This window comes from Nicotiana sylvestris, chromosome 3 (assembly GCF_000393655.2).
Source record: "Nicotiana sylvestris chromosome 3, ASM39365v2, whole genome shotgun sequence".
NCBI classification, from domain to species: domain Eukaryota; kingdom Viridiplantae; phylum Streptophyta; class Magnoliopsida; order Solanales; family Solanaceae; genus Nicotiana; species Nicotiana sylvestris.
In genome coordinates, this window is record NC_091059.1 from 112,476,474 (window position 1) to 112,548,562 (window position 72,089).

Consider the following 72,089-nt stretch of genomic DNA (forward strand, 5'->3'; position numbering starts at 1 on the left):
TTTAAGAAGGTCTGTTTGAGCCTTATTAGTTTATGTGCCTCCCCATACTTGTTATACGTGTTTTTGGTTGTCGCTCTAGCATTTGTTACCTTTGAAACCACAAATAAACCAACTTTTCCTCCCTTTTAGGATTAGTAGTCCCAAGTACCTCCGGGGCTGATAAGATTGGGGCGGATAATAGCATGCAATAAGTAAACGAGACTATTCCGTGCTTTAATACCTTAACGGGGTAGGAAAGGTTAAATATGGATATGATGACCATGCGATAACATCTCCTGTAGCCCCTTATTGATGAGTGATTAGCGTATGTTGTGTGGGGTGAACAATATTATTTATAAACCTAGGACCCCCTTTCCTTTACTTGTTTATCTCATTGTTTACTTTCAAATTTCCAACTATTTTTTCAAAATTCAGCTTTTCTTTTGTTTTCTTTTAATTTCATCTATTTGTAACCCTTATGTGCAAATCCCCTCTTATTTGAAGTCTTACTCGCCTTCATGTTATTTACACTTAAAGTCGGATCCATAGCCTGGCTGGGAACCACACTAGTGGATCCTGAGGGGTGCCTAACACCTTCCCCTCGGGATAATTTCAAGCCCTTACCCAATCTCTGGTTTCCTAAATCAAATTCTTCTTAGTGTCCTAATGCACTCAAATCATTAGGTGTCGACTCTTCAATTCAAACCCAATTCCCGAAAGGGAACGAGTTGTCCTCTTAAATGTCATGAACCCGCTTCCGCGAGGAAAAAAGGGGGTGCGACAACTTGGCGACTCTGCTGGGGATATCTTTTAGGCTTTTACCATTTCATGCTATTTGTGACTTTACGCTTCTTTATATGTCTTTATTTAATGCCCTTATGTATTTATTTCCCTCTTCTACTACGAAACTGACTCGTCTCTTGTTTCTTTCCCTTATTTCTTTTACTACTTTCCTTTACTTCACTCCTTTATTACTATTTTAAATTATTGTAATTATTACTTTATGAACGTGCAAATACGTGACAACTTATTTTAATCATTGCATAAGCATGTTTTCAACATCATATTCCACTCGTGCCAAACAAACAACATAGCAACGCTTATAATGAGTGGTTGTGCTCTTCCGATATTATCACCCTTTAAATCCGGCAAAGGCGTATTTGCGGTAAAACCAGTCGATCAACGGTGTAGTAGACAGTTCCGTGCCTTTCCCTCTTGAGTTGTCCGTTCAAGGGTACCAGTCTAAAACCCCCATAGAAACCTTACTCTGTTCAATTGTGCATGCATTATGGTCAAACCTAGCCGAGTCAGTTATGTTTTCTGCATAATGACTCTTTAAGATAGCCTTATCCAAAGTCCACTGGATTTCCCAAAAACCCAAACGGACACTATCACATTTTGTGCATTTATTTAGAGAACTAAATGCTTTTATGCCAATTATTGGTATTTAATAGTCGAGTCTGGTGGGGGTAAGGGCCTAACCCTTTTGTCTTGAAGAAACATGAGGCACGAAGTCCCCAGATTTGGCATGGTCACAAACATCCACCCAAGGTTGCTAAGCTAGTGGGAGGATCTTCATTCCAGTGATCAGACTCTTGTCCGGAAATACCTATGAAATCTACCTTCCCTCCTGGAGGTCCAACCCAAAAAAAAATCATAGAAGTTGCTACTCTGTTCTGGGATTGTGATAGGTCTGTGTTTCGCTTCGGAGAGATTGAGATGACACCCTTGCTAGAGGAAATAGGAGGATTGGCTGGTATACCATGGGAAACCCCGGGTTTGTTAATGCCGGAAGATCGAAAGGGTAGAGGTTTTCTCAAAATGATGGGCAAGAAGAATCCAGACTTGACATGTTTGAAGGAGTCCTACATTCCCTTAGATTATTTGTACGAGAGGTACGGTCACAGCAAATCCTACCGTACATATCCGGATGAGTTCGCCCTTAGATCGTTGGGGCACATTCACCGAAGGGTCTTTGTCTTCATGTTCTGCTTCTTGGGGATGATAGTGTTTCCAATGAAGAAAGCAAGGATCCACACCAGGCTAGCCATGGTCACCAAAACTTTAATAGAGGGAATTGGTGGACAACCATTTAGCATAGTACCCATGATCATCGCAGAAATATACCGAGCCTTGGAAAAGTGTCAACAAAGAGCCCCACACTTCGAGGGCTGCAACTTACTACTCCAGCTCTGGCTCATGGATCATCTTCAAAGGGGTGAATATCGGCAAGAGATTCAGCGTAGAGACTGGGACGATCATATAGCCTTCCATCAACCAAGGCGAATGAACTACATGCCCAACATGTTTGCTCAGCCAGAAGATGTCAAGGGGTGGGTGAAGCTGTTTGAAAATATAACTGAGGATCAAATACAATAGATGTTCGAGTGGTTTCCTACGGAAGAGTTCATCGCCTGATTCAGGGACACACCATTTCTGATATTGATCGGTTTAAGAGGAACCTACCCTTATGTCCCTCTCCGAGTTATGAGACAGGCTGGTAGAAAGCAGGTTATACTAAGGGTCGACAAGATGAATCACTTCTGGGCTGACTTCCAAGCTGATGACAGCCCTTATAAGTGCCAAGCTCAGCATATGTGGCATTACAAGATCATCATGGGAAGAGATACTATCGAACCGGACAGGTACTATGCTGGCTGCACCCTATACTATTCAGGCTGGCTGGAGGATAATCACAATGGTCTGGGCCAACCCGGGTTTGTTCGAGGTCACAGAATCATCGATGAAAGGGCTGAAGCACAGGTCAAATACAACCAACCGCGCAAAAGGATTCGGGAATGTGAAAGAGAGCACCGTGAGATTCAAGAAGCCCACCAAAAATTAATTGAAGAGTGGAAAGACATGGCTGTTAGTGCCAACAAGCGATTAGGATACCTGGAACGAGATTTAGTGGAGCTGGAAAGGAAGTTTCTCAAAAGGATCGAGGACTTCCAGAATGCTAAAGGAAACGAGGGTAGACACCTGGTCAGAGCCAACCTGCTGCTAGGACTTCGCGAGCTGGTAAAGCTATTCGATGGAACCAAAGATGCCGAGTTTGGGGAAGGTCCTTCTAGGACCAAATAGATAGGAGTTTTCTTTTGCTTTATGAAATGTAATAAGGCCGATGGCCACTAGTGATATTTTATTTCCTGTTATTTAGTATCGATTTGGGACTCGTCTACTTTTTATCAGTAAAATGAGGCATTTAACATTCTAAGTTCTCCAAATCAATTTGTCGTTAGGCCTACCTCGGGCACAACGAGGTTCCCAAATTAGGACGCGATTTACATTCTTGCACTATGTGTTTAAATATCGCAACCCTTTCTTATAATCCGCACTGACTTGTTACCTTTTTTGTTTTTACTTTTGTTTTATTTATTCCCCTCCCCAAAGGTTAGTTTGTGCACTCTGTCATTGTCATCATATTCCACAAGATCAAAGAGCCCTCCACCCACTTCTCCTCCTAGTCCTATCAGAAGTAGGAACAAAGGAAAGATGGAAGATTTGAACAACACTAGAAAGGAAAATTCAACTGAACAGGTAGAGGTCACTCATGGTGCTCAGGTCTCCAAAGAAAGTGCATCCCAACTCGAGCAGAAACTGTGGAAATTTCAGGAGGAACTTGATCAGGTTCGAAATCTGGCAAACTTGTCATTTTCCCTCACCACTCCAGATATCAATTTTCCAAACGCTCAGAACCCCACGCCTCCACAAAACATCCCAAAACCACAAAACCATCCCGCTCCTCAGCACCACTGCAATACATGCCATACATCCAGCAATGCTCCACTACTCATCCTAGAACCTCTGAATTCCACAAATGATCATTTCCACGCCCACCATAACACCCCCATCTATGTGGAAACTATACCACACTCCACCCAACCTATCTCAAGCACACCCAAATATGATGATAAAGACTTACTCATCAGAAACCTGGCCGCGAAACACAAGAAATTGACTAGCCGAATTCAGGGTGTCGAAGGAAGCAAGGGGATTAAAAGGTTGAACTACAAAGATATTTGCAACAATCGGATGTCGAACTGCCCGAGGGGTACAAACCTCCTATTTTTGAGATGTTTGATGGTACAGGGGATCCGAGAGTCCACTTGAGAACATACTGCGACAAGCTGGTCGGAGTGGGGAAAGACGAAAGGATTCGCATGAAGCTTTTCATGAGGAGTCTAAAAGAAGATGCTATGTCTTGGTACATCATCCAAGACCCGAAAAAATGGCCAAACTGGGTGAGTATGGTGTCCGACTTTATGGACAGATTCAGGTTCAATATAGAAATGTACCAGATGTGTTCTACATTCACAACTTAAAGAAGAAGCCCACGAAAACATTCTGCGAGTATGCCACTCACTGGAGATCAGAAGCTACTAAGGTCAGACCTGCTTTAGAAGAAGAACAAATGAACAAGTTTTTTGTCTAGGCTCAAGACCCACAGTACTATGAAAGGCTGATATTGATTGAGAGCTAGAAATTTCCCGACATTATCAAGCTGGGTGAAAGGATTGAAGAGGGTATCAAAAGTGGTATGGTTACGAACTTTGAAGCCTTGCAAGCTACCAATAAGGCTTTACAGTTTGGTGGTACGTCAAGAAAAAGGACGTAGGTGCCGTAATAGTTGCACAAAGAGCCAAATCCCCTATCAAATACCAAGCCTATCCGATACATCCACTCACATATCAGCCTACCCCGAATTACCCAGCACTCTCACCCTCTTACCAAACTCCACCACCTACTTACCAATCACCCCCACCTCCCATATATCAACCAACTTCACCCAGATATTCCCAATCCGAGCATGTCTATCAAGCCTACAATGCTCAACTATCCCACTATCAATTACCTCCCACACGTCAAAACTTTCCTAGACCTCGACCAAATTTCGATCGCAGACCCCCCAAATAGTATACCGCCATTGCTGAACCGATTGACCAGCTGTACGAAAGGCTCAAAGCTACTAGTTATGTCACCCTTATCCCTGCTATAACCCCTGAAAACCCTTCTTAGTGGGTCAATCCGAATAAATCATGTGCATACCATTCCGGCATGAAGGGACATACCATTGATGAATGTCGCTCTCTGAAAGATAAGATCTAGACTTTGATCGATAACAAGATCATTGTAGCAAAGGAGCCTACTCCGAATGTCTGCAACAACCCTCTGTCAGACCATAAGGGTGGAGGTGTACACGTGATTGAAACAGAGGATGATTGGGATCCCAAAGGATCGATCGGTTTAATCACAGAAGGTGACGAACCAAAGAAGCCAATAATCAACCTCAATCCTATTGTAGTCAAGACTCAGCCTTCTGAGGATGCCGAGATAAACATATATATACCACTTGAGTTTGAAGCACCACTCCCTACAAAGACGTCAACATCAATTGAGGTCAAGTTCGGGTCTCCAACTAACGCACCCGCACCATTTGAAGTTGCGGTTTTACCCTCCAAAATACGTGCTCCGTTCGGAGTAAAGGTGCCCATTCCAGTAGCAATGTCGGTCGTAACACCATTCCATATGAATGCCATACTTTGGGATTACACAGATGAGGCAAGAAGGAAAGGGAAAGCTAAATTCGGGGAAATAGTTGAGGCACAGGGTATGACAAGAACCGGCAGGGTTTATACTCCTGAGCATTTAGCTGAGTCGAGTAAATAGGCCTCTGGTCGACTGACCACCACTAAAACCGGGCCCGATGATCTCTGGAGAAAGATATAAGCCAAGGAATACTCGGTCATTGATCATCTGAACAAAACACCGGCACAGATTCCTATCCTAGCTTTGCTGCAAAGTTCCGATGCACATAAGAATGCCTTGTTGAAGGTGCTGAGTGAGGCATATATACCAAGCAATATCACCGGAGGAAAAATGGCAAACATGGTAGGGCAGATATTGGAAAGCCACAAGATTACTTTTCATGAAGATGAGCTGCCACCAGAAGGGCTGAGTCACAACAAAGCATTGCACATCACCGTACAATGCGAAGATTATTTCATCACTAGGGTCCTGATTGATAGAGGGTCCAGCCTCAATATTTGTCCATTGGTAACACTCAGAACATTGGGAAAGGGTTTGCATGAGATCAAGGATGGGTCCATCAATGCCAAAACTTTCAACGGTTCCCAAAGATTCACCATTGGGGAAATTAGCCTATGTTTGCAAATGGGACCTACTTGATTCGACGTTGATTTTCAAGTTATAGACATACCGGCATCTTATAATCTACTATTGGGACGGCTGTGGATTCATGCCGTTGGGACCGTAGCATCAACACTGCATCAAGCGGTGAAATTTGAGTAGAACCACCAAGAGGTGATCATTCACGGCGACGGTAGCAATCCCATATACAGTCGCCAAACCATCCCAGCGATTGGAGGAAGGAGAAAGATAGGCGGGGAAACCTATCACCACATCGAGCGAGTCAACGCCGTTGACAAAGACAAATGGTGGGACAACAAAATTGATAGCATATTAAACTGGAACGGATATGAGTATGGCAAGGGACTAGGCAAGAACCTCCAAGGAATCGCCAAGCCTATCAAACTGAAGAAACATGGCACTACTTTCGATCTGGGATATGAGTATACCTGGGAGGAATTCAACCACTGGTCTCCACCATAGCACGGTCCTTACTATCCGCTAGAGTAGCCAATACCACATTTGGAGCAGACCTTCCAACCGGCCGATGTTATCTATGGGTTAGAAGAAGAGGAAGCACTAGCAGCTATGAAAAACTTGTTCTTAGAGGACAAGAACATGGATTGTTGTGTTGTTCTCGAGGAGGGGGGGGAGGAAGGCCCTTCCATACAGGCAGTGAGCAGAGGATCATGCCTCAATAATTGGACCATCAGAACCACAAAAACCCGGAAAGCCTCGGGGTAGCAAGGCTGAACAAAGCATCATGCACTATCTTTTATTTTTACTTGTTGATTTTCCTTTCGCACTTTTGAATTTTCGCAATAAGATCTTCCAATGTTCAAAACAGTTATGAAATTTATCAAAGCATTTCGGTTTCCTTACAAATCCTACTCTTATTATTTTCTCTCATTACTTTCCGTATACAGCATTACTATTACCTATCTTGATCAACCAATGGGTGTGACATGCAACGAGAAAATGCAACAAACAGACACAAATTTAGAGGAAGATGAAATACCGGAAGAGATTGTTAAAGAAGTTGAGAATTTTAAGAACAGACCTAAGTCCAACCTAGATGAGACCGAGATTGTTAACCTGGGAGATACAGAGAATGTCAAAGAAACACGAATCAGCATTCATTTGTCACCGTCAGAAAAGGAAGAGTACACGGAATTTCTAAGGGAATATGAGGACATATTCGCTTGGTCGTACGATGACATGACTGGTCTGAGTACAGCTATTATGGCACACAAACTGCCAACTGATCTGACATGTCCGCCAGTAAAGCAAAAACTCAGAAATTTCAAGCCTGATATGAGCTTGAAAATCAAAGAAGAAGTCACTAAGCAGGTCAAAGCTAAGGTCCTCAGGGTAGTGGAATATCCAACATGGCTAGCCAACATCGTGCCAATACCGAAGAAGGATAGGAAGGTCAGAGTCTGTGTCGACTACCGGGATCTCAATCGGGCCAGTCCAAAGGACGACTTCCCCTTGCTAAACATACACATCCCGATCGACAATTGTGCCAAGCATGAGTTTCAATCATTTGTAGATTGCTTCGCTGGATATCATCAGATCTAGATGAACGAAGAAGATGCTGAGAAAATAGCTTTCATTATGTCGTGGGGGATGTACTGCTACAAGATGATGCCATTCGGATTAAAGAATACAGGGGCCACCTACATAAGGGCCATGACTACTATCTTCCATGATATGATACATAAGGAGATTGAGGTGTATGTAGATGATATCATCATAAAGTCCAAGAAAGCCACTGACCACATGGAAGATTTGAGGAAGTTCTTCAACAAACTGAGAAGATACAACCTAAAACTGAATCCTGCGAAATGTGCATTTGGGGTTCCTGCCGGAAAACTACTTTGGTTCATTGTGAGTCACCGAGGGATAGAACTAGATCCATCTAAGGTCAAAGCTATTCAAGAATTTCCACCGCTAAAGAACAAGAAGGACGTGATGAGTTTCTTGGTGAGACTTAACTATATTAGCCGGTTCATAGCACAATCTACAGTTATCTGTGAGCCAATCTTTAAGATGTTGAAGAAGGAGGCCGCTACCAAATGGACTGATGACTGCCAAAAGGCCTTCGACAGAATCAAAGAGTACCTGTCAACACCACCAGTCTTGGTCCCGCCCGAGCCAGGTAGACCTCTATTACTCTACCTCGTAGTATTGGATGGAGTATTCGGTTGTGTTCTGGGGCAACATGACGAAACAGAGAGGAAGGAGCATGCCAACTATTACCTTAGTAGGAAGTTCACCCCGTACGAGGCCCGGTATTCTCTATTAGAGCGCACCTGCTGTGCTTTAACTTGGATAGCTCAAAAGTTGAGGCATTATTTCTGTGCCTATACCACATATCTCATATCAAGGATGGATCCTTTAAAGTACATCTTCCAGAAGCCCGTGCCCACTGGCAAGCTGGCCAAGTGACAAATCTTGTTGAGTGAATTTGACATTGTCTACGTGACTCAGAAAGCGATCAAAGGACAAGCACTAGTAGATCACCTTGAAGAAAATCCCGTGGACGGAGAATACGAACCCCTAAAAACATATTTTCCTGATGAAGAGATATCATTCATAGGAGGAGACATTGCAGAATCCTATGACGGTTGGAGAATGTTTTTCGATGGAGTAGCAAATTTCAAAGGAGTTGGCATAGGATCAGTCCTAGTATCGGAAACCGGTCAACATTACCTGGTGTCTGCCAAACTCAGATTCCCGTGCACCAATAATATGGCCGAGTACGAAGCCTGTATCTTAGGGCTCAAGATGGCTATTGACATGAACATTCAAGAGTTGCTAGTAATTGGGGATTCGGACTTGATTATACATTAGGTCCGAGAAGAATGGGCAACTAAGAATTCCAAAATACTCCCTTATCTACATCACATACAGGAGTTGAGAAAGAGGTTCACAAAGACAAAGTTCCAGCATGTTCCCAGAGTCCAGAATGAGTTTGCTGATGCATTAGCTACCCTATCATCCATGATACAACATCCAGACAAGAACTTCATTGACCCAATTCCGGTAAAGATCCACGATCAGCCCACTTACTGTGCTCATGTCGAAGAAGAAACAGACGGAAAGCCTTGGTTTCATGATATCAAGGAACACTTGGCAAAAGGAGAATACCTAGAACTCGCAAATCCTACTCAGAAACGCACACTTCGTAGGTTATCCAACAATTTCTTTCACAGCGGAGGAATCTTGTATAGGAGGACTCCTGATTTAGGATTGCTAAGATGTGTCGACGCAAAAGAAACATCTAAACTGCTAGAAGAAATCCACGCTGGGACCTACGGTCCACATATGAATGGCTTTGTTTTAGCAAAGAAGATACTCCGGACTGGTTACTTCTGGATGACTATGGAGACGGATTGCATCCAGTAGGTCCGAAAGTGCCACTATTGCCAGATACATGCAGACATGATAAAAGTGCCTCCAAATGAGCTTAATGCAACAAGCTCGCTGTAGCCGTTCTCCGCCTGGGGAATGGATGTTATCGGACCAATCGAACCTGCCGCATCAAACGGGCACAGGTTTATCCTAGTAGCAATTGATTATTTCACCAAATGGATTGAAGCAGCATCTTACAAGGCAGTGACTAAGAAAGTCGTGACGGATTTCGTCCGCAACTGTATTGTGTGTCGGTTCGGAATTCCAGAGTCAATCATTACTGATAATGGCTCCAACTTCAACAGTGATTTGATGAAATCCATGTGTGAAACCTTCAAGATCAAACACAAGAATTCTATAGCCTACAAACCTCAGATGAACGGAGCCGCAGAAGCCGCCACTAAGAATATCAAGAAGATATTGAGGAAAATGATAGAGAAGCATAAACAGTGGCACGAGAAGTTATCATTTGCTTTATTGGGGTACCGCACCACAGTCCGCACATCAACTGGGGCAACTCCCTATATGCTGGTTTACGGTACAGAGGCAGTTATTCCCACTGAGGTAGAAATTCCTTCCTTAAGGATCCTACAGAAAGCAGAGCTCGACGACACAGAATGGGTGAAGAGTCGTTACGAGCAACTAGCTCTAATATACGGAAAGAGAATAAACGCAGTTTGCCACAGTCAACTCTATCATAACAGAATGTTCAGAGCCTTCAACAAAAGAGTCAAGCCAAGACAATTCACACCGGGGCAGCTGGTGTTAAAGAAAATTATTCCGCATCAAGATGAAGCCAAAGGGAAATTCTCTCCCAACTGGCAGGGTCCGTACATGGTTCACCGGGTTCTAACAGGAGGAGCCCTCATACTCGCAGAAATGGACGAAGAAGTTTGGCCAAAACCGATCAATTCAGGCGCAATCAAGCGACACTATGTGTAATCTCTATGCTTTTCTATATGATGCAAATTGAACTACGCCTGACCTGATTCCCGTTTAAGAGGGGATACGTAGGAAGCCCTATGGGTTCGATCACAATTCAATAAAATTTCCATTTCTCTCCGCTATTAAAAATTGGGGCAGAATTTTGAAGAGGACCCTCAAAATTCTGAAGCCAATTCTAGCCATTTATCATTAACAGCTATCAGAATCAGCAGCCCAGTAAACTGGGGCAGAATTTTGAGGAGAACCCTCAAAATTCCGGAGCAAGCAAAGTTGCAATGTCTTGAACCACGTCGCAGTCGTCGGTTCATCTAAAGAAAACTATTCTTAATCATGTACTTACGTTATGCTTTGACTAAATCAAGCATGTTTATTACTAAAATTGCCTTGTTTAGCAACACTACCCTGATGATACGGGCAGTATCACCAGATCAAAATTGAGCATGTCAAGCAAAGCCAGCAGGGGACACGAACTAACATTTCCCCTTTACAAAACTCACAATTTTTCTTTGGATACAGGCACTTGAGTTGCAAAATCTTCAAATATACCATATGCTCATAAGACAAACATTGGTCAGGAATATAGCTCTCAGAACCATGTCACTTACTCACAGGTTCTATCCGCACACAACAGTGTCCCCAACAGGCACAATGCCCCAGCGGTCACAATATCGCAATCTGCCATCAGCTAAGAAAACTCTATTACCATTTGCCTTCTTATTTCCTACATAAGGCTACCATTCTGCCTTTCGAGACTAAGCTCTGTCTCCACTTGCATTCTTTGCATTGCATAAGGCTACCATTTTGCCTTCCGAGACTAAGCTCTGTCTCCATCTGCATTCTCTACATTGCATAAGGCTACCATTTTGCCTACCGAGGTTAAGCTCTACCCCCATCTGCATTTTTCTGCATCGCATAAGGCTACCATTCTACCTTTCGAGACTAAGCTCTGTCTCCATCTGCATTCTCTATATTTCATAAGGCTACCATTCTGCCTTCTGAGACTAAGCTCTGTCTCCATCTGCATTCTCTGCATTGCATAAGGCTATCATTCTACCTTCCGAGGTTAAGCTCTACCTCCATCTGCATTTTTTCTGCATCGCATAAGGCTACCATTCTGCCTTTTGAGACTAAGCTCTATCTCCATCTGCATTCTCTGCATTGCATAAGGCTACCATTCTACCTTCCGAGACTAAGCTTTGTCTCCATCTGCATTCTTTGCATTGCATAAGGCTACCATTCTGCCTTCCGAGGTTAAGCTCTACCTCCATCTGCATTTTTTCTGCATTACATAAGGCTACCATTCTGCCTTCCGAGGTTAAGCTCTACCTCCACCTGCATTCTCTGCATTGCATAAGGCTATCATTCTACCTTCCAGGGTTAAGCTCTACCTCCATATTGCATGGCTGAAAGATCGCCACTTCATTTATACCTTGCATCGGCTGAAAGATTGCCACTTCGTTTACATCTTGCATGGCTGAAAGATCGCCACTTCATTTACATCTTGCATGGCTGAAAGATCGCCACTTCATTTATACCTTGCATGGCTGAAAGATTGCCACTTCATTTATAACTTGCATAGCTGAAAGATCGCCACTTCATTTGTACCTTAGATCGCCTGAAAGATCGCCACTCCGTTTACATCTTGCATGGTGAAAGATCGCCATTTCATTTACATCTTGCATGGCTGAAAGATCACCACTTCATTTATACCTTGCATCGGCTGAAAGATTGCCACTTCATTTACATCATCTCATGGGCTGAAAGATCACCAATCTGTCCAAAGGCGTCATTGTTCGGAGGCACCATCTTCATAGCTCGAGAACGCCATGCCATGGCCTGAGGACTCCTTTTATCTTTTGCGTATCATTATTTAAAGGCATCATAGTTCGGAGGCATCATTCTCATAACCTGATAGCATCATTTCATGGCCTTCGAATCCTTATTATACGCTTCATGGCCCAGGACGTCATGGTCTGAGGACATCATCCTAACCGTCCAAAGACAACATTCATGGTCCAATGGGAACTTGCATCATGTTTAAATTTTTTGCACAGTGTACACTTGTATTGCTTACTTGCAGGTAAACCGGCGAGCAACTCCCATCTCAGCAGGAGCAATCTCACTCTAGTTTCTCGCAACCCTGTCAGATTTTGACCATCCCAAATAGCACGTCCGTCTTGGAAAACCTCCATCGGCATATTCTGTCGATGGATCCTGAACTACATATGGTTTGATTCTTGTAAGACCAAGGATATGTAGGCAGATCAGGAACCAAAGCACGGTCAACCTCTCCAAACCATTCCGTTCGGTTAAATTGGCCATCATATCTTTACCCGACAACTCTTTCATCCTTCCAGTGTAAAGAGGGGCAGCTGTTGATACCCAATATATTCCTGTATATTTTATATATGCAAAGTACTTTCAAAATAGCATATATATGCATATATAAGTATGCCCAAGTGTTTTCCATTATTTTTCCTAATTTTTAAAGATTTTTAAATCAACTTATTGCCCTATTTTAACAGTACAAAAACCAACAATTGTTCCTCAAATTATCATTTTGGTGCTTAATGTATTTTATTCTCATACTTATACCAAAATATATCTAAGGTAATTTTTGCACATTTTTACAAATTTATTTAGTATTTTTAAGGCTAAATTGCATATAATTGCAATTTTAGCCTATTTTAAGATTTAATTGCATTTTATACTTATAAAATTGGTTCCAGTATTTTTAATTTAATATTTATATATTATTAATTAAGTTAGTACCTTTAATTTATTTTCAAAAATCATTCTACTATTTTTTATAAAATAAAAGGGAGAAAGTGGTTATTTAAATGTTAGCCCTATTTCATTTCAATTATAGCCTAAATCAACCCCTCAATTAACCCAACTTCAAATCCCAAATTGACCAGCCCAATTTCAATTTAACCCGCCCCTGACCCAACTAATATAACCCGTTCGGCCTCCCCTTTTGATCCAGGCCGTTGATCATTTTGATCAACGACCACAATCATTCCTTTCCTTTTTTAATTCATAAACACCCAACCCTAAAATCATTTTCCCCTAACCCGCCGCCTCTGAAATCCTCTCCTCTCTCAGACTCTCTCGAACATTCCCTAACCCTAGCCCCTCTCACCATCTTCAAACCTTAAAACCACCGGAATCCATGGCCTCTCAGGTCGTGGGAGCCTTAAACTCACCTCCCTTTGCTCTTATACACTTGATACTTGAATATTCGAGGTCTGACCTCAAAGGTTTTTGCTCAGATCTCCGCCTATTCAAGGTTCTACGGCCATCTCCAGCCTTGCTCCGGCGTACAATGGTGTTTCGAGCCTGGTTCTGACTTCTCTGACTCAGATCGAACCTTTTCCCAAGCCTTTCTCATTTCTAGGGCTCTTCTCCGATCTTTTTAGATCTGTTATGTATATATGCTCTACTTGAGTTTTCAAACGATTTCCCCAACTTTTCTTTCAAAAATTACTTTCAAAATCACTTTTTCTGATTTAGGGTTTTCTGAAAATGCTTAAGGTGTTTCTTTAACTTTTCTTTTCCTTTTCCTTTGTGTATGTTTGTCTCTACTGTGTTCTTATGTTCTTCTTTTACCACGCATGTTCTTCTACTGTGTTTCTACACTATGTGCTTTATGTTTTTCCCTATGCTCTGCTATTTTCTTCCACTACGATCTGATATGCTTCGCCTATTGCTTCCTTCTACCATGTTCTTAAGTGTTCTTACTATTTTACCTTGTTTAAAATTTCTTCTAAAGACCTACTTAAGCATGTTTTCTTCTACTGTTGCTTCTACTATCAGTTGTTCTCTCATCATGATTCGAATTAGTTTCTTCACTCTATTTGCTTTGAATCTTCTACTGTGTTTGCGTGCTTTCTCATGAGTTTCTGAAAGAAATCCCTAAGCCTGTTTCGACTAATTGCCTCTTTATCTCTGCATTTGATTCAAGGTAAAACCCCTAGAATTTGGAGATTCTGTCGAGGTTTGATTATGTGAACTAGAGTTTTATCTTTTTAGAATCCTTAACTCTTTCATGACTGATTTTGAGTCCGAACTGAATTTAGACATCTTTGTTTTCGTACAATTCTGAACTTTTTCTAAAACTCTCCTACATTGGGCTTTCTACTAATTTTGCAAGGGCATGACAAAGTTCTTTCATGTTTAAACGTGTCTGTATGCTTTTTATAGGTGTGATGATTCTTTCTTCAAAGAGGTTTTCAAACTAGTGATTGATTTAGAATTCCTTTTTAATAGGTCTAATTGATTGTTACTGATTTTCCTTAAGTTAAAACCTTTTCCACCTTCTAACTTGGTTCATTCATACCAAATCTTTGATCTCTGATTTCCTGGTTGTTAATTGATTCCCTTGCCTTATTGGCACAAACCGTGTGTTGTCAAGACCCTGTCCTTAAATAACCTTTATGTATTTGCCTCTAATTTACTACTTTGCACAAAGTGTTTGACTACCTTCTTTCCTTAATTAGTTTTACCCGTTTGAATCTGAATCCCTTAATTAAGGGAAACCTTGTATAATTGATTGACAATCAGTCGTCAAACTATTTTCTTACCTTATTTCTGCTTGCTTTCTACACTATAAAAGGCACGACCCCTTTTCACCACTATACTTCAAGCTTCACAAGATCACAACCTCTTCTAAATTCATACTTAGAGTGTTCTTGCTTCTTGTTTGCACTTTGGCTTTTACAAGACTACTGTTTTCTTCTTTACTTGTCCTTTTGAAACTGGTATGTCCTAACTTAATTTTTAGCATCACCCCAATGTGTTTACTTACAGTCTTTGTATCCATGTCTACTTTATTATTTTCTGTAAAGTTTTGCATCTAACTTAATATGCCTATGTGCTACTGCTTGCCTCTTTTTGTGAATACTTTCTCCCTATCACATTACCCCCATGTGTTTGTAAGTCCAGACTTAGGGCATGGCAACAAGAATTGTTGTCCATGAATTGAGTTTTGAACCCCTGAGGTCTTAAACTCTAAGTAGGCTGGAGGGTGTGCCAGTATGTCTCATTGTCGGGTATGCCCCTTTGCCTGCTCTTCCTGCAAATTCCCCACTCCACTATACCCCTATGTGCACTGGTTTTAAGTTACTTCTTTATCTTTTCACCTTTCATAATTCTCCTTCTGCACTTGCACTCACTCTTAGCTTCTAAGTTCTGCCCCTCCTATGAGCCTTGCCTTGGGACCTTGAGTTCCCTTTGAACTTGGACACTTGAGGGCTGGCCCTTCCACACTGCACTATGACTTAATCCTGCAATGCATTTGGGTGTGAGCACTGCTTGAAGTCCATTTGAGGCTTTTAGGGAACTCTGACACATCCAAATGAGAGGAAGGCTTTGGGTCTTGATCTTTGGAGTTGGTTTACTTCATGCTTCAGATAGGAAGTCTGAATCAGGCTCTCCTTGGTTGTAATTTTTCAATTTCTGATGTATTTTTCTTATTTCATTCTGGGCTATAATAACTTTGTAATAAACTATTGGGGATAGCTAGTGAAAAAATGGAGGGGTAACTGTATGCAAAGGGTAGATATCCTGCCTATAGGTTTACATATTTCTGCACTCTCATATGTAGATATCATGTTTATAGGTTTACATGATTCTGCATTCATATAGACATCATGCCTATAGGAGTTCTACACTTTCATACGTAGATACTATGCCTATAAGGAGTTCTGCACCTTCACATATAGATATCATGATTATGAGAACGTCTGCATCTTCATGTAGATTCCATGTCTATAGAATTCTGCACCTTCATATGTTACCATGTCTGTAATTACTCAAAACCTGAATCTTGCATATGCATCTAGAAAACATGTCTATAGGCCATTCTGAATTTTGCATATACATCTGTAACTAGGTAAATGTGTTCATAGGTTTAATGAAGTACATCATTTAGATGTCATGCCTATAGGATTTTCTGCACTCTTACTACGTCCGTAAAAAATGTTTAAAAATCAACAACGCCTAGAAAGCATGCCTATAGGAACTATCAACCAAACCTGAATCGTTTCACTTGCTTATAAGTCTAAAATCAGTAACAATGATGCCTAACGTCTGCGGAACTTATGCTCTTTTACCAAAACTCGCCTTTCCTGATTAACTGACAATTTCTTTTCCTAAAATCAGCATATTTCTTTGAGACCAGTAGATATCATGCATATAGGTTTCGTCTAACACTTAGGCAAGCCATAAAGTAAACTCGTAAACTGAATCAGATTTTTGTTAATTACAATCAGCAGCCAGGCCTGATTCGGATTTCTTATTTGAAATATGTAATAAATCAGTTTGCCTCAACCCTTTAAGTTTAATCCGACCTTAATCAGTACGTGCAAGACAAGCTAAACTATATGCTTTCTTTGATTTAAGGAGATCTGTTTGAGCCTTATTTGTTTATGTGCCTTCCCATACTTGTTATACGTGTTTTTGGTTGTCGCTCTAGCATTTGTTACCTTTGAAACCACAAATAAGACAACTTTTCCTCCCTTTTAGGATTAGTAGTCCCAAGTACCTCCGGGGCTGATAAGATTGGGGCGGGTAATAGCATACAATAAGTAAACGAGACTATTCCGCACTTTAATACCTTAACGGGGTGGGAAAGGGTAGATATGGATATGATGACCACGCGATAACATCTCGTGTAGCCCTTCATTGAGGAGTGATTACCGGATGTTATGTGGGGTGATCCATATTATTTATAAACCTAGGACCCCCTTTCCTTTACTTGTTTATCTCATTGTTTACTCTCAAATTTCCAACTATTTTCTCAAAATTCAGCTTTTCTTTTGTTTTCTTTTAATTTCATCTTTTTGTAACCCTTATGTTTAAATCCCCTCTTATTTGAAGTCTTACTCACCTTCATGTTATTTACACTTAAAGTTACAACCATAGCCTAGCCGGGAACCACACTAGTGGATCCTAAGGGGTGCCTAACACCTTCCCCTCGGGATAATTTCAAGCCCTTACCCAATCTCTGGTTTCCTAAATAAAATTCTTCTTAGTGTCCTAATGCACTCAAATCATTAGGTGGTGACTCTTCAATTCAAACCCAATTCCCAAAAGGGAACGAGTTCTCCTCCTAAATGTCATGAACCCGCTTTCGCAAGGAAAAAGGGGGGCGCGACAGTGTTGCTATAGGATTGATTACACACGAGTGGAATATGATGTTGGGCATGATTTATGCAACAATAAAAAGCATGTTGTCATGTATTTGCACGTTAAAAATGATAAATGCTATATTTAATAATTGAAAGACATTTAAGAAAGAAAACAAGGAGACAAGTCAGTTTCTGTAGTAAAGAATATCATAAATGCTTGAAAATAGGCAATTAAATCCAGATAAAGGGAAAAGGTAAAGGGTGCGCACGTATTAACATAATAAAGCATGCTTAAGACTAATTCACAGAAAGCAAGTTTGTTATGGTAAGAGCCTAATTATCCCCAACAGAGTCGTCATGCTATCGCACCCCTTTTTTCGCGAAATCAGGTTTCGACATTTCTTAGACAACTCCCTTCCTTTTGGGATGGGGTATGAGATTTGAAGAGTCTCCACCTAACGGATTAAGGTGCGTTAGGGTACCTAGAGCAAATAACCCATGAACTAGTTTATATCACCAGAGATTGGGTAAGGGCTCGAAATTACCTTGAGGGGAAGGTGTTAGGCACCCCTCGAGGTCCACAATGATGGGTCCCGACCAAACTCAATTAAGTGAATTAGTCTTAAAGCAGCATAAAACAGTTTAGACATACATCATTTCAAAACAGGAATAAAAAGGGTCCTAGGTTTTTTAGCCTATAGGATCATTTCCATGCAATATTTGGTAACTTTCCCCAAATTGGGGTGTTAGGCATAGCATTAGTGCATAGGTCATCAAATCCTTTACTACCCAATTACTATCTTTCAGTTATTACCTACGCGTTCTAACAGCTTCTAGTGTGTACCTTATGCGTGCACTACCCGTCCCCTACCTATGGTCCTGGAGGTGCTTAGGACCTCTACTTTGGATAGTTCTAGACTCACCTATGTTGCTTAAAAATGAGAAAGCTAAGCGACAAACAAAAGTTCAGATAGGTTTGTCACATAAGAAGCAAATAAAGGCTCATGTTAATCTCCACAAGTAAACAGCAAATGCACGCAATTCAAACAGAGAATTTTATCAATTTAAGACCCTATAGGCAGGATATCTAGATGAGCATAAACAGAATATAACATGATAGCTTTATTAAAGCGAGTAGCAATACCTATCAGCTTGCCTACTGATTTTTATTAATATTCTGAATCTGACCATGTTTCAAGCAGCAAAAAATCACAGTTTTTAAACCTAGAATTCTTAATTACCCTACAGGCTTGCCTAAGTGAGGACCAGAGCAGAATCTTATAGGCATGGTATCTAAAACTTTTAATTAACGACTACAATTTACAAACCAGTTACTGATTTTAACAAACAGGTTTTAATCTCTTTAGATACTATAGACATGCTTTCTAATTTACAGAATCAGTTAGCTCCTATAAACATGATTTCTAGGTGTTGGGACTGATTTATTTATTTCCTACAGACATGATATCTAAATTGCATAAACTAATTTTATATCCTACAGACATGGTATCTAAATTGCAGAAACTGATTTTAAATTCCCTATAGGCATGATGTCTAAATTGTAGAAACTAATTTTTTATATATCTCTTATAGGCATGGAATCTATGTGGACAGAGACGTTAACAAATTGTCAGGCAAGTTCGGTAATTCACACAAAGAACCTATATACATGATCTCTAATGCACATTGAGATTGAGAATATGCGTAGAATATGGATTCTTGATGCAGAATTGACAAAACAAACTATAGGCAGGATTTCTAGTATGCAGAGTATGAGAATTCTTGATTACAAGTGGCGAGAAAAGATCCTATAGGCATGATTTCTACCCGAGTTTGAACAAAGATATATAAAAAAACCCTCCCAACTTTTACTAGTAACCCCATATCTGTTTATTACAAGAACTGTTACATTATTATAGACCAATATGAATGAATTACATAAAGCTATTCATTACACTATAGGGAACCTTATCAAGCCCAACATCAACCTGAAAACCAGGCCTTCAAGCAAGAAAGTCTGATGTACATAGGTAGTCTATCCATAATACAAAAATGGGCTTCTAATGTGTCAAAGTTCCCAAAGGCCTCAGGGACCCCGGGAAATGCCCACACCAGAACCTTTCTCAAAGAAACATTTTGTAAGAGATTGGATGTGACGACCCGGCCAATCGTCTCATGAGTTACCGCTCTGTTTTCCCCATTTATACTTCTTATTGCTTTATCTATCGGTTCTATATGTGATCGGGTTAGTTGGCTCGGGTTCGAAAAGGATTTGGTAAGGTTTGAGACACATAGTCTCTTTTGGGGAAGCTTAAGTTGGAAAAATCAACCGGATATTGACTTATGTGTTAGAGGGCTCAGATGTGAATTCCGATAGTTCGAATAGCTTCGGGAGGTGATTTGGGACTTAGGAGCATGATCGAAATATGTTTTGGAGGTCCGGAGTAGATTTAGGCTTGAATTGGCGAAAGTGGATTTTTGGCATTTTTCGGTTGATAGGTGAGATTTTGATATAGGGTCGGAATGGAATTTCAAGAGTTGCCGTATTTCCGTTGTGTTATTTGGGATGTGTGTGCAAAAATTTAGGTCATTTGGACGTGGTTTGTTTGGATTTTTGATCAAAAGCGAAATTCAGAAGATTTTGGAAAGTTAGGCTTGAATCCTATGAATTTTGGTGATTTGATGTTGTTTGAAGTGTTTTGAAAATTGGTATAAGTTTAAATAAGGTTATGGGGTATGTTTGTGTTTTTGGTTGAGGTCCCGGGGTGATTTCGGAAGGTTGACGGAAAGTTTGGGAGTTTGGAAGAGCTGTAGATTTTTGCTGCTTCTGTTGTTTCCGCACCTGCGGATTGGGGACCGCAGGTGAGACGCTGCAAATGCGGAAAATTGGTCGCAGAAGCAGAAGATGGTGAAGTTGGCAGGAACCGCAGAAGCGATTGTGGGACCGCACCTGCGATGGCGTAGGTGCGGCTTGTGCATCGCAGATGCGGAAAATGGGACTTAAGTGAGGACCGCAGATGTGGTGGTCTTGACTGCAGAAGCGGTACCGCAGAAGAGGGAATTGGGATGCAGATGCGAAATCCCTAGGCCAGAACATATAAATTGTTTCCTTCGCGATTTTTGAGCTATTCCACCATTTTTAAGTTGGCTTTGGAGCTTTTTGGACGATTTTGAAGAAGGATTTCAAGGGAACTTCATTGAGGTAAGGATTTTGGACCTAAAACTCGTTCCTATGGTATTATTTCACGGATTAGAGCTATGTTAATGGAATTTAAAGGTTAAAATTAGGGAAACTAGGGCTTGGAATTGGAGACCTAGACTTGAGGATTTAAGGGACCATTTGTGGTCGGATTTTGGTACTTTTGATATGTATGAACTCGTGGGGAGATGAGAAATCTATTGTTGTGAATTTTATCAAATTCAGAGACGTGATCCCGGGGATCGGGTTTTGGTAATTTCAGGATTTAAGTTGTAAATTGATTATTTTTGCTTGGGCTTCATTCCCTTAGCATATTTTGACGCCGTGATTCTGATTTTGGATAGATTCGACGCGAGTGGAGGCCGATTTGAGAGGAAAAGGCATCGCATGCTAGAGATTTGACCGGATTGAGGTGAGTAATGATTGTAAATAATGTTTTAAGGGTATGAAACCCCGAATCGCACATCGTTGTGCTATATTTAGGTGACGCACACGCTAGATGATGAGCGTGGGGTCGTGCACTATTGGAGATTGTGACTTAGTCCGTCCCGAATGACTATTTTACCGCGTATTTGACTGAAAACTGTTTGCTATCATCATGTTTTGGGATGAATGCCATATTTGGGCCTCGTGCCAACTATTTGAACCCTTAGGGGATTTTATTGATATTTCCTCACTATTTTGACTTTATACTTGAACTCAATCATGCTATATTCTACTGTTTTTCATAACTCAGCCATGTTTACTCTGCTTTAACACTTAAATGATATTTTGTGCTGAGCACTACATTTTATTATTGCCCGAGTGGCCGTGAGGTTCTGACTGAGTAAGGCCGAGGGCCTATGTTGTGAGGAAACACTGATTATGATTATGAAGCCGAGGGCCTGAGATGTATATGCCACGAGATGGCTTGTTGATATAAGGCCGAGAGCCTAGTGATGATGCCACGAGATGGCTTGATATTAGGTTTGGGTCATAAGGGGCCCCTCCAGGAGTCTGCACACCCCTAGTGAGCGCGAGTACCCATTGTGATGTGAGATATTGCCTGAGGGGCGGATTGCTGACATTGTGCCCAAGGGGCGATCCTTTATGTGTTTATATTTCCTGTTTGCCTGTTAGTTACTTGCTTAATTGTTAAAAAGGCATTTTATGAAGTTTAAACTGAACTCAGTGACTTTACACATCTTTACTGCCTCATTGTTTTTACTGGCTTTTTACTGCTTCCTTATAGCCTGTTATGTGCCTTACGTGATTTCGTACTTCTCAGTCTTTATTTATGGTTATTACTCACTGAGTTGGAGTACTCACTTTACTCCCTGCACCCCGTGTGCAGATTCAGGCGTTGCTGATCCTGCTAGCGAGGGTTGAGAGCTCCCGACAGATTTCGGAGTTCACGAGGTAGCTGTTTGGCGTCCGTAGTCCCGTGTTCCTCCCCCATTTATCTCATTTCTTCTTCTTTCTCAGTTATTCTGTAATAGCTTGTAGACATTTCAGACTTGTAGTGTATCGATAGACGCTCATGGCTAGTGACACCCCGGTATCAGGCTGTGTTGGGTTTATTTTTCCGCAAACTGTAACGTTCATTGCTTACTCTTGGATTATTTACTACGTTCTAGACTTAATTCTTATTGTTTAACTGCTTAAAACTGAAATGGAAAAGTGTCGGTTGTCCTTGTCTTCACGAGAGATGTCATCACGACCGGGTCCGGGTTTAGGGTCGTGACATTGGAAGACCAGCCCCAATGTGCCAGAGTTTGGAGGAGTCTCAAGGACCCGAGGCAGTGCTCACACTGGGGTGGTAGGAACCTAGGTAACTAAGAGTAGAAGTTTTGAAAATAGTATATATAAGGGGTAGGGCATAGTTTTAGCAAAAAAAACATTTTTTCAGGAGCAAACAGAAACAAAATTCCACCATTTAGGGAAGAAAGTAAACAGGAAGGGGATGGCAACTGGAATCCAAGAATCTAGCCTTGGCTTTCAGCCGGCTAGGCAGTGCAGCAAATTAGAGTAATAGAAAGAACTCAAGTTGTGTGAGTGTAAGTGTATAAGTGTAGCTTTGTAAGCGTGAGCTTGTGTCTCAGTGTGTACTCGTAAGCGTAGGTGTATCTCTTTTAATCAGAATGGTGAAAGGATTATATTGCACAGAGTAGAGTAAACAAGCAAGGTAGGAAAATCAAGGGCACACAAATAAGGTATGCAAAGTCAATTAACCAGTTAATTAGGGCTAAACATCAATCAATTAAGAGGACAGAATCCTGAAAATGTCACTTAAACTAAGGAGGATCTCATACGAAATCAATTAGCAGACAAAATTAAGGTTTAATAAGGTAAGAAATAAGTCCACAGGCCATTTATAGGTCGGTCACAATAATCAAAGCCCAAAAATCAGGATAGTAATATAATTAAGGAAAGTAGTACCAATTATGAATCACATATAAGGAGAGAATAAATAAGAATCTTTCGAATAGATATCAATTTCGAAAAGGCGTATAATTTCAAACCCTAATTAAGCAAGTAAACCAATTAATCAGTTTATTTGATAGAGCCAAAATAAACGGGCAAACATTAGAGCAACCAGTAGAATAATTAGAAACCCTAGGGCATAAAGACATAGGGATGAAAATCAGTTGAAAAGTAAAGGAAGAAAACCGGAGTTAAGCACTTAATATTTGAAAACATTTTGCAGAAACTTAAAAAGATGAAACCCTAGCTTTTAGGGAAAACAAAAATCGATTAACAAAAATAAGAAAAACAACAAAATCTTAAAGGAAAAGTAACAAACAAACTCAAACCGTTTTAGATCTAAGGAGATCTGAACGATTTAGCCAGAAATAGTTAGGTTATGTAAAAAAAAATAAACAAAGGTGAGAAAAATCTGGTTTGAACCAGATATTTGAAGCCATAAACACGAAGATATCAGTACTCACAAATATAGGAATGAACACGGACGGATTCATCGAGAAAATGAGGGATTTGAACCAAGTTTGTGTCGAATCCCTTTGAAATTCCATCAAATAACATGGAAGTCGAACAACCAGTAGAGATAGGAGGCTGGATAAGGCCTAGAATCGAAGAAGAAACCCATGGATCGAAGGGATTCTGGTGATGGTGGGCTAGGGTTAGGAGGAGGGTGAGAGAGAAGAGAGGAGGAGAGGGTTTCAGGGGCGGCGGATTTGGTAAAATGATTAGGGTTTGGGGGTTGTTGGTTAATTAAAAATGGTAAAAATATCCTAGGTCGTTGATCTCTTGAGATCAACAGCCAAGATCAAATTTTGGGGGCGGGTTATAAAAATTGGATTATGGGTATTGGGTTATGGGTTAATGGATTAATTTAATTGGGCTGGGGTAGTAATTTGGGCCAAATCCGAAAAGAAATCAAATTAAAAGAGGCTATTTGTTAAATATCCAATTAATTTGATAAAATAATTTATAAAAATAGCTAATAAATGTTAAAAATGATAGTTATGCATAAAAATGATTCAAAATAACTACTTAATATTATAAAAATATAAAAGGTCATTTTCTTGTAGAAATAAAGTAATTATGCACATATGGGCTATTATTGCAAAGTTATTGCAATTATAGTCTAAAGATGTAAATAGGGTTATGCATAAGATAACTATAAATATAAACGCAGAAATCCTTTAAAAATGCAGAAATTATAGAAAAATATTAATTGATGCTCATGCATTGTTTTGAAAGTATGTATGCATTTAAAAATATATGAGGGAAAAATTGGGTATCAACAATTGGGAGGACGTCTTGTTTTTATAAGTTGAAGTATTTGAGGTGAGCGACGTTCCAATTGTTCGGTAGCAGTTTCCCCTCATTGTTTCCAGTTGGAATGACCCTTTGCTTGCTGCAGCCGTGATTTTGTATGGGCCATCCTAATTGGTCCCCAGTTTTCCTTCTCGTGGGTCTTTGTTCGCCTGCGTTTTGGCTTTGAGTACGTATTCCCCGACGTTGAGTGTCCTGACCTTGGCTTTTTTGTTATAGTATCGCGCTGTTTTTTTTTTGAGCTATCATTCTTATGTAAGCCATGTCTCTTTGCTCTTCAGCTTTATTGAGGTCTTGCCTTCTGTTCTCTTCTTTGCTTGGCCCGCTTTCATTTGAGTATCTTAGGCTTGGTTCCCCGACCTCAAGTGGTATTATTGCATCAGTCCCATATACTGGTGAGTATGGCATTTCCCCTGTGCTCGTCTTTAGCGTGGTACGATATGCCCATAACACTTCTGGTAGCATTTCTGGCCACAGTCCCTTGGCGTTTTCGAGTTTCTTTTTCATGATATTCAATATTGTTTTGTTGGAGGATTCCGCCTGACCGTTGCCTGCGGGATGATATGGCGTAGAGAGTATTCTTTTAATGTTCCATTTTTTGAAGAACTTGACGGTCTTTTTTCCAGTGAACTGGGGACCGTTGTCGCAGCTGATTTCTTTGGGTATGCTGAAGCGGCATATGATGTTTCTTCATATGAACCCGATTACTTCTTGCTTGCATATTTGGGTGAATGCACCTGCTTCTACCCATTTGGAGAAATAGTCAGTTAAAACTAAAAGAAATCGTACATTACCTCGTCCCACTAGGAGGGGTCCGACCATGTCCATTCCCCATTTGGTGAAAGGCCAGGGTGAGGTGGATGAATGAAGGTGTTCACCTGCTTGGTGAATCATGGGGGCATGTCTTTGGCATTGCTTGCACCTTTTGACGAAGTCGGCAGCTTCCTTTTTCATCGTGTGCCAATAGTAGCCTGCTCGTGTGAGGCATCTGATGAGAGCTCGATTTCCGGTGTGAGCTCCACAGTGGCCCTCATGTACTTTTTCGATGGTGCGCCATGTCTGATTTGGTCCTAAGCACTTTGCTAAAGGACCACCAAATGTTCTTTTGTACAAGTCGTTATTGACGATGCTATACCTGGCCTCCTGCATTCGAAGCTTCTTGACTTCTTTTTTTCGATTGAGAGCACTACGTCCTGCATGTATGAGATAATACGATTGCGCTAGTCCCAAGTTAGGTTTATAGTTCGTACCTCGATTTGGTCTAGTGATGAATGGAGGAAAATGACCATGTCCCCATCTTTAGTTATGCTTTTGGTGGCCGCTGCCAGTTTGGCGAGGCCGTCCAATTCGATGTTCTGCATTTGGGGTATTTGGTCGAGTTGGCATTCGTCGAACTCGGGTATTGGTTTGAAAATTTCGGCATGATACTTCTAGAGCTGTTGCTCCTCAATTTGGAAAGTCCCTGTGACCTGATTGACTACAAGTCACGAGTCGCATCGAAGGATGATTCGCCGTGCTCCGTACTTGAGTGATAACTTTAACCCTGTAATCACGGCCTTATACTCGGCCTCGTTGTTAGTCATATCAGGGTGTCGTATGGATTGGCAAACCATTTCGCCTATTAGGACCTCGAGCACTAGTCCAGTCCAGATCCTGATGCGTTAGAAGCGCCATCGGTGTACAAAACCCATTGGTCATGTACTTTGGCGGAGGTAGTGGCGGTTTTTCTTTTGACTTCAGACATTATCTTCGCACTGAAGTCGGTGACGAAGTCGGCAAGAACCTGCGACTTTATCGTTGTTCGCGGCTGATAGGTTGTATTGTGCTCGCTCAGCGTTATGGCCCACTTGGCCAATCTGCCTGACAATTCGGGTTTGTGCAAGATACTCCTTAAAGAAAAAGTCGTGACCACCGAGATGGGGTGGCACTGGAATAAGGTCTAAGCTTCTGTGAAGCTACGACTAGTGCCAGAGTTAACTTCTCGAGGTGGGGGTACTTCGTTTCAGCGTCGACCAAAGTTTTGCTTATGTAATAGATCGGAGATTGCGTACCTTTATTTTCTCAAACCAGGACAACACTTACTACGATGTCGGACACGGCTAAGTAGACAACGACGACCACAACAAGAAAGCTTTCATCGGTCATAAACTCCAAGATCGAGGTAAATTTCATCAATTCTTAAAAAATAACATGGATCTATTTGCCTTTTCCCGTGCAGGCATGCCAGATATCCCAAAGGAGATAGCAACTCACAAAGAAAAGGTAAACCTGATAAAAGCCATGACATATCAGTTAATATAAGGTGATTTTTTAATCTAGAAGTAAATGAAATGAAGAATTCAACGACTTTTGATCTTAAAGAAAGAGTGTAAACGAGCATTGCACTGCGGTAAAGTGTCTCGTGTATACAAAAAGCAAGATAAAATAATTGGACTCGTCATGTTTGGTTGAGTTTCTTTTTTTTTTGTTGCCAAAAGTGAACTTTTTTTTTTTGCGGAAAGTAATTTTTTTAAAGTTAAGTATTTGGCCAAGCTCATACAAGAGAAAAAAAAGTGATAATGAATAGAAGCAGAAGTTGTTTTTGAGAAACTAAAAAAGTCGTTTACGCAAGTACTTTTTTGAAAGGTATTTTTGAGAAAATACAAGAATTTTTAAGAGCTCGACCAAACAGTTGTCATGACCCAAATTTCACTAAGGGTCGTGATGGCGCCGGACACCGCTGTCAGGCAAGCCAACCAAAATACTTAATTAAATTCTCGTTTAAATAATTTTGAAAACTATGATTTTTCCTTCAATTTTACCAGTAAAAAATAATCCTTTCAAATCAAATATGAATGCTAAGAAGTTAATACAAGATACCCCATAATCATCCCAGAACCCGGTGTCACGAGTGCATGAACATTTACTAGAGAATGCAATAAAATACAGTAACTGTCCGGAATACAAGTGGACAGAATGAAAAACATAGTAAAATACTCTGAAGGGGACTCTGCTGGCTGCGGGTCGTCTCGATAAATGCGGCTCACCTAAAGCTCTGTATCAACCATGCCGCTATGCCACTAAGCCACCAGCCACACTTGAACCTGTGCAACAAAAATGCACAGCAAGTGTAGTATGAGTACGAAAACAACGTGTACCCAATGAGTATCCCGTCTAATCTCGAAGAAATAGAGACGAGAGGTCGACTTCGACACTTACTAATTGTCCAATGATAATATAAAAGAAGTGTGAGAAATTCATGGATTTCATAAAGCAAAATTTAACTCATAAAGCCGGAAAGCAGGTAAACAACTTCTCAAATAATAAAGGATTTCCAAAGGTTTACTTTTCATTATCTTTATCAATTTATCTCTGGCCAGGAAGGGGCAATTATCAAAATTTAAAATTCTCAAGCAAGCAATACAAGCATGCGAATATCATGCCGAGGTCGTACGGCCCGATCAAATAATATTTAAACTGTGCATTGCTAGAGGGTCAAATGACGCGAATCATAGATGCATCTATTTAATCTACCTAGGCGTTCGGCTTGTTCCGAAATTAAACGCATACAGACAGTCAATCAAGAAGTCAACAGGGAACAATTATCCAAAGAAAAGCCAATTCTCTTTTAACAATTTTATAAAATAAAGTTTAATCCTTTTACAAATTCATTTACCAATTCGATAGGATTTAAGCAATTCAACTGCCAACAAGATTACAGATATTTCAAGTATAGCATGTTTTTGGGTCCTAGACTACCCGAACTTACAGATAATAGTAGCTACGCACGGACTCTCGTCACCTCGTGCATACATGGCCCCCACAAATAGGAGCACATAACCAATTATATCACCTATGGGGACAATTCCCTCTTACAAGGTTAGAAAGGAGACTCACCTCGCTCCGAAGATCCATAACCGGTATTCCACGCTCTTTCGAAGACTCGAATCGATGCACAATACTCCAAAAATAGCCAATAATTATGCAAATCCATTAATATATGTTCAATTACTCATTACAATCCAATTTATAACAATTCCTAACCCCGATCGAAAAGTTGACAAAATTGCCCTCGGGCCCACATGCCCGGATTGCGAAATTTTTCGAAGATAAAGTTTACCCATGAACTCCCGAACTCAAATATATGATTTTCTCTTAATTTCATACCCAAAATCGTGGTCAAAATCCAAGAATACAAATTTTCTAGGTTTTCCTCAAACCCCCAAATTTCTACCAATTTACATGCAAAAATTCATACATAATCAATGTATTTAACTCAAGATAGGTGGGGTTAGCTTACCTTGCCGTTGATGATGAAAAATCCCACTTGAAGCTCTCCAAAATCGGCTCCAATGGAAGAAATGGGGTTGAAATGAACCCAACCCCCTATTTAAAGGAACTCACTGCCTCCAGCATTTCCGCACCTGCGGTCACTTGACCCCTTCTGTGGTCCCGCAGGTGCGACCCACTATCTGCTTCTACGGTTTCTCACTAGGCTGCCCTTTCCGCTTCTGCGCCTCTACCACCGTAGGTGCGGTCCCGCTTCTGCGGCTATATGACGACATCTGCGGTCTCTTTATTTCTGGCCCAGAACCGCATCTGCGTCCCTCCTAGCCGCTTCTGCGGCTCTGCAGGTGTGGTTACACTAGATACCAGCTACTGAAGCCCTTCTTCAAACTCTAAATTTGATCCGTTAACCATCCGGAATCCACCCGAGGCCCCTGGGACTCCGTCCGATCACACCAACGAGTCCCAAAACACATTACGGACTTGCTCGAGGCCTCAAATCATATCAAACATTGCTAAAATCATGAATCAACCTCCAATCCAAGCTTAATGGACTTTAGAATTTCAAACTTCTACATTCGATGACGAAACCTATCAAATCACGCCCGATTGACCTCAAATTTTCCACACAAGTCATATTTGATATTACGGACCTACTCTAACTTTCGGAATTGGATTCCGACCCCGATATCAAAAAGTTCACTTCCGTTCAAACTTCTCAAAAACCTTCAAATTTCTATCTTTAGCCAAATGACTCCAAAATGACCTACGGACTTCCGAATTCACTTTCGATCGCGCTCCCAATACCAGAATCACTATACAGAGCTATTCCCAGACTCGGAATCTCAAACGGATATTGATAACCCTGAAATGCACTTCAATCCAAACTTATGAGATTCTTCCAAAAATGCTAACTTCCACAATAGGCGCCGAAACGTTCCCGGGTCCTCCAAACCCAGTCCGGACATACACCCAAGTCCGAAATCATCCTACGAACCTGCTGGAACCTTCGAATCCCGATTCCGAGGTCGTTTACTCAAAAAGCCAACCTTAGTCAATTCTTTCAACTTAAAGCTTCCGAAATGAGAATTCTCTTTCCAAATCAACTCCGAACTTCCCGGAATTCAATTCCGACCGTGCGCACAAGTCATAATATCTGCAGTGAAGCTCCTCATGGCCTCAAACTGCTGAACGGCGCGCTAGAGCTCAAAACGACCGGTCGGGTCGTTACAACAGTAATTACTGCTCAAAAGTGCTTTTTAAATTGATTAGCTAAACATAAATTGCTTTTCACCAACAATATATTTTTTTTAAAATACTTTTCAAAATAACTTAATTTAAAAACTTGACCAAACAAGCTACCGATGATGCATCTACTTATTATTCAAGCCCAAAATATGTCCCCATTATATAATATTTTGTGCACACGAATATCTCGTAATTTTGGTCTGACTTGTATAATGAAGCTTTTGGTCAGGTGGCAAATGTTGATATACCATAACTGCGAGTTCATGTGTCCAGCTCTGCCTGAAAGCAAGTTAACTTGATTTTTTACTTGCACTCCCTGTCTTATTAGTATGTGTTATTACTATAATGTAAGTCGAATAATTTTTTTTGTTTAAAAATTACATTTAATTTAAAACCAAAATGGGGAGTGTTTCTTAGGTAGCTTCTCAATATGAAAAATTATACTATTTGAGTAACATTGTGCAAAAAAAGTACTCCGCTATATACTTTTTAGTCCCCGTACTTCAAGAGTTATCTAGCACTAAAAGACAGATTGTCTTTATACCTATTCCTGGTATTGACTATACTTCGTTTGGTCACTGAAGATAAAGATAATAATCTCAAAGATAGAATTTGAGATGGTATCTATTTCATGTTTATAGATATTAGTTGATTTCGGGATAATTTTACATTAAAATAATAAAATTAAATAGTTCATATAGAAAGTGGGATAGATAATCCACGAGATACTCTTATTTATTCACCATCGTACCAAATGACCCGTTAAAAGAATGTTTAACTTCAAATTCGAGGGGACAAAAACCCTCTAATAAAAAATTAAATTTGGTGAGGAGAAAATCCTTAATAAATTAGTTAATTGGACTAAATTGATTTAGGGGAAATTTCACATTAAAACAACTGGGCTCCCTATTTTTTAATTTTATAGTCCATATTTCAATTTACAACCAACTAGCCCAAAAATAATAGGCTAGATTCAACATCCAATTCCAATAGGTTCTCGAAATTACTATTTAATTTTTAAAAAAGATTGCTCAAGGTTTTAAGTTAATTTTTGAATTAGTAGCTGTGACTCAAATATTAGTTTAACAAACCAAATCTATTTGGATGGTGAAAATTAGATTTTTAATAAGCTTAAATGTGTGGGTTTAAATTTCGAATTTGATTTTGTGAGAAATTTGGAGTGGGTATTATTTAGACTTGTTAGAAATAGTATAAGGAGGTTGTACATAAAATTTGAAGTCATTTAATGGAGATTTGGATTGGTTTTGAACAAGAATTGCAACTAAAAATCGTCAAAGAAATTTGTCTACAAAAGCTTGTACAAAGGTGTATAAAAATATATAATAGTGTATAAGATGTGCTTATACACTCATATACATTAACTATTATACAAGATTATACAAAAAACTAACTTCATCTTCTTCCTTGCGTTTTTTTCTGAAATTTAACTCAAATCTACTCCAAATCATTTCAAATTTAAACTTTGAACTCCTTTTGATATTTTCAATTAATTGGAATGACACCCAATGCAAATAACTAACAAACTCAAAAAATCATATTTTCGAAAGCAAAGCTTTGAATGACCTTCAGTCGTTGACTTCTACTCTTCAATTTTCTTACATTGCAACCGGGTAACATATGGGGGAAACATAAAATATACGGCCCCTTGAAGCTTGTGTAGAAGATGTAAGAAGAAGATAGAGTGAAAGCAATGGTTGTGAGAACAAATTTATCTCCATAGCTTTTAGAAGCAATGGTTGTTAGAACACATATTTTGAATTTGTTAGTACTTTCAAAATATGTACAATATGGGCTAGGTCGGGTAAAACGTAAAAATATGGGCCATTTTTTATATTATGGAGATAAATTTCGAAACAATATGAACTTGTAATGTTATAAATGTAGATAATTTCTCTAACAATGCTTTGTCTATCCCTATGAATCTTCTCAAAAACTCTATAATTTCTCTCCACCCATACGCTATACAATGTTTCAGCTAGTATCATTCTCAGCAGCTGCCCTTCAGTTGATGTCTTCTTTGCTTTTTCCACAAACCAGCATGTTAATTGACTCCATGTATTTGTTGGCACTTGTATTTGCATCCATTTGAATATGTCATTCCATATTTCCATGATGATAGTACAATTACAGAATAAATGGTGATGATTCTCTGGTTGACAATTATAGAATACACATGTAGTATCCATAGTCATGCTCCATTTACTCAGTTTGTCAGCATCCTTTCCTGTATGATCAGCCACATAGATTGTATCGTTTGCTGTTGCTAAGTATATTTTTGTTGTTTTGTTTGGCTGTGTCGTACTCTATTATACCTGGTAAGTTCACTTAAACACCCGCAATTATTTAAAAATTTTTTTATTAAGAATTACACATAAAAATAGTTTAAGAAAATCTCTTTTTACTAATTTATCATTAATTCCGTAGCTTGGAAACAAGAGCAAGAGCCTGGAAAAAAAAGTTAAACAATATTAGCAACAAAAAAAAATTAAAACGATAAAAAGAGACAAAGAATCATACGGAGATTTGGATAAAAAAAAGGGGCAAACCATCTCTAGAAAAGGTGGAATAAGACAAAGTAGATCAATAGGTTGGAGATTTGGAGTTGAAATGAAAAAATTAAATGATAAAATAAAATTATGAAATAATAAATAAGAGCATAATTTTAGAAAAAAGGAAATAATTTCACCACACCAAATCATTATTTGAATAAAATAGGGATTTTGGTTTTGATTGTTTCGAAATAATAAATTTAATAATATGATACAATTAATTTTATATAAACAATCAAAACAAGCAATGTTTTCGGATAGCAACACAATGCAAATTCAAGGGGTAACAACTAACAACCATCCCAACAAGCTGTAGAAGTTCCCGAGATTGTACTCTCTTTTTCTCCTTTCTTATTTCTCCTAGTTTTTACATTAAATTTTAAAGAACTTTAATTTGTTCAAAATCAAGAAGTAGGTTGGGGAGTAGTGTGATTCAGCTAAATTAGTTAGGGTTTGGCGAATGGCTTCTACTCCGAATCCAGAAACTGATGAATCAGCTAAATCTGCTTCCTCTCCGTACGCATCTATGTTTCCTTTTGGTAAAATCAGTTGCATCTTCCCAAATTAAACAATTAATTATTTTTTGTTTGTATTTAAATTTGCAGGCAGAAAAGCGTATATAAAGATCCGGATGATGGGCGCCAGCGTTTCTTACTGGAATTGGAATTTGTTCAATGCCTTGCTAACCCAACTTACATTCACTGTATGTATTCCCATATTATTTGTTTAGTGTGTAAGACGCATTGTGTTTTAATAGGACTAGTAAAATTTGGGTGTAAAAGTTTTAGTTTTTCTTATCCCCTTCGTATTTATAGTGGTTTATTTTCTGTTGATTCTGATGCAGATTTAGCTCAGAATCGATATTTTGAAGATGAAGCTTTTATTGGGTACTTAAAATACCTACAATACTGGCAACGGCCCGAGTACATAAAGTTTATAATGTAAGTTCATTTTCTATTGCAACTTTATGATTTATTTGGTAGATGTTCCTTGTTTCTTTTTTGTTTGATGTGGACTGTGGTTGTCATCATCTACCAGTTATTTATTATTCCCTTTCTTGATGTTAAATGCAGGTATCCTCACTGCCTATTCTTTCTCGAGCTTCTCCAAAATCCAACATTTCGTAATGCAATGGCGCATCCTGCCAACAAGGTAAGAAGTTGTATCATTTGTTATTGTGGTTTCATTCTCCACTTTTACCTTCTCATTTAGTTAGTTAATACTGTCAGCCACTATCAAGAAAATTTGTCCCACTTTTTGTGTAAACATAGTCTCTGTGGACGAGAAGTGCAACCAAAGTATTTTATAATACAAGGTAGTTAGTCGTTTACCTTATTCCCCTTAATGAATTTTCTCCTAGCTTTTCGAAATAGAATTATAAGTATTAGTTGGATAGCCCAAGTTAATGCTGCCAGTGAAGACTTCTTCATCTCATTTCATGTTGTATATTTGTTTGCCAATCTAAAATTGTGGTGCCTTACTATCTGTGATATGATCTGATTTACATTTTTTGTTACTATTAGGAAGTGGCACATAGGCAGCAATTTTATTTTTGGAAGAACTATAGAAACAACCGGTTGAAGCATATTTTGCCGCGGCCGCTTCCTGAGCCTGCAACTGCACCAGCAACTTCTGCTCCGCTAATTGTAGCCCCTCCAGCTGCTCCACCTCCTGCTCCTTCACCTGTTTCGGCTGTGGCTCCCTCTCCGATGCAGTATGCCATTCCTCCTGGATCTGGTCTTGCTAAAACGGACCCAAGGAGTGCCGCTGTTGATCGAAGAAAGAGAAAGTATTTCATCTCTTCTTTTACTTTTCTCTTACTGTGAAAAAGTTTTTAAAGCTTGTTGCTGTGTGCTACTGTGCTCCCTCTTGCTCTAATTTCATAATTTTTAGGGTTAGATCTTTTGACTTAATGTGTCTAACATAGTTAATGGCTCGGTTAATTTGGTTTTTGCAGGAAAGACGGGTGATTTTCTTTCATTCGTGACACAGGCATCCAATCAATTTAATTCATGGATAAAGGTAATAACTTCATTTTGGAATTAGTGATTTAGTACTCTCATGGGTAAATGCATTGTGAAGTCCTAGTGACTAGTAAGAGTGTGATGTTGTTTATTGAATGTTTTAGAGTCCAGCCCAAGTCTCAAGCACTAGCTATGGCCTCTCATCCTTTCTCCTTTCACAAAAACATAGTACTAGTGTATTGTTACCAAGATCACCAAATTAGCTTGTAAACTTCAAACCGTGATGCTAAATGAAACATCAGCTTCTTCCGTTGAAAGAGTTGCGAATAGGCGGAAGCCAACAATTATGTAGAAGAATACTAAGAGAGAATACAACAACAACAACATACCCAGTGTAGTCCCACAAGTGGGGTCTGAGGAGGGTAGAGTGTACGCAGACCTTACCCCTGCTTTAAAAAAGGCAAAAAGACTGTTTCCAGAAGACCCTCGGCAAATTCAAATGAACGTGAAAGAACTACTAATTTATATACCAAAAACGATTTGATTCAAAGGAAGACAAGTTCAATCAATCTAGAGGAAGGAAGAAAGAAACATGATGGAGAAGAGGTGAACTCATACAGAAAATCTTACCCTAAGTTTCAAGTTGAAGTCAAGAAAAAGAACATGAAATCAAGCCCTACGCTTAGAACTGTTAAGCTGAACTAACTATTGCAATGATTACAAGTGTATATAGGAATGAGAGAACGTAAAAAAAGTCCAAAAAATCCTTAAAATAAAAGCTCCAGGTTGACGGGGCGGAACTATCCGCGCTACATGTTATGCTGCATCATAGATTTGCGCAATGTTTTGTATCGCAGTGCAGAACCTTGTGGAGAACTCTGCGCACATTTCTTTGTTTTCTGCCAAAATGCAACAGGTATCCGCCAGTGGTTTCATGTCTAGTGCACTTTAACATCCATTTTTGGTCCCTTTGTACCCTCCAATGACGCTACAAGCACATGAAAGTGTTTGTAAGGTATTTCCAAGCCTTTTAGCTCATCTTTCATATGTGAGTATTTTAGGATAGGTAGAATACATATATGACTACATAAACTTGTCCAATATTGTCACTTAGCTACCTTAAGTGAGGCTTGTACCTATTAGATACTTCAACTTCACTCAATATGTGTCTATCAAACACAAAAAGCTGACATGGCAAAAAAGGTGCATTCCACTTCTCTTAGGCGCGTGACAAGCTTAAATTTCCAATTCTTCTTTCTTCTTTTTAATTTTTTAAAACTATTTTTATCGAACCACCATGTACACCATCTTATAGTCGTTGTTCCGCCATCCCCGTCCTCCAAAAAATTTGCCAACGTTTTGTTTAATCTTCTTCCATCTTACATTTTCCATTTGATACTGGCCCAAATTGAGATTCCTAGTAATTACAAACTAATTTTCAGAAAGAACAAGATAAAAATGAAACAAAAACAAACGAAATTAGTGACTAACAACTTGAATCTACCCAAATTGAAAAAACACTCATCAAATTTTTCGAAAAATTATCTTCACGGGATATAACAATATTTTGTTCTTATGAAAGAATCCACTAATAAAAATGATATATACCAAGAAACTAAACCTAATATCTTGCCAAAAAATTATTTCCGGTCGGATCCGGTCATTTCACTGTCACTCCTGGTAAAGGAAACTACAAAAACATGGACATAAGAGCTAAAAGGTATGGCTGGGCCATGGTTGAAGTCGCTAGAGGAGGAGATGAGTTGGTGAGAAGATGGAGGTTGAAACAGTGGTGACCGAATTCCGGCCAGTGTTCGCCGACGGCAGATCTGACAAAAGAGAAGATAGCAAGTAACCAAAATGTAATATTTTCCTAAAACTACACCCCCAGCCATCTCTGCTACTTTACACTAGGTTAGTTCTGAAATTTAAAATAATGAGTAGAGGGAGGGGGGAAAAAGATACTGGTGAAGAAGAAAGGTTTAGGGGGTGGGGGGGGGGTGGGGGGTGTAAAGGTAAGACGGAACAGGGGGAAGGGCTTTCTCTCTTAAAACAATTTTCTTGTTTTTTTTTAAAAGGAGTTTTCATTAAGTTAAGTCAAAAGCCACGTGGTTTCTTTTTATTCATTAAGTTCTGCCATGTTAGCGCGTGTGAAATACACACACCATATTTGTTTTACTAAGTAATTTCGTGTGTTTGATGGACACATATTGAATAAAGTTGAAGTATCTAATAGGTATAAGCGTCACTTGAGGTAGCTAAGTGACAATATTGGACAAGTTTAAGTAGCCGTATATGTATTCCGCCTTTAGGATAAACAGAAATGGGTAAATTGCTGACGTACTACCTTCATGTAGTAGTTTAGCAAAACTCATTCTCTTAATACCAAAAAGGCGCTTAAGCGGATTTTTTTTTGTTTATTCCTACAATTGAAAAGAACTCACTTGAAAATTGAGATAGAAACAAGAGTTATCCAACCGTAAAATGCTATTGGCAGTATTGTACAAGTACAAATTGATTTATTGGGAAGTGTCGTGGCTGATGTGACTTTCTTTTATAGTGTTTCTTTAGTAGCCTTATGAACTACTCCTTCTACTTGGATAATTTGCGCAGGTTATAAGATAGAACATCATTCTCTTTACCTTTAACACTCAAGATTTTAATGAAAGAGTTAAGTACCAATAAAAGTAGACATTTTAAGCTGAATTTAGATTTAAGGGTTTAAGGATTAGGGGTAAAAGAACTATATATATGACATGTATTTCCTTTATTAATTTAACTTAAATGTCTTCTTTTATTAATTTAATTTAATGTCTTTTTTTTTTCTTTTTTTTTTTAATTTGTACCCCACATGTGGAATTATTCTGGGTTTGTTGTTGTTGGATGATGGCTTTTCTGTAACATGTGCAAATTAACCAAGTAGAAAAGTAGTTCATATGGCTACTAAAGAAACAAGATAAAATAAAGTTACATCAAGCACTACACTACCCAAAAAATCAGTTTGTACTTTGTACTTTTACATTACTGCCAATAGCATTATACTGTTGGATTTCTCTTGTTTTTTTTTAAAGATAATTAATGGATTTCTCTTGTTTTCTATCTCAATCTTCAAGTAAGTTCTTTTCAATTGTATGAATGAATAAGTTGTTTTTCGCTTTGGTGCTTTTTTGGTATAACAGAAGGTTTGATCACAAGAAAGCTTAAGTAATATTTGGCTCTAAAAAAATTAATAAAAGTACATACACAATACTGGTAAATTACGAATTAAAACAAGTTTAAAAAGGAGTAGATAAAATATTTATTGGAGACAAGGCTTGAAAAAAAGGGACTATTTGTATAGTTACCTTACTCTCAAGGAGTACTGCAGACGTGGTTGTGTATTGGAAGTCCAAGAAAATTAGAGAGCATCCAGAGAAAAACAAGAGATAGAGAGACCATTGGGGTTGGTAAATACCTTTGGGTCCAACAGCTTTTACATGTCAAACAAGACTCAACTAATACTATAGTTCTCAACAATTTAGTGAAGATGAACTCTTCCATGTGTCCTTGCAAATGTCGTGATCTTTGTCAAACATTTGAAACTCCTCAAACTTGGTTATATTTATGAAAGAGTATGGGGCGGATAATGGAATAAATTGAAATGTCATTGTTGTTTCCTCAATTCCTGTCAAAAGCAGCATCTCATTCCCGCTTTCCAGGTTAAATTTCCTAATTTGACCTGCAATGGATACTATTTATAGTTTACTACAACAACAAACCTAGTGTAATCTCACAAGTGGGGTCTGGAGAGAGTAATGTGTACGAGACCTTACCCCTACCTTGTATAGATTTGAAATTTACTATTTTTAAAATAGGTCTAAAAATGTTGCAGAAGTTTGAATTGTTGATGATATTGATTGGTTTGGTATCATGAATTGAAGAAGTATGGATCAGAGGAAAAGTTTATCATGTTTAAAAGTGGACATATTATTTAGAAGTCCATGATGAAAGTAGCACAGTTAATTTGGGAGGACCTGTGTATTAACCTGGCGAAACTCCCAAATGTGGAATTGTTAATACTTTATCTAGTCAAATCAAGCATGCATAATGTGCAAGCTTAAATCATCTTGCATTCGCTATGCACATGCAGTGCAGCTCTTGCATCCCACTACTGGTGTCTGAACCATAATTTGAAGAGAAAAAATCAATTCTTTTCTTTTTATCTTCCTTTTTATCTCCTTCTCGGAGTACCTTGTAAGTTTTTCACATAATGTCTCATACTTTAGACATATTTTTATAACTCTACTTTTAGATATTTGGATTATTTTTAGCTGAATCCACACAACCATATCCGTACCTGGATTCGTACCCCCGAATCTTAAAATTTAGATCATGAAGGATCCGACCTCTAGATCCGTACCCGTATCAGACTCCCGCCCCAAATCTGAATTGGTATAAACTAGATCTGTCGACCTGAAATTAAGTGCAGCGCAGAAAATATTTTCTAGGTGTATTGGGATAACCGTGGTCACTTGATCTGTGATCCGCCATTCTTTATCGACTGCTGTGGTACTTCCACAAGCAGAATCTTGTCCAAGGATTTCCACGTTATCACTTATCTCTTTTACCTTTTTGGTCAAGTGAAGTACTTCCTTTTTCATATTTATGGATTTCAGTTAGAAACTATGTATGTCGTGTTTCCCTTCTCTCGACAGGAAATACTTTTTCCTGTAAATTTAACACATAGCTCTCCAATATAAAATCAGGTGTTCTGGTTCCTTGTTGCTCTTTCTGCTTATACTTGATTCTGGTCGTACAAATAGACCTTTTGAACAGTTACAACAACCTATCAAGCTTAATGTCTGCTTAAGTAAAAAAAAATGGAAGTACTCCATTTGAGCACAAGATGTGTTACTTCAATTATTTGGATTTAAATGAATTCATTAATCTTAAGAAAAGCTTGACTTTTGGATCTGCTTTTTTCCTTTCTCCCTCAGCTTGCCCCTCCCCCTCTTTCTCTCATTTCTGATTCCCACATCTTTATTTATTTATTTATGTATTTTTTTATATTCTTTTGGTGTGTGTGTTGGGGGGGGGGGGGTATCTAGCTTTCAGTATAGTATTACGTCGATGTTTCAGTTTCTGTTAAATATTCCCATCTGAGTGCATTGATTCCTGAACTTTCCTATGACAGCTTAATGCATCCTATTACTGGAATATAATTTCACAATCACTTGTAGCTGATCACTGATGGCATTTAGACTACTTCCAATGTGTTAGAAAAGAAGTCAACCCTAGTTCATTGCTGCACGCGGATACAAGAGTGGAGTTCGACAGTTGTATACTGGGATCTGGTGCATCGCTGCTAGTTGAATTCAGATTCTGATGCCATTCTTGGTCTTGGTCTTCATCACCAAAAAAATAAAAGAAAATACTAGTTCTCCCTGTGATCATCACTCATCAGCTTACTCTTTCTGTTGGTTTCGCCGAAGGTAATAGTAAGTTATGTGGTAGATTGGTAATATAGAAAGCTGTTTTCCCTCCATCTCTCATTTCTCTCACGCTGGAGAAAATGTGCATGCAAATAGCCAACCACTTGAATATGTCCAATGTGTCACTTTAACTTAAAGAAGTTTATTGAATATGGTCTCTCATGCCTTGTTATTGACCATTGAGATAATATTACGCTGTGGGTTTCTTGCGTAGTATAAGTGAATTACAAGTTTTTTCCTGCCTTCAATGTATCGGCCACCTAGGTTGATCTTAAGACCGATTAAACAGATATAGTTTCTCCATTTCATTAGAGAGCATTGGAGTAGCTCAAAGTTGTCATCTATACCATATTAAAAGCACGAAGCCCCTTAGCGAAATGTTGTTCGCATTTTTCGCTCTTTAAAATAGATTTCACACTAGACAAAATTGTAATTTTAAGTTGTGTTCCTAATATTTAGAACTTTGTTATCAGTTAAATATTTGTTTATTAAATTTTCCTTATTTAACTAGGTAATAGATCTTAATATTTGCTATTATTAATCCCACTTCAATTAAGGTTCTCTTTTTGATTTTGGTATCTCACTTAAATATTTGTTGGCTTTGAATTTTTAAACTCTAATAAAGCGAATAAGAAAATAATTAAATTTTATTATAATAAAATGATGCCTGATTTTTTATACGTTAAAATTGATTTTGTATTAAACAAAATATAATTTAGTTATTTTTCTAATATTAGGACTTTAAAATTAACTTAAAGTCTTTAAGTAAACTATTAGATCAATTTTTATTATTGGATAAAAATATACTTATAGTTAATCATAATTATAAATAAATTTAAATATTTTAAAACTTGGGATGAGCTAATATTACGAATTTGAATTAGTAAAAATAGTTTCTTTAATATTGAGAACAAATAATCAAGTCTCTGAACTTAACAAAAGAATGTCTTTGAATCAACTAAATAGTTAAAAAGCCAATTTAATTTTTCTCAAATTCAACATATAAGTAAGATTAATTTTCAAGTTGATAAAACACTTAGGATACAAGAATATCCATAGGAAAAGCATTGGGGTGAAAATATATATTAAAAAATAGAGTCAAATCGGTTATAATCAAGAGTCAAATTTATATAAAGATAAATTTAAAGCAATAAAGATGAACAAGTAGAAGATAAAATGAATTCTAAATGGGTTGTCATTAATTATTTTCCCACAAAAACCCTCAGAAAATACGATAAGGCATAGGAGGACTTCTAATTAGGGGACATAATTTCTTTCTTATTGAGCTAACTAAATTAGATCAACATTCTTTATTTTTCAGAAATTTATACCTTTTTCTTTAATTTTTATTTCATGAATAAAACAAATTGTAATAATATTCATGTAATTCTTAAAAACTTATGCATCAATTAATATGAGGTACATGCGCAACGCACGTACCATGAGACTAGTTAGTCTATAAACCGGGAGATGCAGGTTTCTTCAATTTTTCTGTTCTTAGAACAACATAAACTTCTATGATTTTGGACAGTGTTTTTCTTTAAATATTAAAAAAATTCAACTCTTACGAATAGTGGTGTAGATGATGAATGTTTTCATATGTTGAAGACGTTTGGAAACATTGGACTCTAGACTTCAAGGGTTAGATTTTTTTTTCTATAAATACAAAATTAGGACAAAATTTACATGATATCGCTAGGTATTCCTATTTACAAAAAGTAACTATATTTTCTTACAAAATATATAAATTACATACAATTTATATATAATTGTATACAATTTGTTGTACAGAATCCAGTTAAAATATGCAATTTATATGCAACTTGTTATATAACTTTTTGTTGTATAGAATTTGGTCAAACACATATAACATGCATATAATTATGTTAGATGTATGTATTTTTTTTATGTCATTTGTACATTTGGCATGCAAAATACATTCCATTAATTTGTCTCCCTCTTCGAGTTTCAATTTGAAATTCTAATTAAAATTAATTGGAATCTCCACCAAATTCTCTCGAGATTGACACAAACTCCAATGGATATTTTCAATTATTTGTAATCCAAATAAGTAATAAATTTGCAAAACTCGATTTTCGAATTCAAACTTCGAAGTTTTTTAATGATTGCCAATGGAGTATTAAAAGGGGTTTACATCTTTATAATTTTTTCTTACAACTATTTTTTTAAAATGAGGAAATTGTTATTACTTAATTAGATAAAGATTTCTCTGAATTTAAGTGGAGAACAATTGGTTGAATGTTGCCTGCATAGAATTGTTTGATTCGACGACCTCTGAGTTTGAGCAAGTAAAGTCGTGATGCTAGTGCTAATAATGGCAATTCCGTCGATTAAGTTTTTCGTGGACTATTACAATCAACGCTAATGAGAATGAGGAATAACACCTGTGCAAGATAAAGGTAGGGATATCAAATCTTCTGGATTGTAATGGGTTTTGTTGAGAAAGAAAGAAGGGGAGTGTTTGACCAAAAAAATATAGATCTTTGATTAAACTAATTAAATGTGTGTAATGAGGAGTTAATCTTAGTTAATAATAATAACATCAGATTTATAACCGATTAATGAGAATAGCGTAGAGTAGCGTTTCACAGAAGATCAAATGCAAGGAGCATTTGATGTTTTGAGACCATTAATGAGGAGTAAATATAAAGCAATAAATGACAATAAATGACACTAAAGCAAATAAAGAGAATGTTTAACCCAATATTAAATGAGGTGGATGATTCTTCCTTCTGACAATGATGAATGATGGACAAAAGATCAGAATATTAGGACCCTTTTCGGATTTGGTAGAAAATGTATAAAATAATCGAAGATCGAATCTCTTTAGAAAGGTAATATTTGTATTCTATCTAGAGAGAAAGTCTGCTTTTCATATAGTGTTCTTATCAGAGAATACATGCCTATCACCTAGTCTCTCTTTCTATTTATAAGGGACATACCCCCAATTAACCCCAAAAGTACAAACAAAGGGAATATTCAATGGAATATTCCCTCAAAAATCCTGTTACTAAACTAGCCGCTACTGCTCCTTCTGACACTTGATCACGGCCATGATCGACTGCTTGGCAGTGAGTTCTATTGGTTATTAATCAACCTCGGCCAAATTACTTTCAGTAATACCACTTTGTGTCGAATATCCTTAGTTAGATTTTGACCCATACAGTTAGTCCCTCCGCTTATCGAGGCCATCTCTCAGATGACCTCGATGAGCGGATTTCGCGAGTCGTAGTTGAGAGACTTAGGTGGGCAGGTCGAGTAATGACGCTCATGACGAGGTGGTAATGTGGCACTTTGTGAGCCATAACTTACCGTTATGTTGGTTCAGAATGACGTCATGACATCATGCGTCATTATTAGGCGTTTTCTCGATGCGTTGCATCACTTCCCGTGCCTCTGCCGTTTCGATATTTTGTGCGTCGACGATTGGTATTCTTGATTATGGTGCCTGGGTTTTTATAAATAGGGATAGAAGGCCCTCTACCTGATCCTTTGTGTTTTCAAGTATTTAAGTCTTTATATCTTTCTTTCTTCTTCCCCCAGTGTTCTTGCTTTCGTTATTTCTACCTTTGCATCCCTATTTTTCCCGATCTTAGCAACTTCTGCTACTCATACCTCCTCTGTGCTTTGCATTTTCTTTATATATAAACAACCAAAGATGGTTAATACATCTTCTAACTTTTGAGGGGGGGGGGGACATTTGACTCGGTTCCATGGCAGTGAGCATGCCCCCTAATGACGATGGGGCTACCATTGTTGCAGAGGATGAGATCTTCCCTACTGCGGACGAAATAGTTCCTCGTAGGGAGAAAGCTAGGTCTAATTTCTCGAAGTTGCCAGAGGACGACCCTGAAATTTTGGAGTCGTTGATGACAGAGGCGTCTCTCACCGAGTTTAGGGCTAGATTCAAAATTCCCGCCCATATAGACCTGATCCTCGCAGGGCATGTTGTGGTGCAAATACACCACCTTAGGTATCGTGCCTTCTCTGCATACCCCTTCTATATGGGTTACTTTTTCCCCATTCTTCCCCTGGCCGAAGAATTTTGCTGCTATTACCGTGCGTGCCCAGCTCAACTTTCCCCCTACATCTACAAGCTTATCCGCATGATCTCAAAATTTGCGGAGTTAGCCGGGGTCGAGGTGACACTCTGCCACCTGATGCATCTCTTAGCCCCAAATTTTCACAAGGGGATGATATTACATCTCCGCAACAGAGGCAGTAAAATCGCCAGTTCTGGCTCAATTACTTCTACGTCAGAATCGATGATATAGTGATTAATGCAAGCGGGTTCCCTGAGCTTTGGAATGCCGTAAGTATCCTTCCTTTTCCCTTTATTGTACTTCTTGCTGGTTGACTCTGGTTATATTAACTGTCTTTTCTTCATGCAGCTGAGGTCGAACCCCCTCCTTTAGTCGAGGACATTCACGACTGGGTTAGTCGGGTCCTTCCTTATTTAGTCGCGTCCTTCCTCATATGGTGGGGATACGCGAGTGGTCGGCCTTCCGCGAAAAGCTCGGACCTATGCCCCCCAGTAAGTTTGCTTACTTCAGGTCTTCATTGTTGTCTTTCTCATTTTATCTTTGCGGGTACTGATTTCGGTCTTCTTTTTCCTTTATTTTGTCGTTAGCATGGAGAGTTTCGAGGAGGTCAAAAGCTCCTACTCCCTCTTTCCGACAAGCGACCGCAACAAAAGGATCTATACCGCAACTGGATCTACCCGGTCATCTGCCTCCGCTCGGCCTTGGGCCTTACCTAGACCAACTCGACCAGTGGCGGCTTTAAAGTCTGAGACTCGGTTGAGGCTTTGGAGGATGTGATTCGCGTTCTTCGATCTGAGAAGGCAAACGATTTGGAGACGGATAAGCTCAGGGAAGCTCAGCTTGATCGGATAAGGGAGCTAGAGAAAGAAGTTTCTGGTCTTGAAGACCAACTCGCCGCTCTTGAGGTCGAGAAGTCCCGACTATTGGCTCAACCGTCCTCCTCTCATGCTTCTGCCTTTCCTGATGTCCCGCGGGATTTATATGAGAAGTGGATCCATGACAAGGACCAACTGGACATATTCAGAGATTTGATGACGGTGGGGAGAGTTCCTGAGGCTGATTTTGAGGGTGCTCGTGCTAAGGCGCGTGCGGCGCGGATTGCCTGTGGCTATGACCCTGCTACACCAGGGACCGGCGATGGCGAGAAGGATTTGGACGGGATTGAGCAAGATGTCTGGTACGAGGACGAATATCCTGATGGCAAAGGTGGAGATGGTGCTGCTGGGTCGGGTGGCGAGTAGTTATTCCTTTGATTTGTAATTTTTGTGCATATTTTTGTGGGCGTCTGTTTAGCCCTTGTAAAGAATATTTTGAAGTATGAAATGCTATTTTCGCTGTTCGTTTCTGAATCTTTTCTCTATTTGGTTTTGTATGCTTCTATCGTTTGGTCGCCCTAACCATATGAATTTTGGTTTTGGTCATGGCCGAGCAAGTAGGTATTAAATCGAACAAGGTCGAGTGTGAGTCAATTCGAGCGAGGTCGAATGTCACTTTAATTTATCCGAACGAGGTTGAATTAAGTTAATTCGAACGAGGTCGAATATTACTATAGTTAATTCGAATGAGGTCAAATGCCACTTTAATTAATTCGAACGAGGTCGAATGTGAGTTAATTCGAACGAGGTTAAATGTCATTTTAATTAATTCGAACGAGGTCGAATTTGAGTTAATTCGAACAAGGTCAAATGCTACTTTAGTCAATTCGAACGAGGTCGAATGTCACTTTAATTAATTCGAACGACGGCGAATGTGAGTTAATTCGGATGAGGTCGAAGGTTACTTTGGTTATTTCGAACGAGGTCGAATGTCACTTTAATTAATTCGAACGAGGTCGAATGTGAGTTAATTCAAACGAGGTTGAATGTCACTTTAATTAATTCGAACGAGATCAAATGTGAGTTAATTCGAATGAGGTCGAAAGTCACTTATTTGATTGTGGCCGTAGGCCGAGTAGATATTGAGGCAACGTTGTTCTAGAAACATGGGTGAACTTACATTTGTGCTTTTCTCATACTTGGAAAAATTTACATGTTTTCCGGGCTGGCAGTCCAGTCCCAGTCTATCTAGTCCCTTCATTGGGCAACCTGGAGATGTGTCGAGAGGTTGGGTGATGAACTATCGTCTCGTACCTTTTCCGTCTGTACTTCGACTTGAAGTGTCCCCCTTATCACCTCATTAAAAACCTCCTTGAGAAAACCCAATTGGACAAAACTTATGCGAGGTAAAAAGAGTACGGCTTGGAGGACGGTTGTTCTTAAAAGTTGAAGTACTTGAGGTGGGCGACATTCCAGTTGTTCGGTAGCAGTTTTCCTTCCATTGTTTCTAGTTGAAGTGACCCTTTATTTGCTGATGCTATGATTTTGTATGGGCTGTCCCAATTTGTTCCCAGTTTGCCCTCTCGCGGGTCTTTGCTTGCTTTTGTTTTGGCCTTGAGCATGTAGTCCCCGACTTTGAGTGGTCTGACCTTGGACTTCTTGTTATAGTAGTGTTCTGCCTGTTGTTTTTGGGCGATCATCCTTATGTAGGCCATATCTCTCCGTTCTTCAGCTTCGTCAAGGTGCTGCCTTCTACTTTCATCGTTTTTCGACCCACTCTCATGGGAATATGTCTAACTGGGCTCTTTGACTTCGTCTGGTATTACTGCATCAGTCCCATAGACTAATGAGTAAGGTGTCTCTCCTGTGCTCGTCTTTGGCGTTGTGTGGTATTCCCATAGCACTTCCGGCAGTAGTTCTGGCCAAAGTCTCTTGGCGTCCTCGAGTTTTTTCTTCATGATGTTCAGTATTGATTTGTTGGAAGACTCTGCTTGCCCGTTGCCCGCGGGGTGGTATGGGGTGGAGAGTATTCTTTTGATATGCCACTTGTCGAAAAGTTCGACAACCCCTTTTCCAGAAAATTGGGGTCCGTTGTTGTAGCTAATCTCTTTGGGGAGGCCGAAGCTGTTACACCCTATATTTTCGTACGTGAAGGTACGCCATAAGTAAATTGATGGAAGCTCGGAAAATGAGATGTTTCGTCCTGCATTTTCGTATGTTAAAGTTTCGTCGTAAGTTAATCGACGTAAGTTCGGGAATGAGATTATTTTGGAGATTATAAGCATTATGCTATTTCAAACAAGTGATGAGTAAATTCTTGAAGGTGCGTAAGCAAATTGAAGAAAATGAGTTTCGTCGAAGTTTGTCGTTTTGGGATAAAATATGGCCCGAGCTAAAATACCCGGTATTTATGGACTAGTACCATACAAAGTACCACATGACCATGATAGTAAGGTGTACAAAGTATGTTAAAAGTGAGTAGTATTTGAAGTAATTTGAGATAATTCCTATTTATGTAGATTAGTGGGTAATGGGAGATTACCTAGTTAATTAAGGAATTGATTGGGTAATTAATAATATTTGGGGGAAGATTAGATAAAAAATTAGGACATTTTGATTAGCCTAATCCCCCCAAACATGGCAGCAAACTTTGCCAATGTGATGACTCTTCAAGTCACTTGGTAAGGTGTCATTTTAATAGATTAGTCATCAACTTAGGCAGGCCCACACACACTAAGGTATAAGACCTCTCTAACTTAAAAGAGAGATTCATATTCATGAATAATGTAAAGATTTTCATAGTATCTTCATAATTCAACAAGATTTCATAAGTGTCTTCAAGAATTCAAACGAGAATTTTTAGTATTTTAGCAATGTGAGATTTTGTAATTTTAAGGGAAAATGGTGCAATCCTTCTCAAGAATATCACACGGATTTTCCCCTACTTCGATTCGCCGTACGTGTTTCATCGCAAAAGATGTGTGTTAGAGGAATTGTCAAGAGAATCGGTCCAGGTATGTTAAGGCTATCCCTTCTTTCTTTTGGCATGATCCATACGGTACAAATGAAAAGAGCAAAATACACAACTTTCATAAATGACTCTATTCATAGAAATACTAGGGGTGTCTATATTCTTGATTCCCCATGTGAATTATTATTATATCTTCTGTTCATAGGTCTCAGAAAAAATATGTATTTGATAAAGTTTATCCGAAAAGCATATTGATTTTTATTGCATTCCGAGAAAATCTTATTAACATATTTCTTATGCATTTCATGCATTTATACATGTACATTGACCCATGACCAGATGGCGTTATATACACGTATATATGTATATTATATTTATATGGGATATGGGAAAAGATTATGGCATTATATACGCACCACCGCCTGATCAGTTGGTGTACATTGATGATTTTACCCACAGTGGCTGAGATGATATGATGGGATGCCCTCAAAAGCCTAATGATGTTATGAAACATGTACCTATGCACGAGATGACATTCATATGCATATGCATGACACTATAATTATTTTATGATTTACAAAGTTATCCAGACTTACAGGTTGGGTAATTTTACTCTATATTTCTTCCATGTCTGTTATGTACTTATTTATGTGCTTTACATACTCAGTACATCATTCATACTGACGTCCCTGTTTCCTAGGGATACTGCGTTTCATGCTCGCAGGTCCCGATAGATAGGTCGAGAGCCCTTCAAGTAGACTATCAGCTTAGCGGAAGATTTTGGTGCACTCCATTTGGTTTGGAGTTGCTTATTTGGTTAGTATGATTTAGATGTGTATTATTTGGTATGGCGGGACTGTGTCTCGGCCTTTATGAAAATTATGTATTCTTAGAGTCTTGTAGACATATGTCATGTACGTAAAATATTGTATGGCCTTGTCAGCCTATGTTCAGTACACGAGTGGTTATTTTGGTTTTATAGGCCCGTACTTCATATGTATAAGTTTGTATTCCCTCATGCTGTACTCCAATTCATTTACCCATGATAGAATGATATGAAAGATACTTTAGGTTGGTACTCGGTTAAGTAAGGTACCGGGTGCCCGTCGCGGCCCATCGGTTTGGGTCGTGACAGAAGCGACATGCAATATTTTTCCATATGAAGGTGATCATTTCCTGCTTGCATATCTGAGCGAATGCCCCTGCTTCTACCCATTTAAAAAAATAGTCTGTCAAAACTAAAAGAAAATGTATGTTGCCTCGTCTTGCGGGGAGGGGTCCGACAATGTCCATCCCTCACTTGATGAAAGTCCAGGGGAAATGACTGAGTGGAGATGCTCGCCTGCTTGGTGGATCATTGGGGCGTACTTTTTGCACTGCTCGCATTTTTTCACAAAGTTAGCGGCCTCTTTTTTATAGTAGGCCAATAGTAATCTTCCCGTATGAGGCATCTGACTAGAGCTCGGTTGCCGGAATGAGTTGCGCAGTGGCCTTCGTGGACTTCTTCTAGGATGTGTCGCATTTGATTCAGGCCCAAACATTTCGGTATTTCACTAGATGGCTGCTGTACATCCTATTGTATAGATCATTCTAAATGATACTGTACCTGGCCGCTTGCATTCGAAGTTTCTTGTCCTCCTTTTTATCATTTGGGAGTACGCCTTCCTACAAGTATGTAAAAATATGGTTGTGCCAGTACCAAGTTAGATTTATAGTCTTTACCTGGATTTGATCTATCAATGAGTGGAGGAGGGTGACCACGTTTCCTTCGCCAGTTATACTTTTGGTGGATGCCGCTAACTTGGCGAAGCCGTCGGCTTCGGTGTTTTGTGCCCGAGGGATTTGGTCAAGCTGGCATTCGTAAAACTTAGGTAGTAATTTGCTGATTTTGGCTTGGTATTTTGCAGCCTTTGCTCTTTGATCTGGAAAGTCCCTGTGACTTGGTTGACGACGAGCTGCGAGTCATAGCATAGGATGACCCGCCTTGCTCTTTACTTGAGTGCTAGCTTTAATCTTGCAATCACAGCCTTATACTCGGCCTCATTGTTAGTCATGTCCGGGCATCTTATGGACTGGTGCATTACTTTGCCTGTCGGGACCTCAAGCACAAGTCCCAGTCCGGATCCTGACGTATTGGAAGCGCCGTCCAAAATCCATTGATCTTGTGTTTGTGGAGAAGCGTGGGCGGCTTCTTTTTCAACTTCGGGCATTATTTTTTCATTGAAGTCGACGAGGACTTGTGTGTTTACCTTGAAAATATTAATTACAATTAGATTTGATTTAGTGGTTCTAAAAATACGTGAGCTATTTTTATGCTGGTTGTTTAAGAAATAGATGCTAAGTAAGAGATTAGGAAATGAGATAAGAGCTTGAAAATGAGGTGATAACCAAACCGAACAGCTGATAATTGGGGCCTCGAGCTTGCTTATTCGGGGCCTTGAGGTCGAGTCTGATGTCCTGTTGAGGGTAGTTGAGGGATGACTAACAGTTATGATAAAAATCAATGACATCTATTTATGGCCAATAATAAGAAATAAATGAAGAACAAGAAGTAGAACACAATGAATATAAGCAATAAATAAAAGCAATGAGATCAAGAGAATATGTTAGAGAGTAGAGAGAATGTTCTTATGTATTCAATATTAAGCATAGGATCCCTAAAAAATGACAAGGTTCCCCTTTATATATGAGGGGGAACCCAACATAGTACAAACGCATGTGTAATTATTACATAAAGTAGGTGGTATAACCGCTCAATCAGCCTGGTGTAGACTGTCACTATTTGCACAGGCATTTGTAAGAAGATACAGCTCCTAGGGAACTTCCCGCTTATCGGTGATAAACACTAGTCCATTCTGCCCCGATATCGGACGCGAAGACTCCCCGAAGGCATCGAACCCCGTGCTATCCTCCGGGACTTTCGAGGCGAGATTGCACAATGCCTTGTCGATTGTTAAATCGGTCTTCCCGATTTTAGCCGTATACAGATAGTCCCCACGTTTCTCAGAGTAAAATAAAGAGAAACGTCCTCGAGATCTTACCCCTCGGATGCCTCCATCGAAGCAAATAGTTGTGCTATTCCAGGCGACTGATATACTAGACAGGGCTTCCAAAGGTCGCGTACACAATCCTCAAAATCTTCGAATTAATTATAGCGGTTGGCTGTTTTTTGGGTTTGCTCCAATCGCACATGTTAGGCTTCTATAAATACTCATTTCTTCACTCCTTCCTCTCTGCTGCATTATCAGGCTCCCAACAGAGTTTTTCTTTTCTTCTTACCTCTCTCCCGTGACTTTTCCTAAAACATGATCTTTAGTTTCTTCTTTGTAATCCCCTGATGAAAATGGCGAACACTTCCGCCTCCATCCCTCAGGGAGATGTGCCTTCCTCTTTTGAGGGTAAAGCAACAACGTCTCCTAGCACTGGAGAGTGTGTTCTTGGGGCCTTTGAGATGACCTCTAATTTTAAGGTTGAGAGACCTTCTTCGAAGCTGGGACGATGCGAACCCGCATCCTTGTATGTCAGTTTAATAACAGACATTGAAAGGGTGAAAATTGAATGCCGCTGGGGAGATGCAGTGCTAGTGGAGGTTCCTTCTCTGGGGGAGGACGTAAGGACATATAAGGACGACTTCCTTAGTGTGTATACTTATCCATTTACCCTCGGCTCGGCGGTACCCTCCATTCCTTCGATAGACCCCTTGATCCTCGACTTTTGCAAATGATATCAAGTGACTCTCGGCTAAATGCATCCGCTATTCTGGCGTATCATTCACATGACCAGACATTACGTGAATATGATCGAGGGAATGCCCTTCACCCTTGACCACTTGATCAGAATATACAGTTTTCGACTCTTTCACAGGGGCCTGATTAAGCTCCGTTTCCGGGCCTCGAGGGCCCTCTTTGCTTGCATTGACGAGGTTAGGAACGGGGGTGGATGAGCCGCTTCATCTGAGTTAGGACTTCATACTTGATTCCCGCAGAGAGGATGCCATTCCCTGAATGATGGAACATGAAGCGTAAGTAGCCATACTCTATTAACTGCTCTTCTCTTTCTTTTGGATACATTTCTTTTGTGGACTGACTTCCTCCGTTGATACAGTTGCTGTGGTGTACCCTGATGTGGTAAGGGATCTTTCAGGCTAGGTAGCCGAAGTGGAGTCGATTTGCCCATACGTCGAGCGCGTGTGGCGTGATTTATCCAAGGCTCGATGGGAAGCCAAGGATCATGGTGGGACTTCAATCTCTGCTACAGTTTCAGTTTAACAAAGGTTGTTGCTAATTGCGCTCTCATTCCCCATGCTTGTTTTTGTATTTGGATCGGTCTGGGGGAGGCCTTCTTGATGAGAGAGACTCTGCCTGAGGAAGCGGGTGCTCCAATGCCTAATGAAGAGAGGAAAAAATGAGGGGGATCGCCGGTTTGTCCTCCGAAATCCAAGAAAACTAGAGTGGAAGACCCTAAGGATGGTTCATCGGTCTTAATTCCAGAAAGGTCGGGGAATCCCCGAGTTGGAGGTGAGAGGAAGGACGATCTTTTGTCAGCACCCGAAATGGGAGAGGATTTGACTGTCTCTCATATTGTTGAGTAGGCAAACTTCGAATCGCGGCTCGGTTCTGTCGCTTCCCCGGCTTGGGCTGAAAAGACCTGTGAGGATGTATCGGATGCCATTGTCGACGGCCAAATTTTCCCTCAAGCCGAGGTACGCTTGGCAGGCAATCCAAGGGAGCCCAATTCCGAAGTTCTTCAGAGGCAAAGGGCATCCCCGACTGATCCAATCGAGATTGTTGAAGTGAGTGATTCTTCTTCTGATTCGGCCTTTCCTCTGAGGGAGATGCAAGATATCCCCAACGTAGAGTCTCTCGGCATGGGGACGCCCGTTGGCGATAGAGGCGTGCTCGAAAAGCCTTCTGCTGGGCTTGAGGAAAAGCTTAAGTCTGATATTTCGCTTATTTTTACTGAGATCGATAGGCTATGCGAGCAGGTAATCTGTTTGTAAATTCTGCTTAGTGTCCCGACCTTTGCCTTTCTAACCTTATTTCTTCCATGGTTCTAGGCCAAGGTGCTTTATGACCAAACGTTTGGCAATTTTGAAACTGAGCTGACTCGCCACGAGGGCGAACATAAGAAGCTTACCTCGGAAGCCGATGAGCTCAGGGCTCTTTCTACCAAGAGGGAGGAAGAACTCTGCAACCTTCGGGATTTCTTGGAGGCGACGTCCCGGGAAAAGGCTCGTCTCACTGAACAAGTTATATAGCTCCTGTTTGTTTTTTACCTGTACGTCTGACTGACTTCCGTACTGTAATATCTTTGGGTCGATTTTTGCAGTTTAAGGAGAAGGATGTCCTTATGGGGAATCAGCTCCGAGCTAGGAATTCCGAAATTCTCGAGCTTAAGCGGCATCTGAGTAAGGTAATCTCTGAGAGAGATGTCCTTCGGGGAGAGATGGTTTCGATAGGGCGTTGCCTCGAACATGCGAGGGTTGAGAGCAGTAAGCATAAGGATCTCTATACTGCGTTGGTTGCTATGCTATCCGAGGTCAGGGCTGAGGCCGAGGCGCTCATGGCCTCGTATAAGGAAGATGCCGCTATTGCAAATGCTCATGCCCAGAAAATGTCCGAAGAGGCTGAGTTGCGCTTGACCCGAGCGGTGGATCATGCCCGATTAAAGTCTCAGAGACAGACACTCGAGGATGTATATGCGGGGGGCATTGATTTAATTGCCAAAGTTGAGAGGGTGAAGACCCTAGAAAAGGAAGCTGCGACTCTACTTCCTTCCAAAAGCGAGTCGGGCAGCGACTCGGGTGGTGATGAAGATGAAGGTGAGGTCCCTGAAGGGGAGGAGGCCATTGGAGACCCGGAGGCTATGGCTGAAGCTGCCGAAGGCATACTTTCTGCCATCGAAGACGTAGCCTCGACGCTAGAATAAAATTTTCATTTTCTCTTTGCTTTCGCAAGGGCTTCCAGATGCAGGCTTCATAATTGTACTCTTATGAATCGTTTTGTATGTGTATCCATTTTTTGCCCTTTTCTGACTTATGGCATTTGTTCGACAATTGATCCAAAGTTGTGGGTCTCAATTTTCTGTCGTGTTAGCTCCGAGGCCATTTGTGTGAATTTTTTAGATTCTCATGTATTGGGTCGGTACAACATTTTTAATGTAAGCTGGCGTCTTAGGCTCTTATGCTTTTGCTATTAGACATATTCGGTCAACCGCTTTGGGTTTAGTCTCCGAATCGGGTTTCGACTTGAGCTTATTGACCCTTAAGTTTTTGAATTTAAAGCTAGCCCTTAGGCTCTTACGCGTTGGATCGGTACGACCTTTTGTATGGGCTAGCGACAATGGGTCTTATGCATTGGGTCAGTATGACCTCTTATACAGGATGGCGATAGTGGCTCTTACACGTTGGGTCGGTACGACCTCTTATACGGGCTGGCGATAGTGGCTCTTACGCGTTGGGTCGGTACGACCTTTTATATGGGCTGGCGACAGTGGCTCTTACGCATTGGGTCGGTACGACCTTTTATATCGGCTAGCAATAGTGGCTCTTACGCGTTGGGTCAGTACGACCTTTTATATGGGCTGGCGACAGTGGCTCTTATGCGTTAGGTCGGTACGACCTTTTTTATGGGCTAGTGACAGTGGCTCTTACGTGTTGGGTTGGTACGACCTTTTATATGGGATGGCGACAGTGGTTCTTACGCGTTGGGTCGGTACGACCTTTTATATGGGCTAGCGATAGTGTCTCTTACACATTGGGTCAGTGCAACCTCTTATAGGCTTTATCTTTCCCTCGTTAAGGACTTTTTGAAAATGTGTTTGACTGACTCTTTGATGGTTTGATAGGAACCTCGATTGTGAGTCGTTATATGACGATGATCAAGCACCTCGGGAGGTTTGACTCGGTGGCTGAGTATCTCTAAGCCTATAGTTTGGAGCTAACATGGTCGAAGCTCTTTTGCCTATGTCGAGGGTACCTGTTTAACCAGTTCTTTTCGAAGTATTTTCGATGTAATTTGAAGGCCTGTGATTTTATAACGACTATCGGGCGTCCCCGAGTCACGTTAGTTTGGCTGGTACAGCCTTGTGACTATAGTCATTTGTGTTTAGCCGGAGCCTTTCAGTTCCCGAGTGAAGTAGTTTCGGCGTCTATATCGAGGGTATGCCTTTTTAGGGCTCTTACAAGCTCGATATATAGCCTTAACTTTAAGATCGGGTTTATGCCTTTTGTAAGGTCTTACAAATTTTTACATGCCTTACTTGAGGTCTTATAGTTTTGGTTACTTGGTACAAGTATGGTTCATCCCTTGTTTGAGGTCTTACAGATATTGTTACTTGGTGCAAGTATGGTTCATGCCTTGCTTAAGGTCTTATAGTTTTTGTTAATTGGTACAAGTATGGTTCATGCCTTGCTTGAGGTCTTACAGTTTTTGTTGTTGCCTTATATAGGTCTTACGAGATCGAGGCTGCCCGCATGTGGTCTTATGGCCTCGAGTTTTGATAAGCCGATGGGGGTGGAAATTGGTGGTAGTCCCCGAGTCATCGAAAGTTTCTTGGCTCGAGAGCCATTACTAGTAAACTTGGTATTGCCTCATTGAGGGCTTACAATTTTGGAGTTTTCGACCTGGAGGTCGTGTGGTCTTGAGTTTTCGACGCCAATCCCCGAGTTTTTGGGACATTTTTGGCTCTGGGTCCGTTTTGTGATCTTGATGTTGCCTCACTGAGGGCTTACGAGTTTGAAGCTTCAACCCGGGGGTCATACGGCTTCGAGTTGTTGATGCCAATCCCCGAGTGTTCAGGACGTTTTTGGTTCTGGGGCTGTTTTGTGATCTTGATGTTTCCTTATTGAGGGCTTATGAGTTTGAAGCTCCGACCCAGGGGTCATACGGCTTTGAGTTGTTGATGCTAGTCCCCGTGTGTTCGGGACATTTTTTGGCTCTGGGGCCGTTTTGTGAACTTGATGTTGCCTCATCAAGGGATTACGAGTTTGAAGTTCCGATCTGGAGGTCGTGTGGTTTCGAGTTGTTGACGCCAGTCCACGAATGTTTGGGAGGTTTATTTTGGCTCTGGGGCCAGTTTTGCAAAAAATACCGAGCTTCCTTGAAACGCGAAATGCTTTGATGAAGGGGAAAGTGTTCTTTGATTACCTGGTACAAGTATACACGCTTTCGCTGTTAAGGGCTCGGTTATTCTATATGGATACAGTTTGTTCGACCGTTTGTCCTGGTACATTATTTTCCTATCGAGACCCCGTTTAGCATATCTTGGCTTCTACGAGGAGGTGCCCTTCTGGGGGGGATGTGTCGCGCCCCCTTTTTCTCATGAAAATCGGGTTTGTGACATTTGGAAGGACAACTCGTTCCCTTTCGGGAATTGGGTTTGAATTGAAGAGTCGCCACCTAATGACTAAAGTGCATTAGGACACTAGGAGGGGTTTGTTTTGAGTAACCAGAGATTGGGTAAGAACTTGAAATTATCCCAAGGGGAAGGTGTTAGTCACCCCTCAAGATCCACTAGTATAGTTCCCGGCCAAACTATTGTTGTGACTTAAGTGCAAATAACACATAGGCAAATAAAGACTTCAATAAGAGGGGATTTCACGTAATGGTTACAAATAAACAAAAGTAAGAAAAAAGAACTAAAATAGTTGATTTTCTTAAAAGAAATGGTAAAAAAAAAAGATTTAAAAGAAGCAAAGAAAACAAAGGAAGGGGGGGGGGGGCTAGGTTTATTAATAATACGGATCACCCCACACAACATCCGGTAATCACTCCTCAATGAGGGGATATACGTGATGTTATCGCATGGTCATCATATCCATGTCTACCCTTTCGCACCCCGTTAAGGTATTAAAGCACGAAATGGTCTCGTTTACTTATTGCATGTTATCACCCGCCCCAATCCTATCAGCCCCGGAGGTACTTGGGACTACTATTCCTAAAAGGGAGGAAAAGTCGGGCTTATTTGTGGTTTCAAAGGTAAAAATACTAAGGCGACAAGCAAAAACATATATATAGCAAGTATGAGAAAGCACATAAACAAATGAGGCTCAAACAAACCTCCTTAAATCAAAGAAAAGCATATAGTTTAGCATGTCTTACACATACTGATTAGGGTTTGATTAAACTTAAAGGTGGGGCAGACTGATTTATTGCATATTTCAGATAAGAAGCCCGAATCAGGCCTGCCTGCTGGTTGTAATAAAAAGTCTGATTCAGTTTATAGACTTTCACCATATGGCTTGCCTAAGTGTTAGACGAAAACCTATAGGCATGATATCTACTGATTTCAGAAAAGATGAAGTATACTGATTTTAGAAAAGGTTGTCAATTATTCAGGAACGACGAGTTTTGATAGAAGATCATAAATTCTACAGACATTAGACATTGTTTTTATTAGTTTTAGACTTATAAGCGAGTCAAACGTTTCATACTTGGTTGATAGTTCCTATAGGCATGCTTTCTATGCGTTGCTGATTTTAAAAAAACTTTTTGGACATAATAAGAATGCAAAAACCCTATAGGCATGACATCTAATGGTAGTTGATTTTCAGAACCTATAGACATGTTCTCTACATGCATGTGCAGAAATCACGATATCTACATGAAAGTACAGGGTCCCTATATTCATGGTATCTAAATAAGAATGCTGAAGTTTCTATAGACATGGTAACTAAATGAGAATGCAGAAAATCTTATAGTCATGGCGACTAAATGAGAATGCAGAAATCTTATAGGCATGGTAGCTATATGAAAAATGCAGGAATCGTATAGGCATTATAGCTATATGACAAATGCAGAAATCTTATAGGCGTAGTAGCTACATGAAAAATGCAGAATCTTATAGGCATGGTAGCTATATGAAAAATGCAGGAATCTTATAGGCATGGTAGCTATATGACAAATGCAGAAATCTTATAGGCATAGAAGCTATATGAGAAATGCAGGAATCTTATAGGCAGGTTATCTACCCCTTTTTTACATGCATGGTTACCCTTCCCTTTTCACTAACCATCCCCAAAAGTTATTACAAGTTATTACTATCCAAATAAAGAAAAATACATTAGAAATTGAAAATTACAACCAAGGAGAGCCTGATTCAGACTTTATGTCTGAAGTATGAAGCAAACCAACTCCAAATATCATGTTTCAAAGCCTTTCTCCCACTTGGGTGTGTCAGAGTTCCCTAAGAGTTTCATAAGAACTCCGGGCAGTGCTTACACCCAAATGTATCACCATATTAAGCCAAAGTGCAGTGTGGAAGGGCCAGCCCTCAGGTGTCCAAGTTCAGAGGGAACTCAAGGTCCCAAGGCAAGGCTTACAAGAGGAGGGCAGAAATTAGGAACTAAGAGAGAGTGTAAGTGCAGAATTCTGAAAGGGGGAAAGGGAAATGGAAACGGAACACATAGGGATATAGGGAATGGGGAGTTTCAAGAGGTAAAAAGCAGGCTAGAGGGTATAACCCAACAATGGGAGATGTTGGCACACCCATAAGCCTACTGGAACACATTGTTTAGAGGTTAGGTATTACAACCCATATTCACGGATGTTAGCTTATGCCATAAGGTAGTCAACGTAAACCATGAAGAGATTATCTTTGAGATGATAAGAAGTTAATCCTATTGGTCTTAAATGATACAAAGGTGTATAAGGGTGGTTAACAAGTATTAGAAGTTAAACGAATCAAGGATGTTGTCAGCCGTATTTTCGGACAAACCTAGAGGTGCTTAATACACCCAAGAGGTAGTGTTTTAAGGTATTTGAATCATATAATATCCGTATTATAAGTCTTGAAGTCAAACGAGTTATGAGACAAAAGTTGTCACAACTTAGGTTCATAATTTTACTTAAACATTAGGTCAAATGTTACTAAGCTTTTCTCCCAATTTACTTAGAATTTTGGGGTAATATACCCACAAAATTGAAGATCTATGAGTCTAGTTTCCAACTCATTAAATCGTTCATCGATATGATCTCGGAGTAGAGAGATATTCGCGTTTTCGTGAGACTGCGTCAAGCACCTCTCTATGGGGCCCACTTAGGCGGTTTAAGACATTTGGGTATATATATGATGCCTCCAACCTGTTTTATGTCATTGTTTTCACGATATTCAGACCTTAGAACCCTTGGAACACTCTCTCAAGGTTCTCTCAAGATTCAAGACCCAAACAAAGGGCAAACAACACAAATCAAGTGTCGGGAATCCCGTGGCGCTAGTAAGTTTCTTTTTCTTCTTGTTGTTGCTCATTTTTGTGTTGTTCCAGCTCGTTTGGGAGGTTTGTTTAAAAGGTTTATGTTCTGTAAATACTCCCTCAAGTTCTTAATATCAACCCTAGGAGATTTCAAGCCTTCTAAAGTGATTTTAGTGCCGAAAAACACTAATTGATTGCTAGTTTCGCTTTCTTGTTGTTGTGGCAGCATTGGAGGGATATTTCATGGAAAATTAAGGTCAAATTGGAGTTGTTATTTCTGTATAAAGGTAAGTAACCTCTTAATCTATATGTATTTAAGATTATCCAAGTTGTGGCTAAGTCATTGAAGCTAGAACTTGTGGAATATATATCGAAAGGCTTGGTAGTAATGTTATCGGTTGGTGGACTATTTTGGGAGGTTCAATATGATTAACATTGATGTTGTTTGGGATGTTTGGTGATTTTTTCACTTCTGGAAGTCATATAAATATGGGAGGTGCTGTCCGTTTCATCATAAAATAGGTTGTGGTCGGTACATAATAGTTACTGCTTAAACGTTAACGATAGTGTCATTTCTCCTATTGTAGACTAAGGAGTCTTGATATTTGCATAGCTTGAGATTGGGTAGTATATAAAAGGTATGTGAGGCTATCCCTTTCCTTCTTTTACACGACTCCGATTATACATAATGTAATGAACGAGCTTCCAAAGATACTCTACTCTTAGAAGCTAGCAGTACTTACATTGTTTCCCCTCCTATGGAACGATTAATGTTGATGTTGCTTCTCTTATTCTTATATTATCAAGGTTGTTGGTACTTCCTAATTCTTATAAGGTTTATAGTGAAGAGTTAGTCCTAATAACGTGTACAGAGGATACCGACCCTACGTCATTCCGAAAGGTTTTAACGTGATTCCATGAGTTGAACATGCAGTATTATATATGTATTTATTTTACTATACAGAGCCACGTATAGTTGGCCGGGTACGACACCTATTGTGCAACCACTTATTAGTTGGGTTTTACCGAGCTCCACGTGGTCGGGTACGATTCTACCGAGCCTTATGATGTCCGGTTATGTTTTTACCGAGCCTATTACGGCCGGGTATGATATGATGATGATGATGCCCACATGCGTATGTTTTAAAAGTTTATGCGTATATACATATGTATCATGCATTGCATGTCAGTAGCCCTCGGAGGTACCCAGATGTTACAGGTTGTATATTCTCTATCCCTGCTTACATTACTGTTCATACTTATGGTTCCCTGCCTTACATACTCAGTACTTTATTTGTACTGACATCCTTTTATTTGTGGACGTTGCATGTCGTGCTGCAAGTCCTGATAGATAGCCAGACGCACTCCCCCACCACAGTAGGCGGTCCAATTCAGCGATGATTGGCGAGATCCCTTCTTCAAACTTGCTGTGGTCTTGGTATGCATTTTTGTTATAGACATTATGGGTATGTCGAGGCCCTTTTTTGGCAGTGTTGCAGCACTTATGTTCCTTTAGAGGCTCATAGACAAGTGTCGACTCATGTATAGTTTGGTATGCTTTGTCGGTTGATTTTTGTTATATAGTCTTTCATGGTAGCGTGGTAGACCTTATATATAGTTTCTTGATTGTCTGGTCATCCCATGTTATGTACATTCATGTCATCATCTTTTGTTGTTAGTTGTCCATGATCCATGTCTACCAATTATATTGATCTCGTTGGCCCTAAGAGATAATAAAGAAGGTTAGATAAAATGTACATTGGTGCTCGGCAAGTATGGTCAGGTGCTAGTCATGGCCCTCCAGTTTGGGTCGTGACAAACTTGGTATTAGAGCAAGTTTGTCCTAGGGGTTGTCTATGAGCCGTGTCTAGTAGAGTCTTGATTATGGATGTGTAGCGCGCCACATTTATAATCAGGAGGCTACATGACATCTAGGGTTGTTACCTTCTTCCTGAATCTAGATCGTGCGTAGAGTTGAGTTGTAAGTGTTCGTCTCTAATATTCACCTTGTTTTCTTTCAGTGATGCATTCGACTAGGAAGCAAACGATTAGTAGACGGCTTGATACAGTAGCAGGAGAGGGTACCAGTCAGGTGCCCCAAGCCAAAGCAAGACAAAGTGAGGCTCAGAGTGAGATGCCCTCTCATGCCTCATCTACTCCGTCTCCTCCAGAGGATATTAGGAGGCACCCAGCACCTCCAGTTCCTCCGTCTGACACTACAGACCACGATATGCAGAGTGCTTTGCAGTTGTTGACTAGCTTGGTAGCTGCTCAGGCTCAGAGGCAGAATACAGGTGCTGCTGATAAACTAGTTAGTACGAGAGTTCATGATTTTATTAATTAGATCCTCCAGTGTTTACCGGATCAGACCCCAAGGAGGACCCGCAGACTTTTATTAACCAGGTTCATCGTACACTTTGGGTTATGCATGCTAATGATACAGAGGCAGTAGAGTTGGCTTCTTATCGGTTACGGGATTTATCAGTTTTCTGGTATGATAGCTAGGAGAGATCCAGGGGTCCGAGCGCTCCTCCAGCTGTGTGGAAGAAATTTTCTGAGGCCTTTCTTCGTCACTACTTGCCAGTTGAGAAACGATGAGCTAGAGCTGATAAGTTCTTGAACCTTCAACAAGGTAATATGAGTGTGTGAGAATATAGTATGCAGTTTGATTCTTTGGCAAGGTATGCTCCCCATATTGTGGCCGAGATGAGTGATAGGGTGCATCTATTCGTGAACGGGTTGGGACCACATCTGATAAATGAGTGTACGACAGCCTCCTTGGTGGAGGGCATGGATATTTCCCTTATTCAGGCTTATGCCCAGACCCTAGAGGATTGTAAGCGCCAGTAGAGGGCTGACAGGGAGCAGGATAGGGGCCATAATAAGAGGGCGAGATTTGTAGGGTATTCTAATGACTTTAAAGGCAGCGTTAGGCCCCAGTCTTCGAGGAGTTCGGTGCCACCTGTAGCTAGTGCTCCTCCACAGTTTCAGAGGCTTCGGTATGATTGATTTACCTATTCTGGTCCGGGTCAGAGTTCGCGAGCATCAGGCTCGCAATATCATAGGGATACTAGTCAGACAAGACCCCCGACACCACGTTGTGATCAGTGCGGCAAGGCCCACTTTGGACTGTGCCGTCGAGGTTCTGATGCGTGTTATTCTTGCGGACAGCCTGGACATATGATGCGGGATTGTCCTAATAGAGGAGGTGATGGTATGGCTCAACCGACTGGATCTGTGTCTGGTTCTTTCTCATCAGTTCGACCTCCAGCACGGGATTTTTAGCAGTTGACAGGTCGTGGTAGAGGTACAGTGCCGAGTTCGAGTGGTGCTCAAAATCGAACCTATGCTCTAGTAGGTCGATAGGATCTCGAGTCATCTCCAGATGTTGTTACAGGTATATTGTCTGTGTTTTCTTATGATGTATACGCGCTGATTGTTCCGGGATCTATATTATCATATGTTACACCCTTTGTGACTAACAAGTTTGGAATTGAACCTGAATTGATAAGTAAACCCCTTGCATTATCTACTCCGATAGGAGATTCTGTGATCGCTAGAAGGGTATATAGAGGTTGCACTTTGATGATTTATAGTCGTCAAACCTCGGCAAATTTATTTGAGTTAGAAATGGTTGATTTTGATGTGATAATGGGAATAGACTAGTTGGCCTCATGCTATGAAAATGTTGATTGTCGTACGAAGATGGTTAGGTTTCAATTTCCTGGTGAAACCATCATTAAATGGAAGGGGAACATTGTTACGCCGAAAGGTAGGTTTATTTCCTATCTTAAGGCAAGGAAAATGATCTCAAAAGGTTATATTTATCATCTCGTTTGTGTTAGGGATACAGAGGCGAAGCCGCCTACTCTACAATCAATCCCCGTGGTCAACGAATTTCCAGATGTTTTCCCAGATGAACTCCCAGGCCTTCCTCCTGAAAGGGAGATTGAATTTAGCATTGATGTGTTGCCTCACACTCAACCGGTCTCTATCCCTCCAAGCAGAATGGCCCCGGTAGAGTTGTGAGAGTTGAAGGTGCAGTTGAAGGACTTGCTGGATAAGGGCTTCATTAGGCCTAGAACTTCACCTTAGGGGTGCACCTGTCCTATTCGTGTGGAAGAAAGACGGGTCGTTACGGATGTGTATCGACTATCGACAGTTGAATAAGTTTACTATAAAGAACAAGTATCCTTCCAAGAATTACGACCTGTTTGACCAACTCCAGGGTGCCAAGTATTTCTCCAAGATTGATTTACGTTCAGGGTATCATTAGGTGAGGGTTAAGGATAAGGATATTCCAAAGACGGCTTTCCGAACAAGATATGGGAACTTTGAGTTCTTGGTGATGTCATTCGGGCTAACAAATGCCCCAACAGTTTTTATGGATCTCATGAATACTGTATTTAGGCCCTATCTTGATGTTTGCGTGATTGTATTCATTGATGACATTCTAGTGTATTCTCGTTCAGAGGCGGAACATGCAGGCCACTTGCGAATAGTATTACAGACGCTTCAGGATCGTAAGTTATATGCTAAGCTCTCCAAATGTGAATTTTGGCTGAACTCAGTAGCGTTCCTTGGCCATGTGATAGCAGACGAGGGTATTAGTGTCGACACTCAGAAGATTGATGCAGTAAAGAATTGGCCGAGACCTACAACACCATCAAAAGTCCACAGCTTCCTAGGGCTAGTAGGATATTATACGCGGTTTGTAGAAGGGTTTTCCTCTATATCAGCACCATTGACTAAGTTAACACAGAAAGCTACCAAGTTCCAGTGGTCTGACACTTGTGAACGTAGTTTTCAGGAGCTGAAGAATCGGTTGACGTCCAAACCAGTGCTCACTCTCCCTGAAGGAACAGAAGGTTATGTGGTATATTATGATGCCTCAGGTATAGGTTTGGGGTGCGTATTGATGCAGCGTGGGAAGGTGATTGCTTATGCATCAAGACAATTGAAGAAACATGAAAAGAATTATCCAACCCATGATTTGGAATTGGCTGCAGTAATATATGCTTTAAAGATATGGCGGCACTACTTATACGGTGTCCATGTTGACATCTACACATATCACAAGAGTTTACAATACATCTTCAAGCAGAAAGAGTTGAATTTGAGGCAGCATAGGTGGCTTGAATTACTGAAAGACTACGATTTCGAGATATTGTATCATCCCGGTAAAGCCAATGTTGTGGCAGACGCTCTCAGCCGTAAGTCAACGGGAAGCTTAGTACATATTGAGACATGTAGATGGGGGTTGACTAAAGAGCTTCATCAGCTAGCCAATATGAGAATTAGATTGTTAGACTCTGATGATGGAGGTGTTACTGTACAGAATACATCAGAATCATCTTTGGTAGCCGAGGTAAAAGCACGACAATATGAAGATCCTATCTTAGTACGATTAAGAGAAAGCATTCAGCAATGTAAAAGTACGGCTTTTGAGATCGGAAGAGATGGGGCACTGAGATACCAGGGCCGATTATGTGTGCCTAATATGGTAGGGTTGCGAGAGAAGATTATGAATGAGATTCATCAATCCCGATATTTCATCCATCCTGGCTCGACAAAGATGTATCATGATGTCAAGGAGCAGTATTGGTGGGATAACGTGAAGAAGTCTGTTGCAGAATTTGTAGCCCAGTGTCCCAATTGTCAACAAGTAAAGATAGAACATCAGAAACCTGGTGGATTGCTTCAGAATATAGAGATTCCGACCTGGAAGTGGGAGGTGATTAATATGGACTTCATTATTGGATTACCTCGCTCTTATCATAAGTTTGACTCTATCTTGGTGATAATTGATCGACTTACAAAATGTGCCCATTTTATGCCAGTTTAGACAACTTACACGGTTGAAGATTATGCGAAGTTGTATATCATGGAGATTGTTAGGCTTCATGGTGTGCCGGTATCTATTATATCAGACCGAGGAGCTCAATTTACGGCTAACTTTTGGAGGTCTTTTCAAAAGGGTTTAGGCACACAAGTGAATCTCAACACTACATTTCATCCGCAAACTGACAGACAAGCTGAACGTACCATTCAGGCACCGGAAGATATGCTACAAGCATGTGTTCTAGATTTTAAAGGGAATTGGGATGATCATCTTCCACTCATAGAATTTGCCTACAATAATAGCCACCATTCCAGTATTAAAATGGCCCCATACGAGGCACTATAAGGGAGGAGATGCAGATCACCAGTTGGATGGTTCAAAGTCGGTGAAACAGAATTATATGGGCCAAATTTGATTCACCAAGCTATCGAGAAGGTGAAAGTGATATAGGAGCAATTGAGGACGTCACAAAGCAGGCAAAAATCTTATTCCGATATCCGACGTCGTGATTTGGAGTTTGAGGTTGGTGATTGGGTTTTCCTGAGGATCTCACCAATGAATGGTGTTATACGTTTTGGGAAGAAAGGTAAACTGAGTCCAAGGTATATCGGGCGTATAAAATTCTTCGACGAATTGGACAGGTTGCTTATGAGTTAGAATTGCCATCTGAATTGGAATTTGTCCACCCGGTATTCCATGTATCTATGTTGAGGAAATGTATTGGAGACCCTTCTCGAGTCATCCCTATCAAAGATGTACAAGTTACAGATTACCTATCATATGAAGAAGTGCCAGTGGCTATATTAGATCGACAAGTCTGCAAGCTAAGAACAAAAGATGTAGCTTCCGTCAAAGTATTGTGGAGGAACAAGAATATGGAATAAATGACATGGGAAGCAGAAGAGGAGATGAAGTCTAAATACCTGTACCTATTCCAGAATGAAGATAACAAGGATGCTGGTGGAACACAGGATACATTAGAAGGTGAAATGGCTCTATGAGGTAAGCAATAACTTGAGAATACTCTTCCTTAATACAAAATGGTGATATGCAGATAATGTAAATATCCATAATCCTTTGTGTAGCCTTGTGAGGCCATAAGTTGGGCTTAACTGCTTGCAAGTGTTTCTAGTGACCATTTTATAGGGGAAAAACAATCGGAAATTTCCGTTGGAATCCACGATGATTTGGACTCCCCATAGACCCTTACATTCGAGAACAAATGTTCCTAAGGAGGGAGGGTGTTACAACCCATATTCACGGATGTTAGCTCATGCCATAAGGTAGTAAACGTAAACCCATGAAGAGATTATCTTTGAGATGATAAGAAGTTAATCCTATTGGTCTTAAATGATACAAAGGTGTATAAGGGTGGTTAACAAGTATCAGAAGTTAAACGAATCAAGGATGTTGTCAGCCGTATTTTCGGATAAACCTAGAGGTGCTTAATACACTCAAGAGGTAGTGTTATAAGGTATTTGAATCATATAATATCCTTATTATAAGTCTTGAAGTCAAACGAGTTATGAGACAAAAGTCGACAAAAGTTGTCACAACTTAGGTTCATAATTTTACTTAAACATTAGGTCAAATGTTATTAAGATTTTCTCCCAATTTACTTAGAATTATGGGGTAATCTACCCACAAAATTAAAGATCTATGAGTCTAGTTTCCAACTCATTAAACCGTTCATCGATACAAACTCGTAGTAGAGATATATTTACATTTTCGTGAGACTGCGCCAAGCACCTCTCTATGGGGCCCACTTAGGCGGTTTAAGACATTTGGGTATATATATGATGCCTCCAACCCGTTTTAAGTCATTATTTCACAATATTCAGACCTTAGAACCATAGGAACACCCTCTCATGGTTCTCTCAAGATTCAATACCCAAACAAAGGGCAAACAACACAAATCAAGTGTCGGGAATCCCGTGGCGCTAGTAAGTTTCTTTTTCTTCTTGTTGTTGCTCATTTTTGTGTTGTTCAGCTCGTGTGGGAGGTTGTTTTAAAAGGTTTATGTTCTTTAAATACTCCCTCAAGTTCTTAATATCAACCCTAGGAGATTTCAATCCTTCTAAAGTGATTTTAGTGCCGAAAAACACTAATTGATTGCTAGTTTCGCTTTCTTGTTGTTGTTGCAGCATTGGAGGGATATTTCATGGAAAATTAAGGTCAAATTGTAGTTGTCTTTTTGTATAAAGGTAAGGAAACTCTTACTATATATGTATTTAAGATTATCTAAGTTTCGGCTAAGTCATTGAAGCTAGAACTTGTGGAATATATATCGAAAAGCTTGGTAGTAATGTTATCGGTTGGTGGACTGTTTTGGGAGGTTCAATATGATTAACATTGATGTTGTTTGGGATGTTTGGTGATTGTTTCACTTGTGGAAGTCATATAAATAGGGTAGGTGCTGTCTGTTTCAACATAAAATAGGTTGTGGTCGGTACATAATATTTACGACGCTTAAACGTTAACGATAGTGTCATTTCTCCTATTGTAGACTAAGAAATCTTGATATTTGTATAGCTTGAGGTTGGGAAGTATATAAAAGGTATGTGAGGCTATCCCTTTCCTTCTTTTGCACGACTCCGATTATACATAATGTAATGAACGAGCTTCCAAAGATACTCTACTCTTAGAAGCTAGCAGTACTTACATTGTTTCCCCTCTTATGGAACAACTAATGTTGATGTTGCTTCTCTTATTCTTATATTATCAAGGTTGTTGGTACTTCCTAATTCTTATAAGGTTCATAGTGAAGAGTTAGTCCTAATAACGTGTACAGAGGATACCGACCTTATGTCACTATGAAAGGTTTAGAACATGATTCCATGAGTCGAGCATGCAATATTATATATGTATTTATTTTACTCTACTGAGCCGCGCTATAGTCAGCCAGGTACGACACCTATTGTGCAACCACTGATCAGTTGGGTTTTACCGAGCTTCACGTGGCCGGGTACGATTCTACCGAGCCTTATAATGGCCGGGTACATTTTTACCGAGCCTATTACGGCCGGGTATGATATGATGATGATGATACCCACATAGGCGTATGTTTAAAAAGTTTATGCATATATACATATGTATCATGCATTGCATGTCAGTAGCCCTCAGAGGTACCCAGACGTTACATGTTGTATATTCTCTATCCCTGCTTACATTACTGTTCGTACTTCTAGTTCCCTGCCTTACATACTCAGTACTTTATTCGTGTCGATGTCCTTTTATTTGTGGACGCTGCATGTCGTGCTGCAGGTCCTGATAGACAGCCAGACGCACTCCCCTACCACAGTAGGCAGTCCAATTCAGTGTTGATTGGCGAGATCCCTTCTTCGGACTTTCCGTGGTCTTGGTATGCATTTTTGTTATAGACATTATGGGTATGTCGGGGCCCTGTTCCGGGAGTGTTGCAACACTTATGTTCCTTTAGAGGCTCATAGACAGGTGTCGACTCATGTATAGTTTGGTATGCTTTGTCGGTTGATTTTTGTTGTATAGTCTTTCATGGTAGCGTGGTAGCTCATACCTTATATATAGTTTCTTGATTGTTAGGTCATCCCATGTTATGTATATTCATGTCATCATCTTTTGTTGTTAGTTGTCCATGATCCATGTCTACCAATTATATTGATCTCGTCGGCCCTAAGAGATAATAAAGAAGGTTAGATAAAATGTACGTTGGTGCTCGGCAAGTATGGCCATGTGCTAGTCATGGCCCTCCAGTTTGGGTCGTGACATTAGGATCCCCTAAGGGATCAAGTTCAATCCATAGACAATAACTTGTATATTGCCATGTTTTAAGCTTTAACTCAATGCACATAAAGGGAAATAGGGAATAGGGATTCATAGCAGAAACAAGCAAAGGGAATCAACATGCTAGTTTAAGTATTTTACTCTGCAGAAGTAGTAAAGTAAACATAGATGCAGAAAGCTGTATGTAAACACATTGCGGGGATGCTGAAATTTGAAATTAGGACATACTAGTTCCAAAGAAACAAATAGAGAAAAATGCTGTAGTCTGGTAAAAACCTCAGTGCAGACAAGAAGAGAGAGTTCTATTATGTGAGTAAGAGTTATCAAGAGATCGTGAATTGTGTGGTCTGAAGTGTGTGTTTGTGAAAAGGGTCATTCCCTTTTATATTGTAAAAACCGAGTAGAAATAAGGTAAGAAAAAATTGAAGAACTGATTGTCAATCAATTACACAAGACTCCCTTTAGTTTAGGGATTCAGATTCAAACGGGTATAAACCAATTAAGGAAAGAAATTAATCAAACACTTTGTGCAAAGTAGGCAATTAGGGGTGAATACGTAAAAGTTATTTAAGGACAGGGTTTTTGAAATACACGGTTTGTGCAAATAAGGTAAGGGAGTCAATTAACAAACAACAAATTACAAGGTCTGAGATTTGGTATGAATGAACCAAGTCAGAAAAGATGAAGAAGGGTTTTACTTAAATCTAGTAACAGAGGAAATCGGTAAAAAGATGGAAAGAAATCAATCAAGCTATATTCAAAAGGAAGTTTGTACTAATTGCAAATTTGAAAACCATTTAGAGGAAAATTCATCATATATAAGGAGCATACGAACATGTTAAGCATGAAGGAAGACTATAGTGTCATTGTAAAGTCAGTAGAGAAATCCAGTGTAGAAAAGTTTAGATAAAAGGTCAGAGTCATATGAAAACAAGGAATGGGTCTGAAAGAGTTAGGGGTTTTGAAATAAACCCGAAGTTCAATCAAATCACATAATCAAGCTTGGCGGAACCCCCCAATTCTAGGGTTTTCACATTGAATCAAGTACAGAGATGAGAAGGCAAGTAGTTGAAACAAGCTTAGAGGTTTCAGAGTTGAAACCTCTTGCATGCTTCTTTCATCAACAGAAACTCATGAGAAAAACATGATAGCAAGCACTCAAAAGAAAAACACTGATAGGAACAGTAAAAGAAACATGCTTAAGAGATTTTTCAGAAAAAACTTAAACAGGGCTTAATAGAAGGAAAATAAGGAAACTTAAGAACTTAGCAGGAAATACAGTAGGAGAAACATGCTGGAGCATAGTAGAAGACAAAAAATATAAGAACACAGTAGAAAAGCATATGAGAGCATAGTATGGAAAACATGGTAGAAGAACATGCAAACATAGAGTATATAAAACTCAGTAAATGAACATACAAGAACGGAGTGTAAAAACTCAGTAGAAGAACATGCAAGGTAGAAGAAAACATAAGAAGACAGTAGAGGCAAATAAATACAAAAGAAAAGGAAAACAAAGTCAGAGAAACACTCAAGCATTTTCAGAAAACCCTAGATCAGAAACGAAGCGGTTTTGAAAGTAATTTTTTGAAAGAAAAGTTAGGGAAATCGTTTGAAAACTCAAGAGGAGCACAGACACACAACAGATCTAAGGAAATCGGAGAAAACCTCAAAGGGTTAGGGTTTCGAAAGAACCCGAGAAGTGAGATAGGCTTTGAAAGGTCACCGATCTGAGTCAAAGAGGTTAGAATCAGGCTCAAACCAACATGGTACGCCGGAGTAGAGCCGGAGATGGCCGTGGAACCTTGAATCGATAGAGGTCTGGGTACAAACCTTCGAGGTCAGGCCTCGAATCTTCAGGTATCAGGCCCATGGGAGCAAGAGAAGGTGAGTATAAGACTCCCACAGCCTTAGAAGCCATGGATTCCGGTGGGTTTCAAGGTGGAGGTGGTGGTAAGAGGCGGTTAGGGTTTGGGAATGTTCGAGAGAGTCTGAGAGAGTTTGAGAGTTCATAGGCGGATGGTGGATGAAAAAATGAGAAGGTTGGGGTGGTCGTTTGGGTTAAAAAGGTAAGGAGGGTTTGTGGCCGTTGATCAAAATGATCAATGACCTGGATCAAAAGGGGAGCCAGGCGGGTTGAATTAAACGGTTCAGGGGTCGAGTAATTTAAAAATAGGACTGGGTAATTTGAAATCACATTTGGGTTCAATTGGGGGGCTGATTTGGGCTACAATTGAAATGAACTAGGGCTAGTATATAAATAGCCACTTTTCTCTTTTCATTTTATAAAAAATAGTAAAATAATTTCTGGAAATAAATTAAAGGTACTAAGATGATTAATAATACGTAATTATCAAATTAAAAATATTGGAGTCAATTTATAATTATGAAACAATTAAATCTTAAAATAGACTAAAATTGCAATTATATGCAATTTAACTTTAAAAATACTAAAATAATTTGTAAGAATATGCAAAAATTATGACAGCTATATTTTAATATAAATATGAGAATCCAATAAGATAATCACCCAAAATAATAATTTTAGGGATAATTATTGGGTTTTTCTTAATAAAATAGAGCAATAAGTAGATTTAAAAAATCTAAAAAATTAAGAGAAAAATAGTAAAACCTTGGGACATACTTATATATGCATATACCTACTATTTTGAAATTATTTTGCATATAAAAATATACAGGGAAAAATTGGGCATCAACAGCTGCCCCTCTTTACCCGGGAAGGATGGAAGAGTTATTGGGTAAAGTTATGATGGCCAATTTTGACCGAACGGAATGGTTTGAAGAATTTTACTGAGCTCTGGTTCCTAATATGCCTACATATCCCTAGTCTTACAGGAATCAGGCCATATGTAGTCCAGGATCCGTTGGAGGAATATGCCGATGAAGATTTTCCAAGACGGACGTGATATTTGGGTTAGGATGGATGGTTAAAGTCTAACAAGGCTGCAGGAACTGGAGTAGGATTGCTCCTGCTGAGATGGCCGTTGCTTGCCGGTTTACCTGCAAATGAACCATATGTTGTGCGGAAATTTAAACATGATGCAAGTTCCCGCCGGACCATGAAATGTTGTCTTTGGACGGTTAGGATGATGTCCTCTGACCATGACGTCCTGGGCCATGAAGCGTATAATAAGGATTCACAGGCCATGAAATAATGCTCTCGGGCTATGAGAATGATGCCTCCAAACTATGACGCCTTTGAATAATGATATGCAAAAGATAAAAGGGGTCCTCAGGCCATGGCAAGGCTTTCTCGGGCTATGAAAATGGTGCCTCTGAACAATGACACCTTCGGATGATTTGGCGA

At 39.8% G+C, this 72,089-nt stretch overlaps 1 protein-coding gene across 1 annotated transcript; it reads left to right on the plus strand.

Annotated features, from left to right (window-relative positions):
- Positions 1-32,940: 32,940 nt before the first annotated feature.
- LOC104239318 (mediator of RNA polymerase II transcription subunit 31) lies at positions 32,941-40,364 on the plus strand. Its single transcript, XM_009793928.2, has 7 exons — positions 32,941-33,197; positions 33,287-33,384; positions 33,526-33,622; positions 33,755-33,833; positions 34,205-34,470; positions 34,639-34,703; positions 39,819-40,364. The coding sequence occupies exons 1-6, from the start codon at positions 33,142-33,144 to the stop codon at positions 34,649-34,651; spliced, it is 609 nt and encodes a 202-aa protein (XP_009792230.1). The 5' UTR covers positions 32,941-33,141; the 3' UTR covers positions 34,652-34,703; positions 39,819-40,364.
- Positions 40,365-72,089: the final 31,725 nt, after the last annotated feature.

What these genes read in the sequence shown, in the direction of transcription:
- LOC104239318 (XM_009793928.2), top strand. Translation starts at nt 33,142, where the DNA reads ATGGCTTCTACTCCGAATCCAGAAACTGATGAATCAGCTAAATCTGCT. An exon ending in GCTAAATCTGCTTCCTCTCC is followed by an intron (nt 33,198 to 33,286) that starts GTACGCATCTAT and finishes TTAAATTTGCAG; the next exon opens with GCAGAAAAGCGTATATAAAG. An exon ending in TGGCGCATCCTGCCAACAAG is followed by an intron (nt 33,834 to 34,204) that starts GTAAGAAGTTGT and finishes TGTTACTATTAG; the next exon opens with GAAGTGGCACATAGGCAGCA.